The sequence below is a fragment of the Carica papaya genome, chromosome 4, assembly GCF_054855325.1.
Source record: "Carica papaya isolate Zhongbai chromosome 4, ASM5485532v1, whole genome shotgun sequence".
NCBI lineage: Eukaryota > Viridiplantae > Streptophyta > Magnoliopsida > Brassicales > Caricaceae > Carica > Carica papaya.
In genome coordinates, this window is record NC_142312.1 from 16221051 (window position 1) to 16293139 (window position 72089).

The 72089-nt window shown below is 35.1% G+C and overlaps 3 protein-coding genes across 21 annotated transcripts; 2 read left to right on the plus strand and 1 right to left on the minus strand.

Annotated features, from left to right (window-relative positions):
• Positions 1-5111: 5111 nt before the first annotated feature.
• On the plus strand, positions 5112-10725 carry BLH4 (BEL1-like homeodomain 4). Of its 2 annotated transcripts, XM_088217961.1 has the most exons (5): positions 5112-5481; positions 5844-7079; positions 7895-8276; positions 8896-8956; positions 9886-10725. In XM_088217961.1, exons 2-5 carry the CDS (start codon positions 5933-5935, stop codon positions 10441-10443), a joined length of 2148 nt encoding a protein of 715 aa, XP_088074087.1. In that variant the 5' UTR covers positions 5112-5481; positions 5844-5932; the 3' UTR covers positions 10444-10725. The 2 variants fall into 2 exon arrangements, with proteins under 2 accessions (XP_088074087.1, XP_088074088.1); XM_088217962.1 differs by lacking the exon at positions 5112-5481 and having other exon boundaries at positions 5519-7079.
• Positions 10726-22425: 11700 nt separating this feature from the next.
• On the plus strand, positions 22426-23407 carry LOC148266320 (uncharacterized). The gene is made up of 3 exons (XM_088219078.1): positions 22426-22781; positions 22851-23088; positions 23246-23407. Exons 1-3 carry the CDS (start codon positions 22426-22428, stop codon positions 23405-23407), a joined length of 756 nt encoding a protein of 251 aa, XP_088075204.1.
• An 8703-nt stretch (positions 23408-32110) lies between these two features.
• Positions 32111-57026, minus strand: LOC110820062 (uncharacterized). 18 transcript variants are annotated; one of them, XR_015818466.1, is made up of 7 exons: positions 56858-57024; positions 54810-55598; positions 54198-54252; positions 47480-47610; positions 46878-46925; positions 39579-39746; positions 32111-33041 (listed from the first exon to the last, which is right to left on the minus strand). XR_015818466.1 is itself a non-coding variant. In XM_088217964.1 (7 exons), exons 2-6 carry the CDS (start codon positions 54870-54872, stop codon positions 32895-32897), a joined length of 444 nt encoding a protein of 147 aa, XP_088074090.1. In that variant the 5' UTR covers positions 54873-55598; positions 56858-57024; the 3' UTR covers positions 32111-32729; positions 32849-32894. The 18 variants fall into 18 exon arrangements, 9 of the variants coding, with proteins under 9 accessions (XP_088074090.1, XP_088074094.1, XP_088074091.1 ...); XR_015818463.1 differs by lacking the exon at positions 39579-39746 and having other exon boundaries at positions 32111-32729; positions 32849-33041; positions 46878-46950; XR_015818464.1 differs by having other exon boundaries at positions 39579-39703; positions 46878-46950.
• Positions 57027-72089: the final 15063 nt, after the last annotated feature.

Sequence of the window (72089 nt, forward strand, 5' to 3'; positions counted from 1 at the left end):
GTGCAATCTTTGTTGCCTACAAAAACGAAATTTTCATACTTTTACAAAATCCTACAAGAAAGCTCAAAATGAAAAAAGGTGTCATTATAACTAGCATCAAGAGTGATTATGAAAGAGTTTGAAATTTAACTCTTTGCTATCTTTTGTAATGAACATATAATTGACCATGATTTCTTTTATCCTAGAACACGTTTACTGAATAAGGTTGTTGAAAAGAAAAACATATCATTATAGGACGTGACTAGATCGATGTTATGTGAAAACAACCTACCAAAGTACTTTTATATAGAGGTAGTTAACATTGCTTATTATATCTTAAATAGAACATCAATCCATCTAATCCTAGATAAAACACCTTATGAATTGGGGAAAATGAAGAAAGCTTAACATATGCTATATTCAAACCTTTAGTTGTGAAAATTTATACCTTTAGTAAAAAATGAATAATCAGAATATAATTGCTTAAATCTATAAGTTCTCAACATCGCTGCTAACTTGGTAAACTAACACCTGGGTCCCTATCGTAGACCATACAATGAATTTTGAAGTCTACATACCTTACTTGTCATTGGGGAAGCAAAACTAGGCAACATTTAAATATACACCTCTTTGTCCAACTTACTATACAGAAATGCATTATGTACATCTATCTAATGCAATTCCCAATTCCTTGCTATTGCAACTACAAGAAACCTTCACATAGTGACTATCTTTGCTGTCGGGGTAAAAGTCTCATTGTAATTTATACCTTCAACTTAATTATTTTCAAGGATTACTAAGTGTGCCTTAAATCTCTCGATTCTTCCATCCCAATTAAATTTAATCTTATAAACCTATTTGCTTCCGATTGCTTTCTTCCCAGGAGGTAAGTCTTCTACTATCTATGTCCCGTTGTTCTCAAGATCTTATATCTCCTTTCTCATCGCCCATCTTCAATGTTAATCTTTTACTGCCTCAGCATAAGTAATAGGTTCATACCATGTGTAATAGTTGTCAAAAAAGATTGGTGTTGCACATAAAATAATGTGAAATCCAAGATCAACTAATAGAATTCAAAACCCCACATACATGATGTGGAACCCGGGATCAACTATTGTGATAAAAAACTTCGGATATACATTAGCAACCTGAAACTCAAAACTCCAAATAAACCCGCCTTACTAGATCCGCACCCAATAGGGGAATAAAAACCAAGATAGTAGGGATAATTAAATTGATTAAGCGACAAAAAAAATCTTGATAAATTAAAATCAATTTAAAAAAGAGATTGATGAAAACACCACAAGTTACCTTGATAAGTAGATATCAATCCCCCACTCAATAAGAATGTTGAAGAAAACCTCACTAGTTGAAAACTAAAACTTCATAATTTTATTATTCAAACTTGAATTATTACATGTAGGAATTGAAGACCTATTTATAGTGTAGGGCATGTGAATAATAAGAAAAATAATATCCTAATTTAATGGAGAAATTACATAAAACATTAAATATAAAATAAAATAGAAAAACTAGACAAATTAAGAGAATTATAAATAAAATAGGATAGATATGATCTCTCTTTTTAAATAGAGAATATCTTAATTAATTGTGGAGATTTAGGAGAAGAAATTCTAGTAAGATATTTTCCTCTTCCTCAAGTGTTTTCCTTTTTCGTAAGATTTGGCATTTAAGGAGTTTTTCTATTTTTCAAGATATCTTGCGATTTAGAAATAATTTCCTTCCTTAACTAATTCTCCCTCATAAGAAGAAAGATTTCCCGTGAGATTAGGAAAGAAAATCCCATAAGATTTTCCCTTTCCTTGCTCACTTCATCCCCTCCATCTTTAAAATGATTCATCCTCGAATCAAACACTTCTTATGTTGGAGTTTCACTAATTCTGCTTTCTTTAAGAAAATGTCATCGGTTAGGAAGTTTTATAAGGTCATTGTGAAAATCTATAAGGAACAGTTAGTAAAGAAAATAGCACTCCCTCCCGTGTTTCACTCAATCTTCTTCTTTCAAGTTGAATGTTAGAATTGAATTCCTTTGAATAAAGATAATCAAGTTTTGTTCAAGAAATCATAATTGAAAAAAATAGTAAATGACTCTAGATGATGATTGATAAACACACAAATGTAGATGTATAATGCTAAGTAACTAGGATAGAATTAGTTTCTTAGTAATATAATAGAATCAAAAACATAATTAAAGAAAGAAACTTAAAGTGTAAGAAAGACAATTGAATATGATTTTTTTTTATTTTTGTGTTTTTTTATGTGTATGAATAGATGCAAAATATTTTTTTTCTTTTTTTTCACTATGAAGAATAAAAAAAAATGTAAGGATAAAAGATGCTAAATAGTAAGATTTATCTTGAGTGTAAGCTCTGATACCAAACATGTGAAACTCAAGATCAACTAACAGAATCCAAAAACCCCACATATAATGATGTGGAACCCGGGATCAACCAACATGATAAAAAATCTCACATATAAATCAGCAACTAGAAACTCAAAACCTTAAATAAACCTTCCTTACTTAACTTGTACCCAACAAGAGAGTGAAAACCAAGATAATAGGAATAATTAAATTGATTAGAATGCCACAAAGAAAATCTTGATAAGTTAAAATCAATTCAGAAAAGAAATTGATGAAATTATCATGAGTTGCCTTACTAAGTAAACATCAATTCCCCACTCAACAAAAGGTTGAAGAAAACATCACTAGTTGAAAGCTAAAAACTCCATAATTTTATTATTCAAACTTGAATGATAACAAGTAAAACTTGATGATCTATTTATCAGTATAAGCCATGTGAATAGTAAAAAAATAATATTCTAATTTGATTGAGAAATTACATAAGAAATTATATATAGAATAGAATAAGAAAACTAATAAAATTAAAAGAAATACATAAAATATGATAGATATAATCTTCCTTCTTAAATAGAGAAGATGTTAATTAATTATAGAGATTTCGGAGAAAAAATTCTGGTAAAATATTTTCATCTTCCTCGAGTATTTTCCTTTTCTGTAAGATTTGATATTCAAGAGTTTTTTTATTTCTCAAGATATCTTGCGATTTAGGACCAATTTCCTTCCTTGGCTAATTTTTCCTCTTAAAAAGAAAGATTTCCGGTGAGATTAGGAAAGAAAATTCCATGGAGTTTTCTCTTTCCTTGCTCACATTAGAAAATTTATCCCAATTCACGTAATGTGCTATAAGATACAGTATACCTAAGGACTTGGATTGGAACAATGAACTTGCTGATGGGTTTACTCGAATGGTATGTGTCACATAGACCTTCAAACTATTAAAAGGTTTCTTAAACCTTTTTCCTTTGCCAAGTTATTCATCAGACACCATGGTTCCTCCTATATCAATACCCCCCAGTCTCTTACTCAAGCATGCACATCAGTAGACAGACTCTTTTCATCATGACCCATCTCAGTATTCACCTCGTGCTCCACACCTGAGCTTGGAGCTTACTGCTCCTCCATGTCATCCTGTACATATGAGTTCTTATTATTTGCAAAGTAATTTGCAACCATATCTTTGGTCAAAAAGAAATCTACATTATTGTTGGCGTGTGGGAACTCTGCTTCAATGAAGATAACATCCACTGAAACAAAATATTCTTAACTTTCTAAATCAAATTATAAGATGTGTTATGTTTCAGTGAGCAAATTGATAATTTATTTATTTCTTTGTAATGTGAAAAAAAAAAGGTTCCACAAATAAATTAATTTAACTTGTTAAAGAAACTGACTTTAGTAATTAAATAGCATAGCTCTCAACTAAATTATTTAGTAGATTTCAAATTTATGCCGTTTGAATTCTCATCCCTTTACTCGCGCAATCAAAACCAGTTACTAAATGAGTTTCTTTTATTACTCACCATATAAATTAACCAATTAATGAGTAGCAAGGATGTCATCAATGTTGGCAAGACAATACCGGAATACGTTAGTGTATAATTTTAGTAATTATATGGGTTCCTATCACTTCAAGAATAATAATATAATGATTGAGGGAAAAATAAAAAAAAAGTTTAATCGATACATTTTTTATATGTGGTTGATATCGATATAAAAAGGCATGAAGTTGAGGGGTTGAATTAATTAATGAGTCAATTGCTTAGGATTACATTGGCTCATCAATAAATAATTGAACATAAGTAGAAATCAAAACACCTAAACATGTTTTGTAGGATTCAATAATTCTGTAAAATAATCTAATTAATTTCGTAATGCAATATAATCAATTATAGAATTAAAAAGTTGCAACCCATTATTAGGAATTTAATTATAATTATTATAATACATGAAAATTTATAAATTTTATTGATATAATAGTACCCACACACTGCCTGCTGATAATAATAATAACATACAAAATGCTCAATACTTTCTAGAAAAAAAAAAAAAAAAAAAAAAAAAGACAGTTAATGGGTATATTACAAATTTGATTATATAATTATACAATAAAAATAAACCGTATAAGTATTAATTAATTTTGATTATAAAATTTTCTATAAACATAATATAGAGAAAAAGAGGGTATGGGCATCTTGATATTGCCAAACCAGAAAGCGGTTATAAGTGATTTTCAGGCCTTTACAAACCCCACACACACCTAACTTGTCTTTCGCACGTGCCATCGTTTGCGTGCAGGCGTTGTTGGGTTTATAAATACAATCTGCTTATCTTATGATGTACTTATCTAGATATTAATGCATGGAAATTACCATGCACCCCTCACCAGCTAATATCCAATTCACCCATTCCCCAAATTATTGGGTGGGCATTTTGGTAATTTCAATTTGGAAAAGCATGGTGGTAGTTTGGATCATTTGAGATGACTTTGTACTCACCTTATCTTTATTTTATTCCGTAGTTTGTGTTGGTTTTCAAAGCCCATTTGAAATTACAATAATACCCTTCATTACATTTTGGTCATTTTCCCTCCCAAAATTATTTATATTATGTACGTAGATAAGGGTATTTAAGGCATTTCGAGAGATTACTAAATTACAATTCAAGTCTTCGTTTTTGTTTTTAATTTGCTTTGTTTTTATAATAAAGTTAATTGTAGAAAATAAATAATAATAATAAAGTTTTTTTCTTTTTTTTTTTTCTTAAGGGAAAAAAGGTGAGGAAGGAAGAATAGCGACCTGTTTTCTTTCTAGGTCTCCTCTGTGTTTGGGGCAGTGCTACGGTTGAGAGAGATATCAGTCCTGTAAGCCTCCATTTGCTTGCTTATATTTTTTTTTTGGGTTCTTTAAACGGTTTACTTCACCTCTCTTTCCACGAGCTGATTGCCAAAAAACACTTGCTACTGCAAAGAGAAAGAAAAGGAGAGATAGAGAAAGAAAGAGACGACAGACAGACGACAACAGAGAGAGAGAGAGAGAAGAATTCAAGAAGCTTTCAATACCACAGAAGGGAAAACGATGTCTGAGAGCTTTACATCCTTTCATACTCTGCAACTCTAAGAGGTATATATGTGTATGTGTGTGTGTGTTTGTGTGTGTTGTGTATATGCATATAAATAAATTTATACATATTAATACACAGCATCAACAAGAGAGAGAGAGAGAGAGGTTACTAAGGAAATCAACCACCAAGAGGGAAAAAAAAAATAATAAAGAACCAATTACAGACCCAATTGATACTTTTTCTTTTTCATCTTCTCTTTTTGGGTTTCCTGTTTCCTCTCGTACTGATACAATTCAATCTTCATCGCTATCTATATATTTATATTCCTTGATAAACAACACTAACAGAAGATGGGTCTTCTTTGTCTTTCTCCTGCCTGACTTCTCTCTCTCTCTCTCTCTCTCTCTCTCTCTCTCCCCAGAATTTTCAACCACCCAGAGGGAAAGGAGAGAATTCTGCAGATGCTACGTGAAACACAAGTGAGATGATGAAGAAGAAAATAGTGATGACATGGGAATAGCCATTTTCTCTCACTCCTCCTCCTCCCCCAAGTCCAATTCTATGTCCCAGGAGTATCAACAAGCAGGCATCTTCAGCTTCTCGAATGGCTTCGAGAGATCGCACCAAGATCAGCAACAGCAACAGCAACAGTCACAGCTGCAGATCCGGAGAGATAAAGTCAGAGTTCAAGGGTTTGAGCATCCTCCGCCGCCATTGGTAGGAATTGATGAGGATGATCAGTCTGCTGCCCTTCCTGCTGTCTACGAAACAGCTGGGATGCTATCGGAAATGTTTAACTTTCCTCCGGCCTCCGGGGAATTACTGGACTCTAATTATCGACCAACTAGACCCGATTGGTACAACAACAAGAACCGCGAATTAGGTCAGCAGCAGCAGCATCATCATCAGATTTCGGGGATTCATGCGGATTCGGCGGCGGCTATGCAGCTTTTTCTGATGAATCCACAGCCAAGATCACCATCTCCGTCGCCTCCTGAAACTTCCTCCACACTTCACATGTTGCTACCCAATCCATCTACTACTCTTCAAGGCTTTAATGTATCAGGAGCAGGTGGTGCTTTCGGTACCAGCACGGTACTGCCTCAACCACAATTCACATGGGTTGCTGAAAGCAGTCGCCCAAATGAAATTGGAGGCGTGGTAGAAGGGCAAGGCCTTTCTTTATCACTTTCATCATCTTTGCAGCACCTGGAGGCGGCAAAAGTAGAAGAACTGAGGATGGGGGATGGTGGGTTATTGTATTACAGTCAAGGAGGAGGAGGAGGAGGAGGGTCGTCTTCTGGTCAATACCAGTACAAGAATTTGGGTATCCACCACCAATCATTACATTCGCAAGGTGGAGTGGGTCAAACCCATCAGGTTCATGTCGGATTCGGGTCCTCAGTAGCAGCAGTAAACGTGCTTAGGAATTCAAAGTACGTGAAAGCCGCACAAGAACTGTTGGAAGAGTTCTGCAGTGTTGGTAGAGGTCAGTTCAAGAAGAATAAGTTGGGTAGGCACAGCACAAACCCTAGTTCAAACCCTGGTAATGGTGGATCTTCTTCGTCAGCCAAAGATCTCCCTCCTTTATCTGCAGCTGATAGAATTGAGCATCAAAGACGGAAAGTCAAACTTTTATCCATGCTTGACGAGGCATGTATATATCATCTCTTCTCCCTTCATCTTTCCATCAAGAGTCAAGAAACCAATTCTTGTTTAATTTCTTTCCCAACTCAAATCTTTTGTTTTTCAAAATCACAAAATAGAAAATTTGAATGATTTTGTTTTAAAGAAACCCATATGGGGAAAAGCCGGCTGTTGGTGAAATAGGGTTGCGTAGGATCTAGGAGGTAGAGTTGCCATTTTCTATTCGATTGAGTCTAATTTAATTTACCAGTGTATGGTAAAAATACCAAAAGAGCATTTAGGTGAATGTATTTGTCTGTTAATCAGAAAGAAACGACGTTCCTCCTGTTTGGGAAGATGACCATTAGCTCACCGTATATTACGTAAGAAAGCTACTATGAAGCTACAGTTGCTATAGATTTTCATATACCCATCATGGTAATATTCCAGAAAAGCTATTGATTTGTATTTTTTTATATATGGTTGACCTGAGTAGGGTAGTTGTTATCTCTTTCTTTCTTCTTTTTTCCTTTGTTTATGTTTATAGTCACACTAGCCTCTCAATTGGGCTACATTTGAGAAGATATTGACAACGCTCATCAAGACCCAGCTTATCTACTCTCCTAGCATGTACAACGTCCAAGACCAAGTCTTTTCAAAATAATTTTTTATTTTAGAAAACTCTAAATTATCTTCCTCACTGTATCCTTGACTATCAAATCAATGGCACGCACTCGTTTGTTTTTCCTCCATTTCAGTTAAACTGTATCTTTCATTCAAAGAACTTATAAATAAATTTGGATAGTAGGAGACAAATATTAATGGCTCATATACGTTTGCAGGTAGATCGGAGATACAACCATTACTGTGAACAAATGCAAATGGTAGTAAACTCATTTGATCTAGTGATGGGTTTTGGAGCAGCAGTGCCCTACACTGCTCTTGCCCAGAAGGCAATGTCCCGGCACTTTCGGTGTCTGAAAGATGCAATTTCGGCCCAATTGAAACACAGCTGCGAGCTGTTAGGAGAGAAAGACGGCGCAGGCACATCTGGGATAACAAAAGGAGAGACCCCAAGACTACGTTTGCTGGAGCAAAGTCTGAGACAGCAAAGAGCGTTTCATCAAATGGGGATGATGGAACAGGAAGCATGGAGACCACAAAGAGGCTTGCCTGAGCGCTCTGTCAACATTTTGAGAGCCTGGCTTTTTGAGCATTTTCTTCACCCGTACGTTCACCTTTACTACTCACCCATTTACTATCCTCTCTCTCTCTCTCTCTCTCTCTCATATATCTATAATAATAACTAGTAAAGTAACTTCCTTTTTTTAAAAAAAAAGGAAAAATTGGACAGTTTAACTAATTAAAAACGATTACTAGTACACATATGATATAAAGTGAGCGTATATTAGTAGTAGACTTGGAATCACGAAAACCCAGATGCTGCATAACACTTTTCTCTTCTGATGAGTGCATATATAGAGCAATAGTGATGCAGTGTGGGGTTGGGATGTTATGTTGTCAGCTAAAAGCTGTTAAAAGGGTGTTGGTTTGCTCACTGCTTTTTTTTTCTTTTTCTTTTAATTTTTTCTGGTGATTCATTAAAGTTTTAGTTAGTCACCTCCCTAGTGAATAGCTATAAGAAAATTAAGAGAAGAAAAACAAGTTTATTAAAAGTAATAACTCCATTCCACATGCTGTGAGAAGTCTTTGTGTTGATTCTGAGTTGGTGGAGTGATGGTTTAAGATTCTGACGCCCATGCAGCGAAAGAAGAAAGGTCTCGAATTAATCCCTTGTATAAAGGTGGAAGAAGGAGTCTCATGTCATTTTCTGGTCTCTTTCTCAGGTATCCAAGCGATGCAGATAAGCACCTCTTGGCTCGACAGACTGGTTTATCGAGAAATCAGGTTAGCTACCTCCCCATCTCTCTCACGCACGCACTACAAAACTGTAAATACAGAAAAAGCCCTAGTCTACACCATGTAGTTACGTACAATAAAAATTAATGAGGGAAAAAGATTTATGGCTTCTGCTGCTCTGCATAATTGAAAAACCAGAATGAAGTGTGAGAAAGAAGAAGAAAGGGTTAAGGAAGCTGATGGAGCATAATTAATTTGCATGGTTTCGTTTTTTTCTCTTTCTTTTTTTTTTTTTAACCTACTGAAAAAGAGAAACAACATGTGGGTTTCTTAGCTATTTTGTTTTTGTTTGGATGATTACTGGGGACATAGATTCTGGAATTGAGAGACATAAATACTCAGCCAGCGGTGAAACTCTTTAAAACTATATATTTAATAGCAGAGCAGCTAGCAGAAACGCAAGTACATGAGACTTTGCAGCTTTATCTAACACCAATCCAACCACACGATAAACAAAAAATAAAATAAAAAACACACTATTTTATGAAAAAAATATAGGGTAAAATTGTCTTGCCCTTTTTACCCAGATCAGATTTTTTTGGCATCATCTTCAAGTTCAACATAATGTATTACGTACTAATCATTTCCTTTTTAAAATGCAGGGTTAATTATTTAATGAATAATAAACCTTTTCTGCATGCAATCCAAAATTGAAACTCATCTGCCATTTAAAAGTGGGAATAAAACAAATGTTTGGTCCAAGTCCTATGTCTTGGTGTAATTTATAACTTATCTGTAATAAAAAACGTATGTGGTCGCAATAAATGGAGTCCACCCATTAATTACTCCTCCTCACACACACACATACACATACACACATATACATACATGTATATATATACCCACAGTTTTACAGCGGCAAGTTCTTCTTTTTCTAAACTTTAAGAATCTTAAGAAATGGGTTTGCTGATTTTCAGGTATCAAACTGGTTCATTAACGCAAGGGTGCGTTTATGGAAGCCGATGGTTGAAGAAATGTACCAACAAGAAACAAAAGAAGAAGAAGAAGAAGAGACTGAAAAAAACCCAAACAATGCACAAACACCAACGCCTTCAGCAGCAGCAGCATCATCATCAACAACACCAACAGGCAAAAGATCCGATATCAATGCCCAAGAAAGCGACCCTTCACTCATTGCAATCAATAGACAGTCCTTATCAGATATCCAACCCAAACACCCCTCAACCACCGCCGCCGCCTCCACCGCGATCGCCGTCACAGACGCCGCACCGTATAGTGACTCCGACAGCCTCCACCACAGAATACCTATGGTCGACGACAGCTGTCGACGTGGCACCATGCTACCACCGGATTATGGGACCACCTCGTCGTCTGCTAACGCTGACATTAGCTCTGCTCTTATTAGCTTCGGGACCACCGCCGGTGACGTGTCACTCACTCTAGGGCTACGCCATGCTGGAAACATGCCAGACAAGACCTCTCCCTTCTCGCTTAGGGACTTTGGGAGCTGTTGATCGATCTTAAATTTGAAAAAAAAAAAAAAAAGAAAACCAAAAAGAAAATACATGATAGCTCTTATTTTTCTTTTTCCTTATCTTTCTTGATTGATATTCACTCTATTTTTCTTATTTTACTTCTTTTTAAATGTCTCATTCTATCATTAACGAAATACATAATGAGAATATTAGCATTAAGTTAGTTGGCTAGTATAGTTGTACGTCTATTAATATTGTAATTGTATAGTAGACTGTTTTGCCACTTTGATATTATAAATATATATGTCTATATAATACTAAGTCAAGTTTTTTGTATCATTATATTTTTTTCAGTGGAATAATATATATGCAATGGAGATTCTTAGAGGCAAAGAAATGATAATAGAATTATTTAGATACATATCCAGCTTGTTTACTGATCCCAGAAAAATACCCTAATTAATTATATGAATTTTGAGTTGTTTGTTTTTAGCTGTATTACCAAGATGTTGTAAATTTCAGTTTCAAACACTATATATATATATATATATATATATATATATATCATGAATTTGTGCTGTGTATATTTATTTCTTGATAATCTTAGTGCTAATTGATCTTGAAGTAAAGGCACGTGAAAAAATTCACATCAAGGAATCTTTATTTATTTACAAATAAGACATAGTTACTCACAGCTTATATATATTTCTTTTCTCCAAATGGTGAAATTGTTTGATTAAAGATATTTAGAGATGTTTTAGGCTGATTAAGCAGCTTCGGAATAAACTAGACAAATCAAATAATTTGGAGGAAACAAAAGAAGAAAAATTAGTGTTATTATGAAATGATTTTGGTAGTGGAAATTAAATGTACCCAACGAACATATATTTTAATTGCGTGTAAATAAATGTTTAATGGTAGCTTTCAATTTCCTTAAATTCCAAAATATTAACTATGCAAAGCAACAGCTCCTCTTTACCTAAGCAATAACTTGCTTTTTATTTCATCTCAATATACATTAATTTTCTTCATTCATTGAAAATCAATCCATCCAGTTCAAAAATAAGACGTAAAAAGACATACATTATGTGTCTTCTTAACCGACACATACATAGATTATCTAATTATATGGTTTAAGAATTTAAAAAGAAACACGAGAAAAAAAATTGTTCATCAAACACACAAAATATCCTCAATCAACATGTCATTCTCTGTACTATTTACATGGGGAGATAGTGTGTGTATATACATATATATACATATGTATAGAAGATGGGATAAATCACTTTCTGTATCAGAGAAAATACAATGCCTTATATGGCGCAGATGAGCGTTTCAGTTTGGCGTACGCCTGAGTTTGAAGCAAGGTCACTTTCATTAATTCATCACTTCCTGTTTAATCTAACTTAGTCTATTTAATTTAATCTAATCTAATCTAATTTAACCTAGTTAATTAATTAATTATCAGGAGGTAGGTGGCCAAGTCATCGTCAACGCCATGTGCTCACGTAGGGTTTCTGCACACAATTGAATCCTCCCTCTGCGCCATGCATTCACTGCACTTCTACCTCCATATATATAACACACACACACACAAACATATCAAGACCCTCATTTTTACCACTCGACATACATCTTAGTTAACCATATATAAATTTTTAACTGTCAAAAACGTATTATGATATTTTTTTTAAAGCTGCATTAGGGAATGTAAGATATTCTGTAATTATTATGTGTATGTTTTTTTTTTTTAAAAAAAAAAAAAAGGAAAAAGGAAAGGAAAGAGCATTTAATAAATAAATAATTAGTAGATGAAAAATAATAAAAATGTATGGATTATTGGTGGTCCCAATCAACAACACCTGGGCTCATCAAGCAGTACAAGGGCACGCAGAATGGTTTGTTTGTCTTTTTTGGGCACATAAATCACAAATTTAATGCGAACGAATTTTTTCTATCTACACACACATAATTAATAATTACACTTCTTACAACAGCTTGCGGGTCCGGGTTCGGGTCCGGGTCCCCAACTCTAAACAAAATTTGCTCTGCAGATAGCGACATAACAGACCCATCTAACCCTCTACTCTTCGGGAATGGAGATTGCTCTTGCTCTCTTTCTTTTTTTATTAAGGAAATAGGTTTGAGATAGACGGAGATTAAAATAGGATCACCTGTGGGTGACCACTCTAGGCCCATTCCAGCTCAACTAGTAGAAATGTATTTCATAATTGATAATTGGCCACTACATTTGCTTTTAGGCTCTCTTTGTAATCAATATAGAATTGACTTCCCTTTTAGCCTTATGGGTATCTTGTAACTGATGACCAAAGTTCTTGCAATACAACACAATGTATTTTAAGATGTGTTTCTTTCTTAGCGATCTCTATATTTATATATGAAATTTTTTTCTCTAAAAGTGTTATATTATACTAGTTTTCTATTATCTTCTTTTCACATTATACAATTTTATCAACATGCTTGACGGAGCCATGTGTTCCATCAAGCTAATTAAAGATAAAAATTTCATGTCCTTTTTTTATTTTTTTTAAAGTAAAAAAGTTAATATGATTAAAATAAATATAAATATACAGTTGGTTTAGTTTCAAATCATTAAGAAACTTTCTCTTCAAACTACAAATAGAAAACCAGAGACAAGACAACTATAAATATTAGTCAAGTTGAAAGAAAAGAATCATTGGGATTTAAGACAGAATTTGATGGTTAAAAATACTTCACTTGATTTATTTATCTTCAACACATTTATCTGTTGTATACAATGTCCTAATTTATTCACAACTCATATACGTATTTAAATAAAAACAAGAAAAACTATTTTAGGTTGAAGAAGGAACACAAATATGAGCACATACTTTCCAACTTCTATAGCCTTAATATCTAACCCAGATTTGAAAAGGAGGCTAAATGTTTAGAGAGCATGTTTCAACTAAATTTCAAAAACTAAGGATGCACATAGATATATGAGGAACGCGTATAAGAGCATGTGTTTGTTTATGAAAATATTTCTTTTTCTCATAGTCATTCAATACGTCAACTTTGAAAATTAGACTCTCAACAATACTTTTCCGTGCTCATAAAGGGTAGGTATTTTTCTAAAATATCTTTTTCAAACTAATGTTGGTGAAAATAACAAAAGTTTATCCTTAGATATTTAAAAAGTTAACCTAAAAAATAATTCGGTGAATATATTTGCAATTTCACCCACTGAAGAGATGAATTGTGAAAAAAAAAAAAAATAGAACGAGATATAATTTGAAGAATAAATTGTAGAATCTTTAGTATTTATTTCTATTGATTCAATAAGTATTTGTAATTTAAGAAAAAATCTTAACTTTAGCGCATCATAAGTATTAGAATCCAAATAAGATTAATTCCAAAAGTTAGAATTGTAAACAATATAAATCAACTTGAATTTACGAAAAAATCGAAGTTTATTACTTTTCTGAAAGTTTAAAGTATTAGGATAGAAGATTCTAACTGCAGGTAAAAAATTACTCGAAGGAACATGCACTAATAAGTGTTTTGTATCCCATTTCATGAGTACACTTCAAGTTGTGAAAAAATACTTTGTGTGCCTTGTACATATTCATGCAAGACACACTTGTGCATATAAGACACATGCACTCCGTGTTCATGTGAGACTCATTTATGCGTACATAAAGCACCACAAGTTGCAAGAAGTAGGCATTTCCTTGCTTATAATGGTTTAAATGCTATTGTAGAGTCTAATGGTGCTACCCCATTCTACCATGCTTCTAGCTTCAATTATTGAGTTTTACTCAATTTCTTTGACACTTTTTAGTTCTTTAAATACTCCAAAGGTGGATTTTGATATTAACCGAATTTGTAAATTTTATTTTATATCTATTTTTGAATTATTTAAATTCTTTAACAATTCCCATAAAACTAAAGCATTGAAAACAATCTAATATTATCTAAAAATTATGAAATATTACTGATGTAAACGTTTCATGAAAATATTAATAATTTAATTAGTATAGGAGATAAAATTGAAGCTAAAGTCTCTTACTTGAATGGTTGTATATCAAACAAAGTGAGAGTCTATCTCTACATTCGTCGTTCTTGCTTGGAGATGTGGATTTATTAATAGATAAATGGCTTTAATATTCCAACACATAAAATTAAAACAGAGGTTAACAAAAATCTAACTTCGTATAACATATGTTGTAAATAATAACTTTATATTTACTTTTAATAGATGACCTCATAATTGTTGTTTATTTCTTTACTTGTCAAGATATTAAATTTAAACCAAAATAAATTACAAAGCTACTTGTAGAACGTCTATCATTAGAACATCCAGTCCAGCTAGCATAAAAAAAAATATTATAAAATAAAAGTAGACTGAGCGAAAATTAACCAAATAATCGCAAGTAGGAGCGTGGAAGAATTATCAACACTTATTAAGAGAAAAAGCTATATTTGATCTAGTGAGTATAACGTATTGTAGGTGTAATACTCTAATTTTGTTTGAATTAGTTAATTTTTTTTCGTTGTCGTTATTATTATTATTATTATTATTTTTAACATTATGTAAAGGATGCACCCAAGAAAAAGATGGAAGAAAGAAAATTGAAAAAAGAAAACAAGAAAAAGAAAGGAAAGAAAAAATCACAAAAGAAAAAAGAGAAAGAAGAAATGAAAAAATTGAAAAGAAGAAAATAGAGAAATGAAGAATGAAAAAATGGAGAAAAAAAAAAAAGAAAAAAGAAAGTTTGGTTTGGGCCCTTCTATTTCTCCTTCCCCTTCTCTTACCCCTTTTTGTCCTCTTCTTCTTTTGTTTGTTTGGTTTTTTACTTTTTCTCCCTTCTCCAGCCCATACGCTCAGAGCGCCACAAGTCCAAGAGGAGAACGCCCAGCCCAATCGCAAGGGAGAAGTCCAGGGAAGAAACAGCATTCCTGAAGCGCCGAAAACGGCGTTGTGTGGGTTTTAATTAAACCAGCGTTTTTCTGGGTTAACATTAAAAACACTAAGCGGGGCCCTCCTCATTGTCAGCTTCTTCATGTTTTCTTCAACAGAGGCATGCGTGGGACGAAGAAAGTGAGAGGCGCCCTAAGAGAATCTCGAAACATGAGCTGCAGAACGTTATTTGAAGAAGAAAGAAATACAAGAGAATGGAGGAAGACGACAGATTGATGCGATGATGATCAGGAAGGATTTTTGGGCACCATTTGATGGCGGCTCTTCATCTATAAAAAGAGGAGGAACAAAACCCGAAGGGAAGAGAGGATTCTCTTCAGGAACTTTCTGGGTTTTTAGAAGGACAGGAAACCGTTCAAAGGTCTTAGCATTTGGATATGCATTAATGATGAAGAAGAATTAGCAAAGGATTAGGGATAAGAAGAATGCCATGAAATTTATATATTTCACATATTTTTAATCCTCATCAACTGTGAGTACTTTCAATTGGTATAATTAACTTTACATAAAATGTTGGCGGGCACGTGCACTTACACTAGAGATAGAATCCATCATTTCATTCATCCTCAAAACACCCAAAGAGGAAAGGATATCCTTTTTATTCTGCCCTTGCCTCCCATTCCTAAAAAGGAAAAGACTTTACATTACCAACACGACGGCTCCTAATCAAGTCCCGCTTCATTTATATACAAACCTTTAATATGAAAACGTATATTTATTTTGAATCATTCAATCAATTAATAAAGTAGTCCACGGCTAGCTTGCTACTTGTGGCGTTTTGTCAACATTTTTATTGTATTAAAAATTAATTTCAACTTATGAAAATATTCTTATAACATTTTAATTAATTCATTTTCTTCAATCCTAATTACCTTAAGTATAATTACTTGTTAATTGTAAATTAAGTAGGAAAGATTTATTTAAGTATTAAGGTTTGTTTAGAAATTTTATTCTTACTCCAAAATAGGATTCTTTTTAATTAAGGTGAGTGTAAAATATGACATTTTCAACCATAATAATAGCCAGTCACAATATATATATATATATATATATATATGTATTTCACAAAAAGAATTTCTATGAATCTTTTGTTTCCTTGAATGATCATATGTTAATCCCCTTTTATTATACACATTCCTTTAATATGATAACAATATGTCAACTTTTCTTTCTCATCATTTTCTCTTTTAAATAAATACCAAGTTTTACTTAATATATATTTTTTATTTTATAACATAAATTAATTTTCTCAAAAGTTATTTTAGAAATTTATTCAACTTTGAAATAACTTTAAACAATTTTTCACATAAGAACTTGAGGAATAAATTTTTAAAACCTTCAAATTGGATTTTTTTTTAAAAAAATTCTTAAAAAATTGAACTAAAAAAAATGAAACCACGTACTTTAATTAGAGGACATTACACATAGAGACATCTTCCGTTTTTTTTTTTTTTTCCAAATGTATCCATTTAATCTCCAAATATTAAATCTTCCTTTTTCTCCTGTTTCATCACCTATATGGGATAAATGTTTAATATATTTTTTATTGTTTTTGTTTTACTGTAAATATTCTTTTCTGAGTCTTACTTCAAGAAATATTAGTATAGATTAAATATATGTCACTCATCAAAATCAGTGCATGTGATTAAATAGGAAAACAGGATTTAAAGCCATTATTTGAGGATATAGGGTTGTAACTAGATATTCAATAATGATGAATTCTTCTTGGTTTTGAATTATGAATTAACTCCATTAATTGTGCCAAAAAGAGCAATTTGTCCCTTGTGTGGGATAATGTCAGTATGATTTTTAAGTTATTACCTTTCTATGGATATGATGTTGGTTTAATTATCTTTACATCCTAGTGCGTATTTGAGGGTGGGAGTTACCAACCGGAGTTCTTTCCCTATCTTTTATTTATGTATTATTAGCATAGATCAAAATACTTTTTGCTCATAAAAAATCAATACTACAATGTATTCTTGTGTTACTGTGTGCCTAAGTATAGATCAAAATATCGAGTTTCATTTTGGTCAAGTGTGGTGGGTCATGTTTTCTACAGGTGGTTGGGTCCTATTTAAAGGAATGGCGGTTTGATGGTGCAATTTTGTTACGGTGACACTGAGCCCTCTTACTTCTGGAAATTCCCTAAAATCAGTTTAGTTTTATTTGTGATCTCATTTTACTTTTGATGCTATGAATTGTTTCAAGCTATGAAGAACATTTTTTATAAACATGTGCTATGAACTTTATTCTATAGCCTATAAAAATGAGTAAGCTGTTATAATTCTCAATATTCATTATGATGATACGAGATTATGGGAAAAGTTCTTCGAAGTTTACACTAAGGATTAACTAGAAACTCTTTTTTTTTTTTTTTTTTCTATTCCAAATCCAATACATTTTGTAAATTTTGAATTTTGAATTAATGACGAATGTTAAAAACACACAACAGGCAGAAGTATCAAATATGTACACAAATACATTCGTTAATTAGTCTATACTATATACTTGGTTCATTATACATTCCAATTCCATACCACTTTAAACTTAAAATTTCTAATTTTGGCTAGCCAATTATTTTGTCTTTTAGTAAAAACTCTGCCAATTTAAAATATTTTGAAGTATATTATTTTTAGAGTTTTGGCTCGTATTACTTGCTGTAATACTGACTACTTAACTGTTGTGTCTGTCATAATCTTGGGCGGACAAAAAATAGTTTTTTTATTTGCATATGACGTAAGATTTGAAGAAACAAAAGGTATAATGATGCTTAATTTTATATTGGAAATCAATTTTCAAATTTGAATAATCAAGATAAAATAGTTAACCAGGAAATTCATGAGTATGAAATAAGTAAATTTTGATTTAAAAATATTTTTAATAATCCCAGAGATAAATACTTTCAAGTTAAGCTCATATTAACCATCCAATGTAAATGAGTATGAAATCTAACTCAAAATTACCATTGACCTTTATTAATGTCCAATAAACATATGATAATTAACAAATTTAGAAAAAAAAAAATTATTTAACATGTCACAACTCCATAATAATATAATCAATAAATTCAAAGGAGATAGAATTAGACCCTAAAAAATACACCAGTAAATTTAAAGAAATTTAGATTCGAGTAATGGTCTCAAGTGAGAAAGTGGCATAGCTTCATTAACTTTGTCTTAAATTTTTTATTTTAATTTTGAAATGAAGTAAATAAGAACCTAAGTAAACATAAACAAAGAAAAAGGAAACTAAAAATTGATTTTAAATTAGCCATTTTCAACAGGGGAAAAAATGCTCTCTCTGAATGACTTTTCTCTGCTTGACAAAGGCATGATGCCACCGTGCATGGACGATGATCACTCAACCAAGAAGGTGAGAATAAGGGAACGTCCCGACTGGCTGATATTGGGGGAGGAGGACATTTGTGCCACAACCTTGGGCGAGAATGTGGAAGAGGCTAGTGTCATAGATTTGACAGAATCAGAGGATGGGGAGTAAAGTAGGGGACTTTACGGGCGCTGGGAAAGCAATCGAGTATCCTTTAAAGACAAACTTACTAATGCAAAACTGGCGAAAAGTAAGGTTGTCGACTTTAAAATTGGAGAAGAGGATATGATACTGGCTTCGGATGGGAATATCTAACAGTGGCATTCTCGGATAAGGTCCATAATTACCTGGTTTAATCCATGAGGAACTTGGCAGTCGTCCGTCTGTTGGTAGAGCCATCAGCTACCGACCTCTCCCCAACCGCCTTTAGAGCCTCTAGCGGCTTGCAGGAACATTTCAACTACTTGATCTTGAGAATAATTTTTACATGGAAAAATTTACCGATCCCAACGATTACTCACATGCATTGATCGGGGGCCCTTGAGTCATCTATGGGCATTACTTGATGGTGCAACCATGGACGGCCTCATTCTTAGTCGATGATGACCGTCTCACTTCGGTGGTCGCCTAGGTCACTTTATGGGGCTGCCTATCTAATATTACCACAAAGGGGTGTTGAGAGCCATTGTCAGGACTGTTGGTTCAGTGGTGAGGATTGATTATAATACAAAGTCGACGGAGAGGGGGACGTTTGTGCGTCTGGTTGTCTCGGTGGACCTAACCAAGCCCCTGGTTTCTAAACTCTGGATATAGGGGCACCTTTAGCAGGTGAAATATGAAGAGCTTCCAATGATTTGCTTTGAGTGCGACTGTTACGACCACCTCCGAGAACACTGCTCGAGGAAAGCCACAAAAGCCCTAGTTGATGAAGCCACTTGAGGAGAAGGAAGGAATCAGTCTATGCCGCCCCAGCCAGTGGCAGAAGGAGAAAAATTCGGACCTTGGATGCAAATGACAAGGTGAGGACGGAGGAGCGACAAAAAAGGAAACGACTCTATAAAAAGGAATGGCCCTGGATTTGCCAGCCGTAACGGGATGCTTTGAGCTGATTGCAGAGATTAGGGAAGAAGATAATATTAATGCTGATTTGCATGCAAAATTATAGGGATTATGTGTGGGGGGTGTTAATGCTAATGAATAAAGGAGAGAAAATTTGGGCAATCTCAGTGAGAGGGTGGTAGATAAGGAATACAGTTTAAATAAGTAGAAGGAAATGGAAAGAAGTAAGGTCAAGCGGGGCTGGGTTTTTACATGTGGACAGGGCCTTCGTAACATGCCCGAAGGCCCAGGCCCAGTAATGATTGGAGCGCATGGGACTAAGCAGCCTGTTGCAGGTAGGCCCAGTGAGGGGAATATGGGCCTCTCAGTTAGTCCAGACTCAGCGACCTCGATCCATCAAGGTCCAACTCTCCTGGACCCGACCAAGCACTCGGTTATTTGGATCGAAGACTAGGGCGTGATGACTTCCCAAGCCGACCTGGCCAAAATCGGGGAGGCCGACGTTCCTTCATTGAACTCTCGCACCTAGAGGATGGTCTAGCCCCCAAATCGGCGGCGCTCAAGCATCCAGGTGAACAAAACATCGTGTCGTGACTATAAGGTAAATAAACAATGCGAGGAAACCTTGGACACGTCGACGCTTTCACAGCGGAGCTCCTGGGCTGTGCACGCATAGGACTGAGGGTGGTCAACAGTCTGACGGTAGCCAGAACGAAGGCCAGCCACACCGCTGTTGACGGTTGATTTCGTTTTGGGTTAGGATATTGTCCTTTTTGTTAAGTTTTTTATGGATTTAAGAATTCTCACTTAGAATTATCAAGGTGCTGTTAATCAACGTTTGATTGTCAACACTGACCGTCGATACTCACTTTGATATAGCTGCGCGTCTCGAGAGAAAAAATGGATTGCATCATTGGTCACCTTGGTTCGAATTCTTCTCATAGGGTTGAAGCCCATGGTTTTAATGGGTGTCTTTGGCTTATTTGGATTGATCCATTTCGAGTGGAAATCCTGGTGAATAATATCCAGTTTATCCGTACCCGGATTCATTACAACGGTAGTGAGCCAGGTGTCCTCTTTACTGCTGTGTATGGGCTCATATCTCTTAGCAAAGTAGTACGATCTAGGAACCGTGGCTACTCGCTGGGGACTTCAATGCGATTATTGAGGGGTCTGATAGACAAGGCGGAGCCATTAGTGGTAGTGGTGGGTGCCCTCTCTTCTCCCAGTTTATCGGTTATAATGGCCTCTCTCAACTTGACTTTATGGGACCTAAGTTCACTTGGCAACAGGGAACTCTACTCCAACGTCTGGATCGGGCCCTCATTAATTCATCATGGCTTGACAAGTTTTCAGACTCCTTCGTACAACACCTTCCTAAGATCTAGTCTTATCACAAACCTTTTCTCATCAGTTCTAAGACGCACAATACACCGAGCTCCCTGCCTTTCCACTTCTTTGTCGTTTGGCTTACCCACCCCGGGTTTCCTACTTTTGTTCGAAGAAGATGGAAACGTGGCACTTCATTCCAAGCTACTGTGGATAACTTCTCTCACCACACTAAGACTTAGAACACTATGGTATTTGGTAATATATTTCGTAGGAAGAGGCGGCTTATGGCTTGTATCAATAAAGTCCAAAAGGCTCTTGAATCTTCCTCCTCTAAGTATCTGAGAAAGCTTGAGGCGTCTTTCCGTCATGAGCTCGAAGTGCTCCTCTTACAAGAAGAAATCTATTGGATGCAGAAGTCAAGGTGTGAGTTTATCTCTCTGGGGGATAAGAATACTGCCTATTACCATGCGCGGACGATAACTAAGCGGCGACGCAGTAGGATTCTTATGCTCCAGAACGAGATGGGGAATTGGATCTCGGACGAGAGTCGACTCAGCCACATGGCCATTGAATTCTTCCTGCACCTATATTGCGGGGAGGCTCCTGATAGGCCTGTTTTCGCTATTCGGGGTAGGTTCCCCGTTCTCAGCTCTGACAGTATCGCCGTCCTGAGTAGGCCTGTCACTAGGAAGGAGATCCGATGGGCCTTTTTCAACATGAAACCCCTCAAGGCGCCTAGGCCGGATTTCCTGCATGCTGCCTTCTTTCAGCATTATTAGGACGTTGTTGGCAACTCAGTCTGTACTATGGCTACTAGGATCTTTCAAGGCAATGAGTTGGAGCCTCGCCAAAACAAAATGTTGATTACTCTAATTCCTAAAGTGGATAGTCCCAAATCTATAAAAGACTTCTGACCCATAAGTCTGTTCAATGTCTCGTATAAAATTATCACCAAGGTCATTACTAACAAACTCAAGAAAGGTATACCTCGACTGATTAGCAAAACGCAAGCAAGTTTCGTTGAGGGCCAGAGTATCTCGAATAATATTTTCATAGCCCAGGAGGTTATTCACTCTATGAAGTACAAGAAGGGCAAGACAAGTTGGATGGTGATTAAAGTGGATCTGGAGAAGGCTTACGACAGGCTCAGCTAGGGGTTCGTTGAAGAAACCCTCCGTGATGTCAGCCTCCCCCATACTATGATTCGGACCATCATGCATTGCATCAATTCTGGCTCCATGGAACTCCTCTGGAACGGTGCGGCCACGAAAGAGTTCACCCCCTCACGGGGCATTCAGCAGGGGGACCCTCTCTCACCGTATATCTTTATTTTGTGCATGGAGCACATATCTCAATACACTGATCAGTTAGTCCGTCATGGCGATTGGTGGCCAATTACTCTAAACGTGGGAGGCCTCCAACTTTTGCATCTCTTCTTTGCTGATGATCTGATCCTTTTTAGTGATGTCTCCAGTAGTCAGGTGCACTTTAATAAGAGGGTGTTTGACGAGTTCTGCCAAAGCTCCAGCCATAAGATCAGCATGTCCAAAACACGCATCTTTTTCTCCCACAAGGTTGCTGATGGGGAGGTTTCTCGTATTAGTTCCGCTTTTAGGTTCCAGGTTTCCAATAAGCTGGGTACGTACATGGGGGTTCCTCTCTTACATGGTAGGGTTATTAAAGAGGCCTACAGGTACATTTTAGACAATGTACGTAGGAGGCTTTCTAGGTAGAAGGCTACCAGCTTATCTATGATGGGCAGGCTAACCCTTGTCAAGTCTGTGGTCGTGGCGATCTCGGCTTATGCCATGCAGACTGCTTCGCTCCCTAGCTCTTTGTGTGATCAGATCAACCGATTAGTGCGGGATTTCATTTGGGGCTCCTCTATCGGTGCAAGGAATACGAGTCTCGTTAATTGGCATGAGATGTGCCAGCCTATCACACATGGGGCCAGTGGTATCATAAACCTTAGGAGCCTCAATAAAGTCTTCCTCATGAAAGTTTGTTTTAATATTATCGCTCAACTGCACCTCCTTTGGGTCAAGGTCCTGCGGCATAAGTATAACTGAGATCTTTTTCATAGTGTGACTAAATACTCTCATCTTTGTTCCCACCTTTGGAGGAAGTTAAGTGGCCTTTGGGAGGATGTCCACTTAGGTTTGGCTTGACACACTGGGGACACCACGATGGTACGATTATGGGAGGACAATTGATTGGGAGGTTGCGAGCCACTTGCTCCTTATCTACCAACCCCTTGATGATTCTAGTAAAACTCAAACGGTTAGGGATTTGGTCACTCGGCATGGTCAATGGAATTGACACTAGTTACAAAATAGGCTCTTGACTAGGATCCTTCTTCATCTCGCCATGGCGCGGGTTCCGCAAGAGGGCTTAGAGGCTGATGTACCCTACTGGGGCATCTCTGCAGATGGTAAGTTTTTGATCAAAACCGTTTATCATATGATTTTTGACATTTCTTCTCTTTTTGCAGATAAGAAATGGAGTCTTACATGGAGCTGGCTGGGAGCACAACGTATTCGGCATTTCTTGTGGCTGCTTCTTAGGAGAGGGCTCCTTACCAGTGCGGAGAGGGTCCGACAACATATGGCAGATGACCCGGGTTGCACGATATGTGGTTGTGGCATCGAGGACGTCAACCATGTTCTGAGGGAGTGTCATCAAGTGCAGGCTCTATGGTAGAAGATTATTTCACGCACGGCCGCCCACGCCTTTTTCAGCATGACTTTTGACGAATGGCTCTGCACCAATTTACAGAATCAATATAGTTGGTGCTCTTCTTTCCAAGACTGGAGGACAATTTTTGGCATCACCTAGTGGTTATTATGGAAGCAATAGAACGCCCTGATCTTCAATGGTCAACCGCTCAGTGTGGATGAGCTGAGACATGAGATTTTTAGGATGACAGAGTATACATTTTAGGCCTCCAACTTCAGTTCCAAGCTGTTGGACCGCCTTAGCAAAAAAAACACGAGGTTAGTCAATTGGCATCCGTCGCCCCTGGATTGGATCAAGATCAACATGAATGGGGCCCTCCGTGAGAATAGTGATGTTGCTTGTGCTGGGGCGTTGGGTCAGGATTGTGTGGGACATTGGCTCGCGGCCGGCTCCAGAAAATTGGGTCTTGCTTGGTACTTCAGTTGATGCTTTGGAGTGCCTTGGAGGGGGTGGAGCTTGCTTGGAATCTTGGATCGCGCCATGTTATCCTGGATATTGATAGTGCTCTTGCTATTCAATTTTTGAACAAGATAATCAATAACGAGATAATTGCCACAAATACAAATTTCAATCTTCTGCTTACAATTAGAACTTGTCTTATAAAAGACTGAATTATTAAAGTATAACATACATACCAGGAGGACAACAGAGGAGCTGATTACTTGACGAACCTAACTTATAAGGGCCCATGGGAGACCACTCCTTACTGCAACCTCCTCCTGGTCTCCTAAGCATTCTCTGTGTAGATATACTTTGTATTTTATGGCCCCGACTATGTAATACACGTATCTTATTATTTTAATCAGCCCATTTGGTTGCTTTCACCTTGTGTCTAAAAAAAAGAAAACTGAAAGAAAAACAACCAAGTAAAACATTTTGGATCCAACTCAAATGTTACCTACGGATTTGCTTCTCCGGTCTTTCCCTTTTCTCTTTTTTTATGAATCATTCTTCTTCTTCTTCTTCTTCCCCAGTCCGAGCCTCTCTGTTTACTCTTCTTGTCCTCTCAAACCTCAAAGCTCCTTGCTCTCTCCTATGCTCGGCGTTTTTATCTCGGCTTACCCCCTCTCAGTCCGTCTCTTCTCTATTTTTCTGCCAAAACCCAGCTCGATCCCCCTGTTTTTCTGTCTCCATCCCGGGAATTTTAATCCCCAAAGCCAAACCCCTGCTCTCACTTTTTTCCCCCAATGCAGAACCTCTGCTTCACTGCGTTCTCGAGCGCGTCCCCGTCACTTCATTCATCCTTTTGTGTCTGTCCCTCTTTCGCTCTAGTCAGTCTCCCTTTCTACCCGATGCCTTCTGCTTCTCTCATTCTCGTATAGTCAACGTCCAAAGCGAGCTTATTCTCCTCTTACCATTGACTGTAGCACTCTGCCATCTCTCTCTCTTGCGTCCTCTACTTCTTTTGTAAAGGCATTTCTTTGTCTTCTTCTCTTCGCTGTTCCAGTTCTACCTTGTCTCTATGTCATCTAACAACCTCTGCCACAGACTAGTCGGACATCGTCCTCGTTTGTTCTCTTCTTCACGCATGCTCTGCCTCTCTGTCTCTCTGCCACTTAAACTTTTCGTTTTTCTCTCCCCCAGCATGCCATCTTCCCTCTCCTTTTCGCTTTTTGGCGTTCAGAAGAAGAAAGAAGGGGCAGCGACGTCGTTTGATAATTAAAAGAATGATAGAGCTGGCCTGGAGCTAACGGGTCGTTTAGGCTTATGAGTTTTGGGCTGTGTTGTGTTTTTTTATTTGGGCTTATAAAAGGCTTTAAAGTACGTCAACGAGAGTTGGGTTTACTTAATTTAATTTTGGGTTTCGTTTTGAATGTAGTGGAAATAGATTTTAAAATGAGTGAGAAGTGGGCATTTCCCTTCATTTTTAACTATGTTTTTTACCATAATAATAATAAAAGTTTAATTTATTAAAAAATAAAAAATAAAAAGTATTTTGAAAAAAAAATTATGGTATTACACCACATGTTCATGATATATCACCAACTACTCTCCTAAAGATATTCAAGCATATAATAATCAATTATCATCTTTAAAAGTATTTAAAAAATATACTAATTTAACTCATACACCATTTGCACTGTGACACCATTAGTATTAAGAAAGATTGATCAATAAAATTTGTTTAGATGTTTATATTATCCTCAATATATGCACTTTTTATTTCATAAAATCTTGATAAAAATTTCTCCATAAAACATTGGAGAATATTATCTATATAGATAGATCTAATAAGTTCTAAGTTTCATTCAAATTAAAATACAAAAATATAATGTTAAAAAAGTTTAATATAGAATATTCAAATAGATGATTATTACTCTTGTCTCATTGAATATATCTATATGAGAACATTTCTTTTAAGACATATTTTTTCGTTGAATATGTCTCTCTCGTAACATGATTTATAGAGGTAGACCTAATAAGCTATAAGGTTTTTTCCAATCAAAGTATAAAAATATAGTGTTGAAGAAGTTCAACAAGGAATATTCAAATAGATGATTATTACACATCTCATTGAACATATCTCTCTAAGAACATGTCTTTTAAGCAGTGATTTTTTTTTAACATACCATTTGAACTAAAAACCTAACGATAACGTACTAACAAGGTTGTAATCAAAATGACACTTAATTAGGAGCTAAAGAGGCTAAATAACGCGGGAGGGACGTGGAAAGATCGTTTTAATTCTTGAAACCTCACACGACGTAACAATCAAAAAACTTTACAGCCTAACTTAACCTCTCTATTTGAACTATAACTAATCAAATTAATTACAAACCAAGGTAACTGGAAAAAAAATAAAAAGAACATAAAAGGTGTCACAGCTTACCTAATAAGTCAATTCTAAATCTTTGTCTTAATATAGTAGTATGAAACTCTCTAACTTAAAGACGTTTGAAGAACCCTCTCTTAACAATTAACAATGCTAATTTAGAAGCAAAACCTTGAAATTTTATTAATCCAAAAGTTGTAAGTTGTAAGTTGTAAATTGTAATTATTGAATTTTTTCTGACACGTAGGCTTAATGTGGGCCTTGATATGCATATCAGCTTATCAATTTAATGAGTTCATTTAAAAGTAATCAAATACAGTTAAACAGTATTGAGTCTTAATGTATCAAGCTTAAGTATGAGATTGTAATATACAGATATAATTTTTGTAATATTCTTATTTTATGATGGGTAAAATAAAAATTGTAAAGGTTTATCGATATAAATGGTAGTTATGATCCTCGAATAACAAAATCATCATTTTATTTTTTTGAAATTCTGTCACCAGAAAAAAAAACTAATTTTGAGGCATTGTGTTGATTTGAAAATAACTACTGTAGGACGCAATCAAATCTTCTGTGATGGATCTAGATATGCTTCCATTTATCTTTTCTTATTGATTCAATATGAGATTATATATTTAGATTTATAAATCTATTTATTTGAAAAGTATTTTTATTCTAACAATTGATATCAGCGCCATTTCTCGTGTTGGATTTTTTATATTCAAGTTTTTTTTTGTAATTTTGGATTTTGAGAGATATTTATATATATTTACATATATATAAGAATTAGAAATATATATATTAAGGATCCAAAAAATATATGTATGAATTTCAAAAAAGAAAATTAAATCAGAAAATATATGTATATATATATTTTTGAGTTTAGGATGTATATATATATTTTTGAGTTTAGGATGTATATATATGTATATATATGAAATAGAAAACAAAAAAGAAAACCACTGCATGAAGAAGAAAGCCCAATGGTAACGTGACCATTTGACAGCCGAAACGACTGCTGAATCTCACGCGTATCGATTGGTTTTTCTAGTCGTTACTGTAGCAATTGAGAAGCAGCCGTTACAAGCGTGAGGAAGAAGAATGAGAGAAAAAGAGATTTGGGCTTATTGAGTTTTCTTTTAAGTTTTTAAATTAAGTTATATGGGCTTGGTCCACAAGAAGGAAAGAAAAGGAAGAAAATAAGGAAAAGGAAAAAATGGAGAGGCCTATTAGGTTGGGCCAAAGCCTAGACGGGTTTGGACTGGGCCAACCTAACCTGAACCAACCTAGTCTAGGACCCAACCATTGACCTGACCCGGTCAATGCTTGACCGGTGTTGACTTTGATCGTTCAACGGTCAATGTTGACTTTAATTAGTCAACAGTCAACGTTGACCTTGACCGTTAATAATCAACCCTCTGACAAAAAAAATAAAATAAAAAATTATTTTAAAAGTATTTTTGATTATTTTATTGTTGATTTTCTTCCTAATTTAATTTAAATTTACTTTTAATTTTAAATTTTAATATTGGTATGTACATAGATATTGAAATAAAATAATTTACACAATATGTCACCAAAGTGACATCTCTTGTGGATAATTTATTTATTTTATAGTGTAAACAGTTGTATGCATGTAATTTATGTGAATATTAATCGGCCCAAAAGAAGATTAATATTTAACATTATTGTATTCCATTATTATGATAATGAATACGTGACAGTTATTCAGTATAACATGTGAACTTTAAATCGGCCTAAAGAAATGTTTATTATTTGATGTGTTCTTACTGTCTGTATCTAATTACTGTTACGGGATACCACTTATAAGTTAATATTGTGTTCAAAGATAGAGTGTTAATAGAGTGCTCGGAATTTTGAGATTGGAATATACTTTTATTTAAAATTCATTATTAAATTTTACGATTTACAGTTTTATGTGAGTATTAATTGCTTTATTTTTTTTATATGTTCTCTGTTCAGTTCACTTTACCGCTGAAAATATCACAGTAAATATTGATTAGATCCTAATATTGAAAGACACAGACTTTTATATACTTTTGTTGACTCTTGTTGTCATGAAATATAAAGGAGAAGGAAACATAAAAGAGTACATAAAGGACATGTCTGATATTCAAGCTAAGCTTGGGGAACTTAGTCTGGATATATCAAAGAAATGTTGGTGTACATTGTTTTAATCTCTCTTCCTCCTCAATTCAATAATTTTAAGGAGACATACTACGGTTAGGAAGAATCATGGACTCTTAATGAGTTAATTTCACATTGTATTGAGTAAGAGAAAATGTTAAAGTCTGATCACACAAAAAGTACTCAGTTAGCAGTGATCTGAAGGGATAAGAAGAATAAGAAAAAAGAAAATAGGTAAATGTGTTGTGGTTCCAGTACAGCAGAAGAAGCAACAAAAGGTTAAGAAAAAAAGTGTTTGTTTCTTCTGTAAAGCTCTGGGACATAAGAAGAAGTAATGCGTCGACTATCATACGAGGTGCGCAAAGAAATTTTTGCTTCTTAAATTTGTTTATTCTGAGGTTAATTTAACTTATGTACCTATACATACTTAATGGATAGATTCTGGTGTCACAACTCACATCAGTGTGTTTATGCAGGGTTGCCTCCATTGCTGCAATCCAAGTAATAGTGCTAGATTCATTTATGTGGGTGATGGCAAACCAGTCCAGGTAAAAGCAATTGACAATTTAGATTGTTGTTAAGGACTGAATTTTATTTAAATTTAAAAGAGACTTTTATTGTAACGTCATTTAGACGGAATGTTATTTCTATTTTTGTAATGGACAAATTTGGTTATTCATATTCATTTGGAAAGAGAAAATTTAGTCTTTTTCTTAATCCAAATCTAGTTAGTTCTTGTTCTTTATCAATGCATGATAATCTTTATTTTTTTAATACAATTGTTTCTTATAATGAATCCTTGCATGTGGGTACAAGAAGTGTAAAGAGAAAATTAACTAAGGAGAATTCAACTTCATTATGACACAAGAAATTAGGTCACATCTCCTAAATGAGAATTGAGAGACTTGTGTTAGATGAAATTCTAAATCCCCTTGGTTTTACAGATTTTGATATACGTATCCATTGTATCAAGGGAAAACAGACAAACATTAAGAAATTAGGTGCTAATAGGGCTATGGACGTATTAGAACTCATTCATACAGATATTTGTGGACCGTTCCCTACAACTTCTTGGAATGGACTCTCTCGGGATTATAATGGCTTTAGTGACATATTTTGATCTTGAGTTATATAAGATGGATGTTAAGACAACGTTTCTAAATAGTGATATTGATGAGATAATTTATATGGTGTAACCACAATGCTTTATATCCGGAGATGCACAACAAATGGTTTGAAAATTAAAAAAAATTCATCTATGTACTTAAGTAGGCTTCTCGTCAATAGTATCACAAATTTTATCAAGTCGTCATCTCATTTGGTTTTGAGATGAATTTAGTGGAAGATTTTCTATACCACAAGTTTAGTGGGCGTAAATATATTTTTCTGGTTTTATATATCGATGACATACTGCTTGCTAGTAGTGATATAAGCTTATTGCAGGAAACCAAGAAATTTCTGATAAATAAATTTGAGATGAAAGATCTTTGGGATGCCTATTTTGTATTAAAGATCTAGATACACTGGGATCACCCTCAGGGTATTCTTGGATTATCATAAAAGAGATATATCAAAAAAGTTCTAAAAGGTTTGACTTGCAGGATTGTAAACTAGGTGACTCCCCTATGTCTAAAAGAGACAAGTTTACTCTTAATCAATGTCTCAAGAATGACCTAGAGACAACAGAGATATAAAAGATTTCCTATCCTTCAGCTGTAGGGAGTCTTATGCATGCACAGTTTTATACGCGTTCGGATATTGCCTACATTGTTGGGATGTTAGGTAAATATTTAAGCAATCTAGGTATGAATCACTGAAAAATAGCCAAACGTGTCATGCGGTATCCATAGAGAACAAAAAGTTATATGCTCACATACAGGAGGTCAGATCAGTTAGAAATCATTGGTTATTCTGATTATGATTTTACCGGATATCAAGATGGTAGAAAATCTACATCATGCTATATCTACTTGCTTGCTGGGAGAGTTATTTCCTAGAAGAGTGCTAAGCAAATACTTGTAGCCTTTTTTATTATGACAATAGAGTTTGTAGCTTATTATGAGGCATCCAATCATGGAATATGGCTACAAAATTTTGTCAGTGGGCTACATATTGTTGATGGTATAGAAAGATCATTAAAGTTATTTTGTGACAATAAGTCAGCAGTTATGTATTCCAACAATAATAGGAGTTCAATGAATTCAAAGCATATAAATATCAAGTTCCTCATTGTTAAAGAAAGAGTTCAGAGTTAGCATATATCAATAGAGCATATTAGAACAAACTCCATGATTCCGGATCCGCTCACTAAAGGATTACCACCTAAGATCTTTCATGAACACACTGCTCATATGGGTATTGTATCCTTAGATGATGTATAGGTTCAGAGGGAGTCTTGTGCTATAGTTGCATTTATTTTGTAAGACATGTCATAAACTTTATACTTTGGTTTTAGTTTTAGTTTATGTATATATATAGTTTCATTCTATTTTTTTTTGTTTTATTTTTATTTATATATATTATCTTTGGTTTTCTTACAGTTGATCTCACTAAGGTTAAGGCAAAACTAGTCAGAAATAGGCATGCTTAGATCACATAGCATGTAATTTTCATGCTGCACATCCATACTTGATTCATGTTGTTCGGTTATACTGATATATGTGACCATTGATGGGTTTAGCTACATTAACTGTAGTGAAGGCTGCATCGATCCTATGTCATTATGATCGATGGATGAGATTATTTGGTAGTGCATTTAGGTATTGGTAGCACAATTTTGAACACTCCGAAGATTATTTAACGCATAGTTAATGTGTCACATAAAGCCCAAGTGGGAGATTGTTGGATTTTTTTGACATGTGGGCTTAATGTGGGCGTTAGTATGCGTATTAGGTTATCAATTTAATGGACTCATTTAAAAGTGATCAAATACTATTAAACAATATTAGGCCTTAATGCATCGGGCTTAAGTATGAGATTGTAATATGCAGATACTATTTTTATCATATTATCATTTTATGATAGGCGAAATGGGAATTATAAAAGTCTGTCGATATAAAAAGCGATTATAGTCTCCGAATCAAAAGATCGCCATTTTATTTTTTTGAAATTTTGTCACCAGAAAAAAACTAGTTTTGAGGTATCATGTTGATTCGGAAGTACCTATCGCATAATGCAATTGAATCTTCCGTGATGGATTCAGGTATGCTTCCGTTTGTCTTTTCTCATTAATTTAATATGAGATTGTATGTTTAGATTTACAGATCTATTGAATTGAAAAATATTTTTATTTTAATAGTAATTACAAAGCAAATGGTGAAGTCTTTTTATAAGCTTTAGTCTAGAATACAATTGGAAGTAAGATTACATATTCCTACTGTAATTTTAGGACTTAATTTGACTAGGATACTTAATTGAAAATAATAAAATAATTAGGATCTGAATCTGGACTCAAAATAAATTAATAAAATAATACTATCTTAGTTGAAGACAACTTTTCTTCATCTTGTTGAATTCACCATGTGGTTTTTATTCTTTTTAGACTTCAATTTTGTTTAGAAGTCTCTTTAATTTCAGCATGGGAATCATGTGGGAATAAGGAAAAGGGAAAAGGAGTCCTCATTGGACTCAAGCTAGCTACTATTTGCAAGAAACTATCACGCAAGCTTGTTGTCTACATGCAACTGGTGCATGCTGAAACTTCCTCATGCATGCGACTGGTGCGTGCGGCTAAGACAGCTAGCTTATGCGCATTCCTATATGTGGCCTGCTCTTGTGCACTTTCAATAGTGTTAGCTCGCACAAGCACATCCTGCTGTATGCGGCTTTGGGATGTCTACACGCTTAACGTGCTACTTCATGTAAGAAATGATCCAGCATGTACGGGAACTCCTTCTTGCTCTCATAGGTGGTTGCATATGTGGAAAAGAAGAGTCAACTGCGTAGCATGTGCTATCCACAGGTCTTGTGACATCCTAATACCTGGAGGGGTAAAATGGCACTTGATAACAGAACATATACAAGTGCGTAAAAATAAACAAATACATATATACAGCGAAAAATATCATCCTTTACAAAAATTTGAATTTCAAAATTTATACCTAAGGTCAAGAAGATGGCTGCCAAAATACATATATACATAAAAGTTTATGGAGAGCTATTTCTTCCATTATAAGAGTGTTTCATTAAAGTGTGAACATATAATGTAGTTGAAATCCTCCTAAAGATCCGAGAACGGATCCAAACAAGCTTTAGTGGGTAATTCAGCGAGCAAATCATCACTTCCAACATCATCTGAGGGGGACATGGATTGGAGTTAGTTCCAATAAACTCAGTAAGAAAAATAGTATTAAAACTACACTACAAAATTTTTCAAAAGTTATTTATTTTCAAACATATAAATATTATAAAAACAAGTGACTTAGCTCTTGGATTTGTCGCGAAACATGTTCATTTGAAATATTTTAAAAAACATTTATTTTTCTTTTAATTAAATAAAAAACATCAGTATTTCAATCACAATAGGAAGTAAAGACGGAGCAGTGCAACATAAAAAAATAAATGATACAATTGGATAATGTAATAGAAACTAGTTAAACCAACTAAAAACATGACAATGTCATGATGGAATAGTGAGAAACATATTATATTCAAGAGAACTATTGAAACATGATAAATAAATCAAATGTTCTAACTATATCGTCAAATGGTTAAATTTATTTACGTCTTTATTTCAGTTGAGGACAGAAGGGATCCCCAACTACCATTGTGAATAGGCAAACATATTCATTTCAATATCAATAGTTCAGAGATAAAACTAATAACTACGGCTGTACTTTGCTATTGTGGCTCATACAGAACAGATAAGACTAATGACCACGGTCGTACTTCGCCACTATGGCCCCTATAGAACAGATAAGGCTAATGACCACGATCGTACTTTACGACTATTGATGCGAGAGGGTATGGGAAGGATCGTTTTGACTATCAGAACCTCAACCTAATTAAGACTCCACCCTCTAATTGAAATTACAATCCCAAAATTAAGAAAGTAATAACAAAAACTAAGGAACAAAAACAAGGAAAAAAAGGCGCTACGTACTTAATTGATAAGTCAATCCCAACCACTCGGCTCAATCAAGACTTTGACAAGTTCACCTCACTTGGAAGAACTTGAAGAGAAAAATTAGTACAATGCTAATAAAAGCTCAAAGCTTAAACTTTATTAATTCTCAAGAAGATTGTTTTGTTTATAATGCTTGAGTTACTACCTTTATATAGGCTCTTAATTACTACTTCTAGTTAGAATATGATTTAGAAATCTTATTAAAACTCTAGGATTTATTCTAAATAGAAAACAAATACTTAATTAATTAAATAATAAAATTCTATCATAACTTGAATTTAAATACATAAAATAAATACCTATCCTTATCCAAATCCTAAGATAATAATTAATTAATCCTATGGATAAGGCTTACATTAAAATATTAATAAAATAATATTAAATAATAATCTCCTCTTCCTAATTCTTCAAGGATATTTTCTCTTCAACCTTAAGCAGAATTCCATCTTCATAATTAGCATATTTTGCACATGGAAAAATTTAGGAAACTTGGATACCTTGTAGAAATAGGAAAAGTAGTGATTTGGACTTCAGAAAGGACTAGGAAGAAGGATTGCTTGGGCTAAATGTTGGAGCATGGGTCGCGTGGGTTGGACCGTGGGTTGCCTAGCTAAGCTGGTTGGGCGGCGCAGATCTCTACACTTGATGCGGGTTGCGTGTGCAGGTTGTTACACGAGTGACCAGCTGCTTGCACAAAAACATATTGCCACATGGATGCCAACGCATGCTGGGCGTGCGGTTTGGCTTGGCCGCATGCCTCACATGCTTCCTCACGTGGGTGAGGTTCTCGCATGTGTGGGTGGGTTCTCTCGCACATGTGCCGAAGGGGTCACATGCGCGACACATGCTGTCCATGGATCTCATTTAGGCCTTTGGCTCACTTTAGTCATAAGGTCTTTGGACCACCATGGGATGTGCCATAAATGGGCTTTTCTTCTTGCATTGTAACTCCTCCAAGCCCATGAAGCATTAGTTGGGCTTCAAGCTTCCTTTGGACAAACTTATCCCACTCTTTGGAATAGTCCCATTTAGGAAAGTAGTAAGGGATGGAATTACTTTCTTTTTTAGGATGCCCCAGTTTAGGAAATTGAAATTTCTTTTCCTGTTCAGGGCATTCATGTTTAGGAAACTAGAAATATTACTTTCCTGTTTAGGAAACAAAGGAATTCTGGACTTGTTTGCCTATTTGGGATGTGACTTGTGGGACCTGCATGTACACGTTTGTTGTGGTGCATGAGCATGAACTCGTGCTACAGTGGACTCTCGAGTAATTATTCTGCAAGAGTTTGGATTTCCATGGGATTCCTCTTTGATGCAAGACTTCATTTGGAACTAAATTTGGCCATCTAGGATCACATCAACTGTGGTCCCTATAGTCAATCGCGATCCACTCTCATCAGAGAGAACGTTAGTACCATTCATAGGGAGTGGTTTACCAACAAATTCAGATACAGATAAACATATAAAAATAGAAAATCCCTTAGTGATAATGGTAAAATGGAATTTCAATTCTTTCCTCTTTCTTTATTGATTTCATTTCATAAATAATCATGAATTTAGAACCCAATAGGTGTAAAATCCTAGATACCTGGTGGGTTAAAAGGGAGCCTAATAATAAAAGCATATACGCATGGAAATATATATAGCAGAAAAATAGAAATCCCTTATGATAAAATCAAATGTTCATTTTATACTTGAGCCCAAAGGTTGGCTACCAAAATATGAATATACAAAAGTAAGAGTCATTTTAATTACAAACAGGTATCATTAGAGTGCGGATAAAATATTATACTCATAAATATCCTAAGGATCCAAGAAGGGATCCAGACAAGCTTCAACGGGTAACTCAGCGGACAAATCCTCACTTCAATTATCTGGAGGGGGCATGGATGGGGTGAGTTCTATATAATTCAATAAGAAAAAAATATTTAAACTACACAACTAAGATTTATAAAGGTGATTAACTTTTAAAATAAAATATCATTTCTTAATTAAATAACTTACTTCAAAATTCGTCACAGGAGCAGCTTAATTCAAATATTAAGAAAAGATCTTTATTTTCATTAAGAAAACCATCAGCATATCAATTAATAAAGACAGAGAAAATATAGAGTCAATTCAAAATCAAGCATTGCAATAAAGACTAGTTGAACTAACTAAGAACACAATAAGGTCATGAGAATATAAAAGAACCATCATACCAAATTACCATAGAGTGTCAACAACTATCCTAGTCATGTTTGTATTTGTTAAGTCTTTTACCGACCTCCTTGTGAACTTGTTCCAACATATATCCACTTAGGGCAGAGGGAATCTCTGACTACTACTGTGAATTACCAAATTAGTTATATTTTCATATTGGATTAGTTCCATTTCCATATTGGGTATAATCTATGACTACATTCGTATGTCGCCACTATGGCCCTACATATCATATCGTGAATCAACCCTCATTAGAGGGAATGTTGATCATTCACAAGGAGCATTTCATCAATATTTCATATTCAGAGTAGAGAGAGACAGAAACCCCTCAAATTTAACAGTTAAATGGATTTACATTCTATTCACGTTCTTATTCGATGTTCATTCATATTAGTTACACATTTAGATCCTGATGGAAATTTAATAACATGTTCGGCCCAAGACCCATTTTACCCGGACTTGACCTTCGAGTCATTCTCTTGAGCAGAGGCCCAATAAAAAAACCCTCTTCACCATTACCAAGGTAAGGCAAATGGCCAAACCCGCATGCATTTCCAATTTTATGCAACATGCTCAAAATTTTCGTGTTTCATACTCAAATGGACAATAATCAATCATAGTAAAGATTTAGGCATCAAAATCACCATGCTCAATCATTTCATATTTCATAAACGACAATAAATCATAATAAGGATTCATGCATCAAATCATTTAACATTTCAATTTACCTTTCTAGAAAAACTTAGAAATGTAAAAAATAAACCAAAATAATTAACAAAAGGAGAAACCTTAGCCTCTTTGGGTTATAAAATCCCTACTGCCAAGTAGAAAAAAAATCTATCTTCTTCTTGAGATCATACACAACAATAACTGCAGATCTCACACCCTCTTTTCATCTCCCCCATCTCTTTAATCTTCAAGAAGCTCTTTTATATTGAAGTCTACCATGAGTGGCTAACTTGCTTTCTTTTCCTAGTTGAGATTTGGCGAACTCTAGTGATGTATTTATAAGATCGAATTGGTTTAATCTATATTTTATTTAAATCTAAGAATTTATTTATTTTATGCACCTATATATATTTGCGATCTTGAATATGTTTGAACACAACCCATTAAACATTTGGAGAGGCAGCAAGCAGCAAACAACAAGATGTACCTCTCAAATCCGTAATTGCTTGGGTGATTTTGATACCGAGTAGCAATCAGTGTCACACTGAGGAGGTAAGTAATCTGGTTAACCGGTTCATGTGGATGAATCTAGCAACTTGAATCAAGTTTTTTTAGTTCTCAAGGCCGTTGACAAGTTAAATCTTGTGGATGTTCCGAGGTTTGTTTGGCAGCGAAGAACCAACTAATGAATGTTTCTTGGTTGGTTTAGAAATAAGGAATAATTGATTTTTGAAATATTTTTAATAACTATAACTGGTTTGCTATAATTTAAATAAAATAAATCCTGACATCATGATCAGTTACATTACTGGAACTAGCTATTTCATCAACTAGAAATTATTCTTATAATTGATTTAGTTTCTAACTTACAGCCAAGAGTTTGTTAATATTATTTTGCTCATTGCTTATTTTATATTTTGCGAATTGGATTTTACAAAACCCCCATTTTTATTTTTCATTCATTGGTCAAAGAAGAAAATTAGTTTCCAATTTCCTGTGAATTCAATCCTATTTACCATTACTACAATTTTATTTTATTGGTTAAATAGGAATTTATTTTTGGTGAATTCGACACCTATCAGATCCATTCTATGCCTCTCTCTCATGTTCAACTCCTTTTGAAAAAATAGATATTTCAGAATTTTGTGATTGATGTAGATTTCAAAAGTTTGACCATATAGATAGTGGCACCATATCTTCAAGCTAAAGATGATGGTGGCAATCTCGAGATCGTGTGTGGGGTAGTTACATTCATGTGGTTTCAGTTACCTAGAACCGTATACCACTACCCAACCATGCTGTATAAGTATGAATCCGAGACTAACATGAGAGGCATCAAAATAAATGATATCGTCCAGTGTTATTAGGGAGGATCAACACTAGAGCAGTTGTGAGTCGAAGCTTAAGCTCGACAAATTTTCTTCACACTTTTCATCCTAATTGAAGAAAAATTCCTTTATAGTGAGATTGGTTAAGGGAACAATAATGCAAAAAAAATCCTTGATGAAGCGTCGATAATATCCTACCAGTCCTAAAAAATTGCGAACTTCTGCAATATTGGTCGGTTCGCTCCAGTTAATGATAACCTCAACGTTGGAAGGATCAATAGAAATTCCTTCACCAGAAACCATATGACAAAGGAAAGAAATTCAGTCCAACCAAAAGGAGCATTTACTCAGCTTAGCGTAGAGTCGGTGCTGACGGAGGTCTCCAACACTTGAGCAAGGTGGGCTGCATGTTCTTGAGAGCTTTTAGAATACACCAGGATGTCATAAATAAAAACAATAATGTATTACTCTAGTGCAGGCTTGAAAACTCTATTCATTAGATCCATGAAAGTAATAGAAGCATTGGTAAAACCAAAGGGAATGAACCTAAATTCAAATTTGTCATATATATAGGGAAACACCATTTTAGGAATATCCACGGCCCTAACCCTTAACTGATGATAGCCTGACTTGAGATCAATCTTAGAGAAAGCATATACTCCCCGTAATTGGTTAAATAGGTCGTCAATATAAGGCAGAAGGTACTTACTCTTGATGGTCACTTGATTAAGCTCCCGATAAACGACACATAGTCTGAAGGTCTCATCCTTCTTCTTCACAAATAGTATTAGACCCCAAGGAGAGTGACTGGGTCTGATGAACTTTTTTGCTCTTAATGCTGCAATATGATGTCCTAACTCTAAGAGCTCAGTTCGGCTCATCAGGTATGTGGGTTTTGAGATAGGTTGTGTTCTAGGGATATGGAAAATTTGACTTCTTGTCAGGGATGTAGACCTAGTAGTTTTGCTTGAAAAACGTCTGAAAAGTCACAGACAATGGGGATTATCTTAACTGATGACTCAAGATGCATTCGCCTATACATTACAAAGAAAAGAAAAAGTTTCAAAATGGTCATTTTTTCATACAATTATAGTTTATATGAAATCTTTATAAATACATTCAAAGAAACCTTCATTTATAAAACAAAAATCCCATTATGGTTTTAAGATTTTTTTCTTTTAGGCGAGCGTAGGGTTACAATTTTGTCATCACAATCGATGATAACTTAATAGTTTTCTATCCAATCCATTCCTATAATTATGTCAAATCTTGAAAAGTCTAAAAATATTAAATCTATAATCAAATCTCTACCTAAAACATTCACTCTATAGTTTTTATAAACAAGATAAGCTTCCATAATTCTTCTAGATGGTGTTTCTACTGCTAATTTGCCCTAAGGTTCTAGTTTGATTCCTAGGTTTCTAGCAAATCTACATGATACAAAAGAATGAGTAGCACCAGTATCTATCAAGGCACGAGCTGTAGAATTGTAAATAGAAAGCGTACCCTGAATGAAAACTGGTGTAGTTATGGCAATAGGCTCATTAAGATGGAAGATTCTTCCTTATGCAAAAAGCCTTACAATGTCTCAAAACTTCTAGGAGCAGTCCCTCACGAAGTATTGTGTGCTCCTGCACTTGTAGCAGGAGTTATTTAGACAGCGACAAGGTCGGTCTGTGACATCCCAAATGTTAATTAAGGCAAACTGGTGTAAGATATAAATTCAAAATAATGAGTGCATGATGAAATTTATGCAGCAGAACAAACTTATTACAAATTCCTTACAAATATATATATGAGTTCAGATTACATACATATAATTGCCTGAAGTGGCTACAAAGAAACAAAACACAATAGAAGGCCACTTCTTTCATTATATTATTGGACTCATCAGATTGTGAAAACAATCATGCGCTCAAATTTTATGGATCTAGGGGATCTTCATAGACTTTCAAGGGTAGGTCAGACTGCGGTTCCTCATTTTCTTCCTCATATGAGGGGAATGAAAAGAGTGAATTCCATATACTCAGTAGGAAAAATAGTATTAAATTAACATCGTAAGGTTTTAAAGGTGAATGATTTTAACTTACAAGTTTGCCATTTGGACACCTCGTAGACCGATCTTGCATTATGAAAATAATTTATTTATTTATTAAGAACACAGTACATTAATATGAACAAATCAAACATACATCATGCCAGATAATAGAAAAAATCAAATAAATCAGGAAATGCTTAGATTTTCATGTCATGCTTCATGAAATCGTTACGACTTCTATATATGACGGTAGATACAGGTTTTCAATTACCCAAGTTGAATGACCATATCAGATACAGATACGACAATTTGCTTAAGCCCATTTTTGGCTGACCAAACCATGGCATGATCTACGAGCACGGTTGTACCAATTATAGTGACCCTAATAGATATTTATAGTCACGACATTACTTAGTCACGGGTAACCTCTACAAATATTCATGTTACCACTCTCATAAGAAAATACGCCGTCATCCACTAGGAGCGATCATTTTACGTCTTTCCAGACCAGATAGGGGAGGGAGAAATAGATAACCCGAAGGGCAAAGGGAACAGATACTCCTTTGAGATAAAAAGTCTAACGAGATACTTTATACAATATGCATGTCAATATAGATCTACTTCGGACCAATCATGCTTCATTCAACATTTTCTTTTCTTTTTGTTTTTGTACTTTTTATTTTTTTACTAATTACATATTATATTTAGTATATGCAATTCATCAAGTGTGTATAATTCACATAGCATGCTTGAAAACAAGAACAATTCGACTTATCTGAACTATGAACACAAAGATATACAAAACAGGAAAAATCACAATCATCATATTTAATAATATTAGTTTATCTAAAAATACTCCTTAAGATGTTAAAAGAAATATTGGATTCCTTACTGAAACCTTGATGTTTTCTTCTTCACTGTTCTCCTTTCTTTCCCTCATTCTCTCACTAGATTGTTATATCTCTCTCTCTCTAAATCTTGAAAACTGGAAGAATAGAAGTGTGGGAGGAATGGAAGGGGAAATATCAATTTATAAAATTTTGGAACCGTTGGATTCGTGCCAAGTGGTAAAATTCAATGAGGAGAGAGGAGAAAAAGATGTTCAGCACGAAAAATGAGGGAGGAGTATCTCATCCACCGACTGTGGATGTGCACTGCCTAAGGCGACAGTGGTGCACTGCTCGAGGCGATGGCAGTGCACTGCCCGAGGCGGCAATGCCTAGGCTAGTGCACAGGGGCTAGTTCTAAATTCTTTTTTTATTACGTTCCTCGCGTATGTATAAGATTGAATCCATTCGATTTCTAAAACGGATTACTAATCCTTAACTTTTCGAGGAATCCTTCATCAGTGGTTGTGAATGAATGATTTTTCTCAATCTATATGACATGACCGAATCTCCACGCTCTTTAGCATGAGATTTTGAGTTTCACGTGTCTACCATTTCACCACCAAGGTATTTTGAAAGTGAATCGTATTCCATTTATGTGATATTTACTTAGTGTGATGTATGGAATATATGACAAAGGTGGAGTGTTGAAGTATTTCTATTGATTGGTCATGTCATATAGGCTCGAGTCAGACATCTAATTGCTTTGATTTGAATTATCCGAATGATATTGTATGTTATTAATTATTAAAAAGATGGACAATCAAACATATTTCTCAATTCAATAGAAGCCGAAAGAGGTGAATAGTGTCCCAAATAACGAGAGATATGTAAAATGTAGGTCCGATTACGCCTATTCCTAATCTTAAATGGAATGTAATGACGTAAGAATCCATATGTAAACATAATATCTATTTAGATACGCTCGAATGACCCTTTCTCATAATGAGAATATATATAACCTTATTCCAGTCTGGTTCAATATAGAATGAACTTATAATCATGGAATCGACTCGATCATCAGATTATAAATTATAAGTTCATAAACTTAGCCCATTCCCATTTTGGGCGGAACCGATCTACTAATTCTTTGATTCCAGGTAGTATTAGTAAGAGGGATCTTGAACTAAGAAATAGATTCTAGAAGCTAACTAGAAGCTAAAAAGGGTATCCTAAGGAATCGTAATAATCGGGTTCATTGATATTCCTGGTATAGTAGATGCTATCACACATACAATCATACTCAATTCGATGGAATTATTTAATCTTAAAAGGGATCTTCTATAATTTTGCACGTGAGGGGTTATTTCTTGGTTTCATCCAGTCATTAATAACTTGATTATTTTTAGATAATAATAGATAGAAAGAACACTCATAAGGAGTCCTATTGAAACCAAGAAATATACGCCTGTTTGCCATCCACACCAAAATAAATGGAGTTTTCTGGAAAAACTTGCTAGTGGAGGAAGACCTCCAAGGGATAAGAGATATAGAGCTAAAAAGAGAGCCAAAAAAAGATCTTTTGTCTATAATCCTGCATAATCTCGAATGTTATTAGTAAGAAAAAGTTCCTAAATTCATGGAGATATAGAACAACATAAAAGTTATCAGCTCGCATATCCATCATTTGAGTCTCCAACAATTATTCCAATAATTACATATTCGATTTGACTTATGGACGAATATGCAAGCATACGTTTCATGCTTGTTTGAGTCATAGCAATGAGATTCCCCAATATCATGCTAAGAATAGCTAGGCTTTCCAGAAGAAGATGTCATTCGTTTGATGAGAAATAAAAAGGAATATAAAAAATTCGAGCGGCTGAAGCTGAAGCAGCTATTTTCGAAGTAACAGAAAGAAAAGCAATGACTGGAGTGGGAGAGTCAGAGTCAAAAAAAGGATTCCTCACTTCTTTCTCTCATTCAAAATCGTATATGAGACTTTCATCTCGCACGGCTCCTAAGTGATGAAAGTAAAGAAGAACTCATCTTCTTTATTTTTTTATTACCTTCCTCTCGTATGTATAAGATCAAATCCATTCGATTTCTAAAACGGATTACTAATCCTTAACTTTTCGAGGAATCCTTCATCAGTGGCTGTGAATGACTAATTTTTCTCAATCTTTTTGACCTTGGTTCTGTGGGAGTCGTGGAAACACTAGTTCATCCTCGTTCCAAGTTCTGATCTAGTTCAGTGAAGAAGAAATCATGTAATGAAGGGGATTCTTATTTGTACAAATGGTACTTTAAACTTGGAACAAGCATGAAGAAATTAACAATACTTCTTTATCTTTTGAGTTGTTCTATCGGATCGGTCGCTCAAGACCTTTGGTCTCTACCTGGACTCGATGAAAAAAATAGGATCACTTCTTAGGGATTCGTTGAGAATGATTCTGATCTAGTTCATGGCCTATTAGAAGTAGAAGGCGCTCTGATGGGATCCTCACAGATAGAAAAAGATTGCAGTCAGTTTGATAATGATCGAGTGACATTGCTTCTTCGATCTGAACCAAGGAATCCCTTATATATGATGCAAAATGGATCTTGTTCTATTGTTGATTAGAGATTTCTCTATAAAAAATACAAACTGGAGTTTGAAGAAGGGTGACCCGCAACAGATAGAGGATGATTTATTCAATCACATAGTCTGGGCTCCTAGAATATGGCGCCCTTGGGGTTTTCTATTTGATTGTATCGTAAGGTCCAATGAATTGGGATTTTTCTATTATGCCAGGTCATTTCGGGGCAAACGGATCATTTATGATGAAAATGATGAGCTTCAAGCGATTGATTCGGAGTTCTTGTAGAGTGGAACCGTGCAGTACCAGACACAAGATAGATCTTCCAAAGAATAAGGCATTTTTTGAATAAGCCAATTCATTTGGGACCCTGCAGATCCACTCTTTTTCCTCTTCCAAGATTAGCCCTTTGTTTATGTGTTTTCACATCAAGAATTCTTTGCAGATGAAGAGATGTTAAAGGGGATTCTTACTTCCCAAACCGATCCTCCTGCATCTCTATATAAACACTAGTTTATCAAGAATACACAAGAAAAACACTTCAAATTGTTGATTCATTGTCAGAGATGGATTAAAAATAATAGTTCATTATCTAATGGATTTTTCCATTCTAATACTCCATCCAAGAGTTATCAGTATTTATCAAATCTATTCCTATATAACGGAACGCTATTGGATCAAACGACAAAGATATTGTTGAGAAAAAGATGGCTTTTCCCATATGAAATGAAAATTGGATTCATGTAATAGTAGAAAGGTTTCCCATTCCTTAGCTGGAAAGATATGTGGCCATGAAATAGGGATTAAGTGGAACAGAATTGACTGGGTGGTAGAGTCGTGGAAACACCGGTTTCTTCCATATTTTGGACCTTAGCTCCATAAAACAATAAGCTACTGCTGAAACATAGAAGAATTTAGATCTTAGATCAAAACACTATGTATGGATGGTATGAACTGCCTAAACAAGAATTCCTGAATAGCGAACAACCAAAGCTATTACTCACTACATCAAAAAATTTCCATTAATGAAAGATGTAAATCCATTTGAAAATAAAAAATAAGCATGTCGAATGAAATGGTTGTTGCTATCTACTCTAATAACGAATCATTGGTTTAACTGAATAACTAAATAAAATAGATAGAATTTTCTCTTCATCTCAAGTCAATGGATCTTCTCAATTAGAAGATCTCCTATATGGATAATACACATTCCAATTGACCAAGCCTAATTCTAATTGTTTTGTTATGAAGCAAAGATATCAACGGGGCAGTTCCCTCTATTAAGATATTACGACCAAGAAGTACTAGAGTCTCTTTCGGATAAGTCCTGAAAGGAGAAGGAAGGCTGGAATGCCACCAGGCATCTATTATTGAATTCCCCTGACCTGATAGTACCAATTTTGTTTTAGGAATGTCCAGTGCCAAAGTCACTGAATGGGTAAGTCGTCAATCCCTAAAATAGACTGTGTAATGTACTTTATCTGCTGGGTTATGGGGGGGCTAGCTTGTGCACAAGCCCCAAACGTGTAGGGCCTATTTGCGCAGGCCTACTACACGGACTATGTGCGCACAGTGTGCGGCGCCTGTCTACATGTGAGGTGATGTGCGAACGGCCCACCTGCGCACGACAAGACATGCATAGGACTGTCCCCCCGTCGTGTGCGCGAAGGTCCCGTGTGCACTGTGCGTACGTCTTGTGCGTGCATGCGTGCTTGTGGATGGGACATATGCACTGTGCGCATGTCCTGCGGCTACTGTGCATGTGTGTGTGCATAGTGTCCAACATCTACGTGGGCAATTCTGCATCTCTGTGGGTTTTTTCCCGCGAGATTTCTTTCCGTTTCGCCGTTTTTCCAAATTCTCTCAATTTTTTAAAATTAATTTAAATAAGTTAATGCAAAAATTAAATAATAAAATTAAAATTGAATAAAATTAAATAAAAATAAAATATTAAAAATCAACCAAATTTTTATAAATTATGATAAAATATCATGCAGAGAAAATTAAATAAGTTCAATGCGGACAAAGGCCAGAATAAATAGGGCTTTCTGAATCAATTAAACACAATGATGGGCAGGGTGTTACATGGTCACCATGATCTCATTCGTAATGTAGATAGGGTTGGGCAGGCTGAAAGGGTTTTCTAGGAGGTGGGGGCAAAATAGTAGTAGGTACTACACAAGATCTCTTATCAAAGGGCCAGGGTCAGTTACTTTCTTATTATGCTACTGTTGAGCACGGATGTGGTTGATACGCTGATGTGAGGTCGAAATGAATCATTCAAACAATTGGGCTTGCTCAAGAACTTCAGCATAAGTGTTGGGCTTCAGCAATGTAATGCGATCAAAGATATCCACTCTAAGACCCTTTAAAAATTTTTAAGCCTTGCAACTCTCAATGGCAACTATCATAGGAGCAAACTGAGACAACTGAGCAAACTTATAGGCATATTGGTTAATGGTCATACTTCCTTGACGTAAGTCCTAAAATTCTTCCTCATTTTTCTTCCGAACATAAACCAGGAAGAAATTCTCTAGAAAAGCATTCATGAAAACATCTCACGTGGTAGGAGTGGGCAAGACATATTTCTTAAGCCGCCACCAATGCTCGGTTTGACCAATAAACATGAAGCAGCTAAAGGGACCTTCTACTCCTTAGTTAGGTCCAAAACAAAGAAAAGCTTTTCTATTTACATAATCCAAGCTACTGCAGCCAAGGGATCGGGTCCATCATCAAAGAAAAGAGGGTTTAATCTCCTAAACTCAGAAATATTTTGAGAAATGGTTCTGTTTACATGACAAAAATTATTGGTAGGGGGAAGCTGGTCTTGGTTATGACCTACAACAATGATTAAACCCTGGATGGCTTAGAATAACTCTGTGAACTCGGCTAGGGTCGAAGTGTCCTAGGCCTCAGGTCATTATTTGAATGGTCTCCCTCGAGTCATTATTCTTTAACAAGCTTGATGACTAGAAAGAAAAGGCTATCTCTAATTTTATTTCTAAGAATTCTCTGAGGTACTTTTGAAGTCTAAACTATTGGTCTCAGTGTAAAGGATTTTGTTGAGAATCATGCTTTGATACCAATTATAACATCCCAAATACCTGGTGAGGTAAAAGGGAACTTGATAACAGAAATAGATACGAATGCAAATAATAATATATGTAGAAAAAAATTGAAATCGTGACACGAGAGAGTATGGGGAGGATTGAATCAACTCCTAAAATCCACTCAATGTTATGCAATACCGAAACTATAACCGCCTAGATACACCTCTCCCTCTAATTGAATCTACAATCCTAAAAGAAATAAAAAAGACTAGGGATGATAAATAAGGAAAGAAAAAATGTCACGGACTTACCGATAAGTTGATCCTCGCTTTTTGACTCAACAAGACTTCTGAAGACTCCTGCTTCCCGAAGAACTTGAAGAAACTAATTTAGTAGAAATGGTAAAAGAAGAAAAGCCTAAGCTTTGAAGAATTTTCTCAAATTGATTGTAACTGGTTGTGTTTACATTCTATGAGTAAAGGTCTATTTATAATATTTTCCAGGCAATCTAGATGAATACGAACTCTTGAAATAATTTAATAAAATAATACTCTAGATAAAATTCTATCTAAATCTAGGATAATTACATAATAAAATAATTATTCTATTCTAAATAAATTAATTAAATAATCCTAAGAGATAGACTTACAATAAAATAATAACTAAAATAATTTAATGTTTATCCCATATGAATTCCATATAAAACACATGTGAAAATTATATTAAAATAATAAGATAAATAATATAATAAAATAATAGTTTAGGAGAACCCTATGATTAAAATATTATATAATTAATCCTCTTAATAAATAATAATAATTAAATAATGAAGTGATAATTACCATGTGGGTTTTGTGAGTTTGAGCTGAAAAATCACATGGAGCATGTGGAGAAAATAAGTCCAAAAACTTACCACTTCTTCCCCTCTCTCACACGCAGCACACACCTCAGTCGTGCAGGTTAGGGAAGCCTGCACGTGCAACCTTTGGGCCTCACAGCTTCGCAGCCTGCCCAAGTCTCTCCTCAATTGGGTCATGGCTGTTGCTGGGATGAAAAATAACAACAAAAAACAAGTTGAAATGAATGAAATAATGAAATGACACTAAACTGATATGCTTGATGCTAAACAATAAGAAATGAACATGGAGGATGAAAATCGAAACAAAGACTTGAAATAATAAAATAGAAGTAAAGAGATGAAATATAAAGGATATAACTTGATTTAGAATCTAAGTTCTTATACCAAACTGATACGAACCAAGGGTATTTTAAACCTGAGACCCAATATCTTTACACTTGGAAGCAACCTCTTGGACAGCTAAATCAGATTTACCAAGTCCTTGATCCAATTCAATTCGTGAAAGAGAACTTTGAAATAAATCCACAACCCAAATTCAAGTCTTGAAGAGAACCTTTGAATAAACTACTCACAAAGTAATTAGCTTTTACTCGTAAGAACCCTTATTCAAACAAGAATCAGAACAAGAGAAAAACCTCTCTTAAGAAACCTTACATTAAGCAAATTCATATATCAACTTATGTATCTTTACAAAAGAGAATACTACCTATTTATAGATGGAACAATCCTCCAATATAAGTTTTAAGGCTTCTAAGAGTCACAACTCTTCATATTATTAAGTAAATGTTGATATTTAATAAGAAAAGCAAAATTCTAGATACTATAAATGAAGACAACTAGATCCAATGTATCAAAATTAGAATTTAGTTTAAAAATTTTGAGCCAATTATCTATCTGATAAAATCCAAATTTCGACTAGGTTTGGGCTTTTGAATCATCTAATTTGGACATTCAAAGCCCAAGTTATGGTCCTTCCAAGCAAACTAGTTCAACTTTATAATGGGCTAGTGTAACTTCCATTTATGTTTGTCAATGTCATTCCACAAGCCTTGAATCATCCTGTTTAATGCGTCCTTGAATTTCTTCAACCTTGCTCTTGTAATCGGACCATTAGCTAGCTGATTATTTACATTATTCCCTCCCTCCTCAAGATGATTCGTCCACGAATCTCAAATATCTACATCAAAAGGATAAAGATCAACTACATTGAAAGTAGCACTCATATTATACTCACTAGGAAGATCCAACTTGTAGGCATTGTCATTGATTTTCTAAGGACTTGAAATGGTGGTTCATTGCTTCTTTCTGTTGAGTAGGAAACCTTTCTTTGCACATGTGTACCCAAACCCAATCACCAGGTTTGAATATCATTCGCCTCTTTCCCTTGTTTACTTGGCTTGCAATTTGTTGATTCCTCTTTTTTATGTTCTTGCGCACATCTTCATGTAGTTTCTTCACCAAATTTGCTTTTTTCTTTCCATCTAAACTAGTTCTTTCATTACATGGTAAAGGAACTAAATCCAAAAGAGTTAAAGGATTAAAATCGTAAATAACTTCAAATGGTGAATAACCAGTAGTATAATGCACAACTTTTATATGCAAGGCAAGATGCGGTTTGGGAAGAGAGAGAGGGCTCACGTTATATGAGACTTTTTTTTGATCATCGAGTATATTGGACCCGTGGAATGCCACCTCACTCTATCCCTAGAGTTCACGAGTATGCATGATGTCTTTCATATCGAGATGTTCAAGAGGTACCACCTTTAATTCTTCTTATATTATTCCTCGCGATGAGGTGCAGGTACAGGCTGACATGACTTATGAGGAGGTTCCTGTAGAGATTCTTGGGTTGACCGATAAGGTCTTGTGTACCAAGACAATTCCCATAGTGAAGGTACAAAGGCAGCATCATACCTCGAAAGAAGCAACGTGGGAGTTGGAGAATGAAATGAGAAAAAAGTATATGGACTTATTCGAGACAAAGTTAGGGAAAAAATTTTTTTAAGATGGGGGATGTAACACCATGCTCATCACTGTACTTAAATAATTTAAAAATCTTATTTATTAGGGCCTTTGGCCATGTTAAACTTAATTAATTTACACTGTTTAATATTTATCGTATTTCATAATTTTAGTTTATTTTTATTTATTTTGTTCTTATTTAATTTAATTTTATTTATTTTATTTAGTTTTAAGTCTAACTCATTTAAATTAATTATAAAAATTAATAAAAAAATAAAAAAACGGCGAATCGGGAAGAAAATCCTGTGAGGAGAGAGTTTCCCGCGCGGGTGCTGGGCACTGTACACACGCATGCGCGCACAGTAGCAGCAGGACGTGGGCACAGTGCACACGTCTCCTCCGCGCGTACGGCATCAGCTCAGGACCTGCGCACGTCCTGTCGTGCGCAAGCAGGCAGTTCACGCATCACCTCACATGCAGACAGGCACCGCACACTGTGCGCACACCGTCTGTGTAACAGGCTTGTGCAGATAGGCCCCATGTGCCTGGGGCCTGCGCTAGTGCGCTAAGGCCCTGCACGCGTGGCAAGAGGCTTGTGCGCGTGCAAGCTAGCCTAGAGAGCGCCGGCTAGGACACTGCCACCTCGGGCTGTGCGCCACCGCTGCTTCAGGAGGCAAGCTGCCACCGCTAGTGGAAGAGGCCCTCTTCCATCTTTTTTGTGTCGAGAATCTTTTTTCTCCTCTTTCTTCATCGAAATTTGTCACTTGGTGCAAATCTGACGGTTCCAAAACTCTATAAATTGCCTTTCCCCTTTCCTTCATCTCCACTCTTTCATTCTTTTATTTTTTAAAGATTTAAAAAGAGAGATAGAGATAATAGTCTAGTGAGATAAGAAGAAAAAGAAAGGAGAACGGTGAAGGAGAAAAGATCGAGGTTTTGATAAGGAATCTAGTATTTCTTTTAATATTTTAAGAAGTATTTTTAGATAAACTAATTTAATATGATTGTGATTTTGCTTATTTTGTATGCCTTTGTGTTCAGATGAGTCGAATTGTTCTTGTTTTCAAGCATGCTATGTGAATTGCAGACACTTGATGAATTTACATGTAATAAATATAATATGTAATCGGTAAAAGTAAAAAGTATAAAAAAAAGAAAAAGAGAACAGTGGAATGAAACCTGTATGGTCAAAAGTATATTTGTGTTGACATGCATATTGCATCAAGTATCTTGTTAGACTTTTTATCTCTGAGAGGTATCTATTTCCCTTACCCTCAGGGTATCTATTTCCTCATCCCCTATCTGGTTTGAAAAGATGTAAAGAGGACCACTCTCTGTGGATGACGGCGTACCCTCTGATGAGAGTGGTATCACACTATCTGTAGGGGTCACCCATGGCTAAGTAATATCGTGACTGTAGATATCTGTTAAGGCTACTATGGCTAGTACGGTTGTGGTCACAGATCGTACCATAGTTTGGCCAGCTAAAAATGGGCTTGAGTAAATTTTTTTATCTGTATCTGATCTAGTCATTCCACTTGGGTAGTTGGAAATCTGTATCTGCCCTCAGATATGGAAGTTGTAATGACTTCGTGAAGCATGACACAAAAATCTGAGCATTTCGTGATTTATTTAATTTTCTCTATTATCTGGCATGTTGTATGTTTGGTTGTCTGTATTTACGTACAGTTTCCTTAACAAATAAATGGTTTTTTATAATATGAGATAGGTAAACAAGGATGTTAAATGTTAAGTTAAAATAATTAACTTTTGAAATCTTACGATGTTAATTTAATACTGTTTTTCTTACTGAGCATATGGAACTCACTCTTTCTATGCGCCCACCCAGATAAGGAAGAAAGTGAGGAACCGCAGATTGATCTACCCTTGGAAGTCTATAAGGATCCTGTGGATCCACAATCTGAGTGCATAACTGTTCCCCCACTCTGATGAGTCCAACAGAATAGTGAAAGAAGTGGCTCTTATGTTTTATTTTGTATTTTGCAGCCACTTCTGACCTCAGTATATGTATGTATTGGAACTCATATGTATTTGTAAGGGATTTGTAATAATTTTATTTTGCTGCATAAAATTTATCATACACTCGTTATTCTGAATCTGTATCTGACACCCATTTGTCTTAATTAGCACTTGGGATATTACATGTTTCACTCAAATAATGGTATCACTCAATTTCACTCATTTTTAAATTTTGGCTTTTCTCTAGATGAACTCACACTCAGCCTTTTACCACTCTAATTCTCTTGTTAAGATTCGTTATAGAGAATCAAATCTTATACAAACGTGCTGAATTACAATGAGAAATAGAATAAACCAAATTGGAAGAAAATAGAAGATAATATGAATGAAACTCAACCAAGGTAGATGGAAAATAAAAGATAAACCCGAATTCTTAAAAGGAAATATGACTTAAAGAAATTTCAATATAGGATAGCAAACTGAATTTTTGTTTTAACTCCTTTTTTAATTGTCTTTTTTTTTACCTCTTGATCTTCCTTTTTTTTATTTTCTTTTCACCTTCTTTCAATTTTTCTTTTTTTTCTCTATTTTTTTATGGAATACAACAGAAATAAACTTGAATAAACTAACTTTTGGATGACAAACAGATTACAAGGAGATGGAGAACAACAAATGATTAAAAATAACAACAGAAAACAAGTTAAAGTGAATGGAACAACGAAAGGATACTAAATTGATATGCTTGATGCTAAACAATAAGAAATGAATATAGAGGATAGAAATGGAAACAAAGACTTAAAATAATGAAAGAGAAGTAAAGAGATGAAATACAAAGGTATAACCTAATTTAGAGACTAAGGTCTGATACCAAATTGATAAAAACCAGGGGTATATTAAACCCAAGACCCAATATCTTTATTCTTGGAAGCAACCCCTTGAAAAGCTAAATCAAATTTACTAAGTCCTTGACCCAATTCAATTCATGAAAGAGAACTTTAGAATAAATATGCAACTTAAATTCAACTCTTGAAGAGAACTTTAGAATAAACTACTCAAAAAATAATTAGCTTTACTCATAGAAACCCAGATTCAAATAAAAATAAGAATAAGAGAAAAACTTCTCTTAAGAAACCTTATATTAAGCGAATTGATATTTCAACTTGTGTCTTTAAAAAAGAGAATACTACCTATTTATAGATGGAACAACCTTCCAAGATAAGTTTTAAGACTTCTAAGAGTCACAACTCTTCATATTATTAACTAAATATTGATATTTAATAAGAAAAAGCAAAAGTCTAGATATAATAAATGAAGACAACTAGATCCAATGTATCTAAATTAAAATTTGATCTGAAAATTTGGAGCCAATTATCTATCTGATAAAATCTTAATATAGACTAGTTTTTTTTCATAAAGGTTGTAGGCCCAAATGTGTAGATAAGTTTAGGCTTTTGAATAATCTAATTAAGAAATCTGAAGCCCAAGTTATGGCCCTTCCAAACAAACTAGTTCAACTTCATAATGGGCTGGTGTAACTTCCACTTGTGTTAACGTGACCAAGCCTTGATTTATGTTATTTAGCCCAAGTTGATACATACTTCCTTGTTGCATTCTTGAATTTTATCAATGTCATTCCACAAACCTTGAATCATCACATTTAATGCGTCCTTGAATTTCTTCAACCTCGCTCTTATAATCAAACGATTAGGTAGCTGAATTCGATCAACGTTCTTGTATCTTGCCTTATTTGCATAAGCATCGATGATCCATCTTACCCAATCTAAGCTTGCGCAAACTAAATCCTTGGGCTTCATGGGATTGAACCTTGTCGTCGAATATTGACTCTGTTTAATTAGTCCAAGCTTCTCTTTGGCCTTATCTTCGGATTGGTGCAAAATCTGATGGTTGCTTCTTGGGTAACTAGAAAGCCCTCCTAGGGTCACGTCATCCCCCCCCCCCCTCCCCCCCCTTCTTCAAAAGGATTCATCCTTAAATCCATCTCACTGCTACGTAGCGATCTTGGATACAACAAGGAAGCTAAAAAGTAGTGAAAGGTGTTAGGATGGTACTGGGTCAGGTGGAACATATGCGCATGTGGAATTGAGCTAATGTCTTGGTACCAAAATTTATGTTGTCTTATTACACTTGCCTTTGCTACCACACTTACTCTCTTGGTCAAATTGAGAGTTAGAGGTGGGATCCCCTTAGTCGAGTCCTTACAAGTTATGAAAGATTGCCACAAAGAAAAGTTCCTAACAAACTCTAGAGTCCCAAACTATGCAAGCACGAGTAGAATATACAATGCAATATGAATGATGCAGATAGAATGAACAACAAAAGTTTTCACTCGCACCTACGAGATGACTTACTCTTCATCTTGATGGTTTTTCAACAATCTAATAGGCGATTACTCTACTTTTGTGATGCAAGATGCAAACAACGTGTTAATTGCCTTATGGAGTGCAATTGGGATATTTTAATTTTTTTTGAATAATAACACGAACTACTTGAATTGAATAAATAGGTATGAATTCAAGCAGGATGCAATACGAAAAAATAAAAAAATAATTTAAATGGTTAATGAACAAAATGCTGAAAGCAAATAAATATAGATTTGTGTTTCTAGGAGCCTAAGCTCTGATACCAGATGATGCAGGAGGGTATGGAGAGTATTGAATTAACTCCTAAAACCCACTCATTGTTATGCAATACTAAAACTGTAGCCGTCTAGATAAACTCATCTCTCTAATTGAATTTACAATCCTAAAAGAAATGCAAAAATAAAGACTAGGGATAATAAATAAGGAAAGAAAAAATATTACAGACTTACATATAAGTTGATCTCCGCTCATTGGCTCAATAAGACTTCTGAAGACTCCTACTTCCTGAAGAACTTGAAGAAGCTAATTTAGCAAAAATACTAAAAGAAGAAAAGCCTAAACTTTTGAGAATTCTCTCAAATTGATTGTAATTTGTTGTATTTACATCCTATGAGCAAAGTTCTATTTATAGGTTTTCCCGGGTAATAGATGAATACAAGCTCTTGAGATAATTTAATAAAATAATAGCTTAGATAAAATTCTATCTAAATTTAGGATAATTACATAATAAAATAATTATTCTATTCCAAATAAATTAATTAAATAATCTTAAGAGATATACTTACGATAAAATAATAATTAAAATAATCTAATGTTTATCCATGTAAATTCCATGTAAAATACATGTGAAAATTACATTAAAATAATAAGATAAATAATAGGATAAATAATATAATAAATAATAGCTTAGAATAACATTAAGATTAAAATATTATATAATTAATTCTCTTAATTTAAATAATAATAATTAAATAATGAGGTGATAATTACCATGTGGGTTTTGTGAATTTGGGCTGAAAAATCACATAAAGCAGGTAGAGAAAAGAAGTCCAAAAACTTACCACTTCTTCCCCTCTCTCACAGACATCACACACCTCACCCGTGTAGGTTACGGAAGCCCACATGTGCACGTGTAGCTTTGGGTCGGGCCCCCATGTGTGCGGCCTTTGGACCTCATGGCTCCGCAGCCTACCCGGGTCTCACCTCGGCTAGGCCCACAACTATTGTTGGGTCGGACTGTTGGGCCGAGCTTATGGCCCAATTTCTTCTCCTTTAGGTGCAGGTCCACTAAATCGGGCCTCGGGATGAGGGTCGGCCTTCAGGTCTTCTCGATGGGCCTCGATCAGCCCACCTGCAGGGGAGTGCGGCATGGGCTACACATTCTTCTTGGGTGCGTGGCTTGTTAGGCCGTGGGTTGGGCCTAACAGGCCAAATGGCGGGTCAGGTGACGCAGGTTGCCCCCCTTCAGGTACCTCCCCTCTGTGCGCAGTCTTGGACACACCATCTTCATCCTCTATGATCAATCCAAAAGCCCCCAACTCATTGCCATTGATGCTTCCTTGGGTCAGTTGTCTTAGCAGCCCATAAGGATTTCCAGTCTTGATGGAATCAATGATCCATCTTACCTTATTTAAGCTTGCACGAACTAGATCTTTGGGCTTTATGGGAATGGGTCTTGTTATCGAATCTAGACTCCGTTTCCTTAGTCCAAGCTTCTTTCAGACCTTGTCACCAGATTGACGCGAAATCTGATGGTTGCTTCCCAGGTAACTGGAAAGCCCTCCTAAGGTCACGTCAAATCTCTTACAAGAAAATTAAAGGTCCATTTTACACCTGAAGTCAAAGGTTGGCTACCAAAATATGAATATACAAAAGTAAGAGTCATTTTAATTAGAAACAGGTGTCATTAGAGTGTGCACAAAATATTGCACTCATAAACATTCTAAGTATCCAAGAAGGGATCTAGACAAGCTTTAAAAGGCAACTCAACTAACGAATCATCACTTCCATCATCTAGAGGGGGCATAGATTGGGGTGAGTTCCATATAACTCAGAAAGGGAAACAATATTAAAACTACACAGCTAAGGTTTATAAAGGTGATTACCTTTTAAATAAAACGTCATTTCTCAATTAAATAACTTACCTCAGAAGTCGTCGTTTGATGAACTCAATTAAAATATTAAGAAAAAATCTTTTTTTCATTAAGAAAACCATCAACATATCAATCAATAAAGAGAGAAAATATAGAGTCAATTCAAAATCAAGCGTTGCATAAAAGACTAGTTGAACTAACTAAGAACACAATAAGATCAAGATAATATAGAAGAACCATCATAAAAAATCACCATAGAGTGTCAACAACTATCTGAGTCATGTATGTATTTTATTTAAATCTTTTATCAACCTCTGTGCGAAGCCATTCCAACATATATCCACTAAGGCAGAGGGGATTCCCGACTAACACTTTGAATTGTTAATCAGTTCTATTTCTATATTGGGTCAGTTCTATTTTCATATGTTAGGTACAATTTATGACCATGGTCATACGTCACCATTGTGGCCCTACATATCATATTGTGAATTCACTATCGTCAGAGAGAATATCGATCATTCACAGGGAGTAGTTCACCAATATTTTATATTCAGAATATAGAGAGACAAAAAGCCCTCAGAGATAACAGTTAAAAGCATTTTCATTCTTTTCACTTTCTTATTCGATGTTCATTCATATCAGTCACATGTTTAGATCCTGATGGAAATCTTATAAAATATTTAGCCTAAGACCCATTTTACTCGAACTTGACCTTCAGGTCATCCTTTTGAGCTAAGACTCACTAGAATAACCCTTTTCATCATGACTATGATAAGGTAAAGGGCTAAACTCGCATGCATTTCCAATTTTTATGCAACATGCTCAATAATTCTATTTTTCATACTCAAATGAACAATAATCAATCACAGTAAAAATTCAAACACCAAAATCACCATACTCAAGAATTTCGTATTTCATAAATAACAATAAATTATCAAATCATTCAATATTTTAATTTATCTTTCTAGAAAAACTCTTTTAGAAATATAAGAAAAATTATCAAAAAAATATCTTACCATAATTGTAGTTTGATTTGTCCTTTGAAAGAAGAAAAAAAGGCTTTAGCAATCTTTGAGAAGTCCTCTTGCTTTTACTTTTCTTTCTCTCTCTCTAGACTTCTCTTTCTCTCACTAAATTTTCTAAAAAACGGAAGAATGGAATAGGAACATGGAAATGAAGAGAAAACGGAGAGAAAAGCCCCTTTAAATAGCCATGGAAGAGGTCTTGGATGTCTGCCACGTGGCACACATCCAAAGGGGACATGTGGCGGAGTAGGTGGCTGGTTGAACGCAAAAGGAGGTGACAAGACACGGTAGGCAACTGACAGTAAGGTGACTGCGCCGCAGGAATCGTTTTTGCACGGTAGGAGGCGTGTTCATACGCGCGGGAGGCGTGTCCGTGCGCGGCAGAAGGCGTGTCCCCATGATGACAGCACACATGGCCTGCGCGTGCTACGCACAAGGGACTGCCTTGTGGGCACGTCTGTGCCAAAGTGCTTGCGCACAGGCCGATTGCATGCACGCCTGCATGCACAGTGCTACGCACAGGTGGCTATCATGCGACTGTGCGACGCGACGCGCACAGTGCCGCGGCCATTTCTTATTTATTTCTGGTGATTTTCCCCTTCTTTTCTTTTTTTTTTCTTTCCTTTTTCATTTTTTCTTTTCCTATTTCTTGAAAATATTTTTAAAACAATTTAAATTAATTTTGAAACAATTTAAATAAATAAACATAAAAATAAAAATAACCTTAAAACAAAAAACCAATAGAATTTAAATTGCCATGAAGCCCAAAATAATTGAGTTTGACACCACATTTAAGTGTAAAAATTCGGGGTGTTTTAGTAAGATCCAATCAACATATCCTAACCATAAGAGGCCTTTATACCTGGACTTCGCCATTGGGTCACCTTCTTGAGCCAAGCCTTGACAGAATAACCCTCTCCACCATCATCCAAGGGTAAGGTAGAGGGTCAAATTCGCACATATATCAAGTATCATTGAAGTTCGATCTAAACATACATTTTCATTTTTAAGGAAGACTACTAACATATATATCCACTCGTATAATATAATTAATAAACATTATTTAATTTCATGCATAAAGACAAATCCATAATCATAAATTAATTATCTAAAAATTAGCTTAGAAGTATACAAGAAAATATTAAGAAATTCCTTACCGAAGCCTTTAATGCTTTTCAAAGTCCTAATAGGAAAGAATGGAAAGATTGCTCAACGATTTATAAACTGTACGAAGAAATTTGAACCCCCGATCTCTCTTGACTTTCTCACAAATTTTTCCTAAAGTCTCTCTAAAACTTGAGGAAGAAGAAATGTGTGAAGTGAAAGGGAGAGAGAGGGCACTTTAGATAGATTTTTCGGACAAACGGGGGTCGTCGGATCACATGGGCGATCGGCGGCTGCCAATATGCCAAGTAGCCAATCAGCCACTCACATGCGGCGTGCATGTGCGCCCTACGGTGGCCATGCACGCCCGGCTAGGTAGACATGACAGAGGGACAGGACAACCTGTCCGTTAGTTGGTAACCAAGTGACCGCACGCGGCGCCGGTTGTTGCAAGCTGAAAAGATAATCTACACAGCACATAGGCACACAAGCATGTAGGTGCGCGTAGGTGGCCCGACGCGACAACTTGCGCCTGTGCACTATCACATCGACGTGATAGCCCCACGTGCGCAGTTGGTGCATGGGCGCAAGCACGCGGGAATACGGGCTTGTGGGTTATTCCCGCAGGTTCGCGGAGTTTCACTATTTTATGTTTTCTTTCGTTTTTTCTAAAAATTTACAAATAATTTTTAGTGCAAAATAATTAAAAATAAGAATAAATAATTTTAAAAATTAAAAATTAAAATAAGATCAAGCATAATAAAATTTTGAATACTGATTAAAATTTAAAATTAACATAAAATATCGTAATTCACTAAAACATGAAGTTTAAAAAAAAACATGGCATTTGAATACAAAGGTTTCAGTGTGTTACATCCTCCCCACCTTACAAAAATTTGGTCCTTCAAATTTGAAAAAGTTTTTAAGACAACTCAAATACTTATTCAGCACTTTATCTTCTAATTCCCATGTTGCTTCATCTAGAGTGTCATGCTGTCATAACGCCTTGACCATTGGAATCATCTTGTTGCTCATAACCTTCTCCACCTGATCAATGATCTCGGTAGAGTATTTTGTATAAGCCATGTCTAAACATAAAAGAGTTTGCTGATGCAGGATGATCTAAGAAGGATCATAGTGATAATTCCTGAGTATGGAGACATGAAAAACATCATATAGACTGAAAAATTCAGTGGGCAAAACAATATGGTATACCATGGATTCTATATGCTCCAAAATCTCAAAAGGCCTAATAAACTGAGGACCCAACTTTCTTTTCTTCCCATACTGCATTTTTCTCTTGTATAGAGATGCCTTGAGGAAACCTGGTCACTAATAGTAAATTCTAAAGCTCTCCTTCTATTGTCAGCATAACTCTTCTAATGACTCTGAGTTTTAATGAGATTCTTATAAATGATGGCAACTTTGTCAACAGTCTCTTAGACGTAATTCGTCTGAAGGAGATGCTGGTTCCCAATTTCGTACCAATAGATTAGGAATTGGCATGGCCTATCATAGAGAGCTTCATATAAAGCCATATAAATACTAGAGTGATAGCTGTTGTTGTAAGCAAACTTAATGAGGGGGAGATGTTGATCCCAACTGCCACCAAAATCCAATACATAGACACACAACAAGTCCTCCAGCGTCTGAATAGTTCGTTTAGACTGTCCATTAGTTTGTGGATGGTAAGTAGTGCTGAAATAAAGGCTGGAGCAAAGAGCTTACTGGAAACTTTTCCAAAAAATGAGAAGTAAAACGAGGATCCCTGTCTAAAACCACGAAAGCTGGAACACCACGGAGTCTGACATTCTCCTCCACATACAACCTAGCCAATTTACTAGTTGAATCTATAATCTTAACTGTAAAAAAATGAATAGATTTGGTAATTTATCGACAATGACTCGAATAACATTATGATATGAACTAGTTCTCGAAAAACCCGTGATAAAATCCATAGTCACATGCTCTTATTTCTATTCTAGGCTAGGGAGACCATGCAGAAGACCACTGGGTCTCTGATGCTATACCTTGATTTGTTGGCAAGTGAGATATTGGGAGCCAAATTCAAAAATATCATTTTTTCATATCAGGCCACCAGAAATAGTGCCTCAAATCTAGATATATCTTTGTACTTCAAAGATGGATAGACAACTTGGATGCATGAGCTTTTTCATAACATCCAACATGACCTCAGAGTCGTTGAGTACCCATATTTGATCTCGAAACCTATAAACTCCACCATCAGTTATTCTGAAATCAAAAGATTCCTCGGATGCAAACTTGTCTATGTGCTTTAAAATTTAGGATCCATAGATTGGGCTTCCCAAATTCTCATGAAAAAAGTGGGTTGGATATGAATTTGGGCAGGTTATGCACCTTCACCGTAATGATTCAGTTAGAGACCTTAAATTGTCTTAAGCATCCTTCAACTAGAAACCATCAATTGTGCTAACATGGTTGAGTCATTTTGACTAAGGGCATATACTTACCTAAGTGGTATAGGATCTTACAGTCATATTCTTTCAAGAAGTCCAACCAATGCCTCTATTTCATTTTCAACTTTCTATGGGAAAATAAATACTTCAAATTTTTATAATCAGTATAGAATTCAAAAATCTGACCATATAGGTAGTGATGCAATATGATCAAGGTAAAAACAATGGCGACAAGCTCAAGATCATGAGTGGGGTAAATACATTCATGTGGGTTTAGTTGTCTGGAATCATATGCTATTACCCGACCATGCTCCATGAGTACACATCCTAAACCAACATGAGACGCATTATAGAAAACTTGAAATCGACTAGTATTGTCAAGAAGGATCAACACCAGAGTAGTGGTAAGTCGAGGTTTAAATTGGATAAAACTTTTTTCATATCTTGTCTCCCAATCAAATATGATACCTTTTCTAATAAGGCAAGTTAAAGGAGTGGCAATCCAGGAGAAGCCTTCAATGAAGTGCTGATAATATCCTGACAATCCCACAAAGCTGTGAACTTGTGTGATATTGGTCGGTTAACTCCAATTAATTATAGCCTCGACCTTTGAGCGATCAACAGAAACTCCATCACCATAAACCATATAACTTAGAAAAGAAATTTGGTTCAACCAAAAGGAGCACTTACTTAACTTGACATAAAGTCGATGTTGTCAAAGAGTATCTAAGACTTGAATTAGATGAATGACATGTTCTTGAGGGTCTTTGGAATACATTAAGATGGCAATAATAAAAATAATGATGTACTGATCCAATGTAGGCTTGAAAATTCGGTTTATAAGGTCCATAAACTCTGCATGGGCATTGGTTAACATGAAGGGCGTGACCCTAAATTCAAATTGGCCATACCTACAATGGAACACCATTTTGGGAATATCTTCAGCCTCAACCCTCAACTAGTAATAGCCCGATCTGAGATCAATCTCAGAAAAGACTAGTGCACCTTGTCATTGATTAAATAGGTCATCAATACCAGGTAAAGGATACTTACTTTTGATTGTCACCTAGTTGAGTTCCCCGTAGTCAATACACAACCTGAGGGTTTCATCATTCTTCTTAACAAACAAAGTTGGAGCATCCCAAGGAGAATGACTTAGTCTGATAAACTTCTTTTCCTTCAATGCTGTGACCTAACGTTCCAACTCTAGAAGTTCTATTCGGCCCACTTGGTAGGCAGTTTTGGAGGTTGGTTGTGTCTTTAGGACTAGATCAATGGAGAACTCGATCTCCTGTCTGGGTGGTAGACCTGATAGCTCTTTAAGAAAAACATATGGAAAGTTACAGACAATAGGGATCGTCTGTATTGACGACTCAGAATTCATATGCCTATGCATCATAGAGGTTAGAAAAAGACAAACAAATCTAAATCTTAAAAATCTTTTACATGCAATACTTAAATGAATAAAAATTTATAAATATTCAGAAAATATTTATTTACAAAACAAAGTTTCTTATAATCCTACGATTGTTTCTTTTTAAGAGAGTGAAGGGTTATAATTTTATCACTACAATTGACGACGACTCGATAGTTTTCTAACCCGTCCATATATAAAATTACATCAAACCTAGAAAAATCTAAAAGTATAGGTCTATAGTTAGTTCTTGACTTAAAACCTTCACTCTACAGTTCTTATATACAACATTTGCTTCCAAGAGTCCCTTAGAGGGCGTTTCTACAACTAAAATTTGTCTTAGAGGTTCTAGTTTAATTTTTATTTTTTTTACAAACTCACTTGAGATAAAAGAATTGGTGGCACCAATATCAATCAAAGCGCGGGCAATAGAATTATGAAACAGGAAGCATATCCTGAATGATAGCTGGTGATGCCATGGAACCAGATTCGTCAATATGGAAGGCTCTTCCTTGGGCAAATCCGCAGCTTCTGGAAAAAGTCCTTCAATAAGTATTGTGTGCTCCTGTACTTGTAACAAGCATTATTTAGTCGGTGGCAAGGTCGATCATCATGATTTCACCTGCAATATTGGCATGTTTGGGTAGGCTGAATAGGGTTACCAATAGGCGAGGATGGGCAATAGCAAGAATTATTCTGGATTGTTTATTAATACAATCTGGGCTAATCAACTTTCTTTTTTGTTATTTTTGCACTCGGACATGATTGAAGTACAGATAATGGGCCACAAAGAGTTCTTTGGCCAACTAGGCATGCTCAAGTATCTTAGCATAGGTATTTGGCTTCAACATAGCCACTTAGTCAAAGATATATGCCCTAAGACCCTTCAAAAATTTTGGAGCCTTTCAGCTCTCAATTAGTACAATCTCAGAGGTAAATTGGGACAACAGGACAAATCAAGCGATATACTAGCTGACAGTCATGTTTCCCTGACGCAGGTCTTGGAATTCTTCTTCTTTCTTCTCTCAAACATAGACTAGAAAAATGTTCTTAAGAAAAGCATCCATGAAATGATCCTAGGTAGTCGGAGTCAGTAGGGCATTCTTCTTGAGATGCCACCAATGTTCGGCCTCTCTAGTAAACATAAAGCTTGTCAGGGGAACCTTCTGCTCTTTGGTGAGTTCCAAGATGGAGAAGAGCTTCTCAATCAGCATAATCTATGCTTCAAGCCATGGAATCAGGCCTAGCATTAAAGTAAGGAGGGTTTAGTCTCCTAAATGTTGAAATGTTCTGGGAGATAGTTCGGTCAACTGGACAATGGTCATTTACAAGAGGCGGCTAATCAGCATTATGGGCACAGTTATGATCCATAGCGGTGGTCAGACCTTGAATGGCTTGAAATAGTTTCATAAACATCTTGAGCCTTGAGTTATTTTATGAAAGGTCTCTCTCGAGTCATTTTGCCTACAAAAGGGAGACAAAGGTTTAAAAACAAAGTTTATTGGTACATTGTATAAGATTATTTCTAATTCTAATAATTTTCTAACTGTTTCTAAATCTAGACCTTAGACCTCAGTGTAAGGGATGTTTTAAGAATCATGCTTTGATACCAATTGTGACATCCCAATAATTGGTGGGGTAAAAGGTGTTTGATAATATAATAGATACGAGTGAACAAATATATATGCAGCAAAGTTTCAAATTTTACATTTTCAAATTTTACATCTAATGCCAAGAAGATGGCTGTCAAAATACATATATACACAAATATTTATGGAGATCCACTTCTTCCTTTACAAGAGTGTTTCATCATAGTACAGACACATTTTGCACTCGAAATCCTCCTAAAGATAAAAAAATGGATCCAAATAAGCTTTAATGGGCAACTCACTGAGTGAATAATCACTTCTAACATCATTTGAGGGGGACATGGATTGGGGTGAGTTCTAATAAACTCAATAAGAGAAATAGTACTAAACCTACACTATTAAGGTTTTCAAAGATTATTTATTTTCAAACATATAAGTATCATAGAAACAAGTGATTTACCTCTTGAACTTATCATAGAACATGTTCATTTGAAATATTGAGAAATGGTTTACTTTTTTTTTAAATTAAATTATAACCACTGGTACTTAAATTACAATAAGAAGTAAAGACAGAGTAGTGCAACATAAAAGAGTCAATGATACAACGGGGCAATGTAATAGAAAATAGATAAACTAACTAAAAGCACGACAATGACATGACGAAACAGTGATAAACATATTATATTCAAGAGGACTATTAACGCATGAAAAACAAATAAATTGTTCTAGCTATTTCATCAAATGATTAAATTTATTTGCATCTTTTATAGATCTTTGCGCAAAACCATTATAATTTATATTAGCTGAGGGTAAAACGAATCCCCAACAACAACTGCCAATGGGCAAACAGATTCATTTCAATATCAAATAGTTCAAAGATAAACTTAATGACCACGATTATACTTCGTCACTATGGTCCCTACAGAACATATAAGACTAATGACCATAATCTTACTTTGCCACTATGATCCTTACAGAATAGATAAGACTAATGACCATGGTCGTACTTCACCACGTGGCCCTTACAATCAATTGCAAATCCACTTTCGTCAGAGAGAATGCCAGTACCATTCATAGGGAGTGGTTCACCAATAGATTTAGATACAGAAAAGAAACCCCCCAATGATGATAGTTAAACAGATTTTCAATTCTTTCCTCTTTCTTTAATGATTCTATTCCACAGATAATCATGAATTTAGAACTCGGTGGGGGTCCAATCAATATATTCTGACCTAAAGAGGCCTTTGTACCCGAACTTTGTCATCGAGTCACCTTCTCAAGCCAAGACTCGATAGAATAACCCTCTCCACCATCGCCCAAGGGTAAGGCAAAGGGCTAAATCTGCACATACATCAAGTAGAATCAAAGTTCAATCTACACATACATTTTTATTTTTAAGAAAGACTATGAACATATATATTCACTTGTATCATATAGTCAATAAACAATGTTCAATTTCATGCATCAAGACAAACTGATAGTCATAAATTAATTATCTAAAAATTAGCTTAGAAGTGTACGAGAAAATACTGAGAAATCCCTTACTGAAACCTTTAAAGATTTTCAATGTCCTAACAGGGAATAATGGAAAGATTTCTCGGTGATTCGTGAACCATACGAAGAAATCCGAACCTTATGTCTCCTTGACTTTCTCATAAATATTTCCTAAATTCTCTCTAGAAATTGAGGAATAAGAAATGTGTGAAGTGAAAGGGAGGGAGAGGCCCCTTTAAATAGATTTTCTAGGCGAATGTGGGTGACCAACCACCCACATGTGGTGCATTTGTGTGCCATGTGGTGGCCATGTACACCTGGCTGGGCAGACATGACGGACAGACGGGACACCCAGTCCGTCAATCGGTCACCAAGTGACTCCGCACAAAGTCGTGCAAGCTGATAAGACAACCTGCATAACACGTAGGCACACAAACCCGTAAACACGTGTAGACAACCTAACGCAATAGCCTGCGCGTGCATGCAAGCATGCATGTACAGTTGGCACGTGGACTCACAGGTCATTCCCATGGGTTCGTGGGGTTTTTCTGCATCGATTTTTCTATTTTATATTTTCTTTCAATTTTCCTAAAAATTTTTAAATAATGTTTTGTGCAAAGTAACTAAAAAAAATAAATAATTTTAAAATTTAAAATTTAAAATAATATCAAGTGTAATAAAATGTATCGATTAAAATTTAAAATTAACATCAAAGGTTGTAATTGACTTAAATATGAAGTTAAAAAAAATACAGCATTTGAATACAAAGGTTTCGGGGTGTTACAGGTCTCCTAAGCCTTATACTTTCTATTGGGCCTTTTCTTGGGCTTCACGGTGATCTCACTACTTACCCATTTCTGGACCAAAAGATTGAAAGTATTTTACAATTTCTCGGCCCAACTTCTTGTAACTCGACCTAGGGTTAATTATATTTGGTTTCCTATTTCCCCAAGTCTATCTTGAACGTTCTTGGACTTTCTTCTTTGAGACAAAACAAGAAACAAAGATGACTTCCTTGCGATTTCTTCTTTGTCACTCCCTCGACCATCTTCTTGAGTAATTGTTGTGTCCAGAATTACATTATCCCCCCTTATTTAAAAAGATTCATCCTTGAATCTTTACATATATCAAAATGAAAGAGATCATAAACATTAAAAGTAGTAGAGTCTCCACACTCAACTGACAAGTCAGTTTTATATGCGTTATCATTGACACGCTCCAAGACCTAAAATGGTCTATCTTCTCGGGGATCTAATTTAGATTTCCATTGCTTGGGAAATTTTTCCTTCCACACATGAACCCAAACCTAATCTTTTGATTGGAATACAACCCATTTTCTTCCTTTGTTAGTATTATGAGTATAGGATTCATTTTGATTCTGGATGTGTTATTGTGCTTTTTCATTTATGGTTTTAATGAGTTTAGCTCTCCGTTGGCCATCTGTGTTCTTAATTTCCTATAATGGTATCGACATAAAATATAGTAGAGTTAATGGATTAAAATCGTCAACTATTTTGAACAATTAAAACCCAGTAGAAGTATGAATATTATGGTTATGTGTAAATTCAATCATAAGTAAACAATCTTCTCAAGTTTTCATATTTCGACCAACCACGAACCTTAATAGGGAATCTAAGGTCTATTAACCACCTCAGTTTGACCATCTGTTTGGGGATGACATACAATGGAAAACAACAATTTAGTTTCTAATTTACCCCATCACACACCAAAAGTGGCTAAGGAACTTGACATCCCTATCACTTACTATAGTTTTAAGAATGCCATAAAGTCTCACAACATCCCAAAATAACCTATAACAAATTTATTACATCATCAATCTTATGGCATGCAATAAAGTATGTCATTTTACTACTATAATAAATATATTATCATTACCCTTCTTGGTCTTAGGCAAACCTAACACAAAATCTATGGAAATATCTATTTAGGGTATCGTAGGTACATGCGAAGTTGTATAAAGACCATGAGGTAAAATAAAGGATTTAACTTGCTTACATGCAATACATTGGCTACATATGTGTTCGACATCCTTTTTCATGTTAGTCTAATAGAAATGTCCATGCAGAATATCTAGAGTCTTTGTTACTGCAAAATGACTCATGAGTCCCCCACTATGTGCTTCACGTACTAGCAATTCTCTAATTGTACAATTTGGTACACATAGTTTACCCTCCTTAAGAGAGGAAACCATCATACCTATGGAATTTTTGGAATGCATAATGCTCACATGCATGATAAATAGTGAAAAAATATTTATTGCACACATATATCTCTTTAATATGTTTAAATCCTAAGAATTTAGAGCTCATAGTAGTAATTAAAGCATATCGTCGAGATAATACATCAACAACAATATTATCCTTACTTTGTTTATACTTGATGACATATGGGAAAGACTCGATGAAATCCACCCACTTACCATGCTGACGGTTATGTTTACTTTGGCCCTTAAGATGTTTTTGGGACTTATAATCGGTGTGAATCACAAATTCTTTTCACAGCAGATAGTGTTGTCATACCTCAAATGATCTTATAAAAGAATGCAACTATTTGTCATAGGTTGAGTAATTCAATGGTGTATTATTAAGCTTTTCGCTGAAGTAGACTACTAGATGCCCCTTCTTATATAAGAATCGGTCCTATACTTACACTTGAGGTATCACATTCAATGTCAAAAGTTTTGTTAAAGTTAGGTAAAGAAAGAATAGGTGCAGAATATAATTTTTTATTTAATAAAGTAAAAGCAACATTTTGTTTTCCACTCCATGCAAACTTCACGTCTTTCTTGACCAACCCATGTAGAAGTGCTACGATACAATTAAAATCCTTAACAAACTTGAAATAGAAGTTGGAAATCTATGGAAATTTCTTATCTCACTGGTGATTTTCTACATAAGCCATTCTCTAATGGCTTTCATTTTTTCCTCATCTACCTCAATGCCTTGAGCACTTACCACAAACCCTAGAAATATCAGTTTATCACTATAAATTCTTGGAATTTCCATATAACTACTCTTTCCTAAGAACTTTAAGAACATAACGAATATGCTCGAGGTGGTCTTTTAAGGTTTAACTATAAATCATAATATCATCAAAGTATACTACCACAAATTTTTTGAGGAATTATTGTAAGAATGTTAACTAGCCTCTTAAAGGTATTAGAGACATTGGAAAGTCCAAAGGGCATTGTTAACCATGCATACAGGCCATACTTTTTCTTGAATGTGATTTTCCATTCATCCTCGGGGTTCATCCTAATTTGATAATAGCCGCTTTTAAGATATTTTGATAAAAATGGTAGCTCTACTAAGTTCGCTCAACATATCATCTAACCTAGGAATATGGTGCCTATATTTTACCATTATTTTGTTGACGGCTCTGCAATCAGCACAAATCCTCCAAAAATAATCCTTTTTTGATTCTAGTAATACAAGAATATCATAAATGCTCAAGCTCTCTCTAACATATCCATTTTCTAACAACTCCTCCACTTGCTGTTGAAGTTTCTTTGTCTCCTCTGGGTTACTTCAATAAATGAGGCAGTTAGGAACTATGACTTCAGGGACAAAATTAATTTGGTGCTCGATCCCTCATATCGGTGGAAGACCATCTGAAATCTCCACTATAAAGACTTCTTCGAATTCCTGCAAAAGAGATAAAACACCACTAGGTAAAGATGGGTTAAGGTCCAATAAATTTAAATGAGCCTCCCTGTACTAAAGTAAAATTAGGTTTTTCCTCTCATAGATCATTAGCCTCACCTATCTCTCCTTCATATAGAACCTCTTTTTTTTCTCTCTCTCACTCTCTCTTAGTGGAAAACATTTATTTTTCTTTTGAGTCTCTTTTTCACTCAGTGGGTCATTCTTTTTCTTTTCGGCCTCTTTTTCTTTCAGTGGGTCATTCTTTTTTTTGTTTTGAATACATATCAAAAGCTTTCTTAACTTTGATTTGATCCCATATACCTTTATTGGTGATAAAGGCATAAGAACATGGTTTAGACCATCTTTTCATAATGAATAGCTATTGATGTGACCATTATATTGTACCTATCTATCAAACTGACACAGTCTGTCGAGCATCAAATGACTGGTATGCATAGGTACAACATAACAACATACTTCATCCTTATATTTTTTGATGCAAAATGGTACCACAACTTGTTTAGTAACCTTCATTTCCTTATACTCATTTAACTAGTGTAATCGGTAGGGTGTTAGGATGATTTATACATGTTAACCCCAGTCTTTCTACGAGCAGGGTGCTTGTCACATCGACACAACTTCCTCCATCAAGGATCATATTACACGCCTTGCCATTGATTAAGCAGCACGTGTGGAATATGTTATCCCTTTGTTTCTTCGCTCTTGTCTTGTAAGTTTAAAGCTCTTCGGATAATAAGGATATTACCCCAACTTGAAGTATCTTTGATTGACTAAGACATAATGAAGTACCTCCAAGAAAAGGTTAGTGAAAAAATAAGTTTTCTCCTTCACTTTCACTCATGTTTATCTCACGATCTCTCACACTACAACTTCTTCTGCCAAGTTGAGCATTCGGAATTAAATCCGCTTAAATGAGGATTTACATGTTAGTCTTAATGACACGATAAGGAATCTTAATGGGATCTCATTTCTAGAAGCTCAGAAGTAAGCACACAGAAGGAATTGTACTTAATTGAAGATAATAAAATAATTAAAATCCTAATCTAGACTCAAAATAAATTAATAAAATAATATTATCTTAGTTGAAGAAAACTTCTTTTCCTCTTGTGGAATTCACCATGTAGCTTTTTTCTTTTTGGACTTCAATTTTGTGTAGGAGTATCTTTAATTTCAACATGGGAATCATGTGGGAATAAGGAAAAAGGAAGAAGAGTCCTCTTCAGACTCAAGTTGGTTGTTGTTCGCATGCAATTGGTACGCAAGCTTGTTGTCTGCATGCAATTGGCGTGCGCTAAAACTTCCTCGCGAGTGTGGCTAGGACAGCCCGCTCATGCGCTTTCCTATGTGCGGCCTGCTCCTATGTGTATGCAGCAGTGTTAACCTGCACAAGCGCATCCTGCTGCATGACTTTAGGATGCCCACACGCCTGACATGCTGCATCATATAAAAAACGATCCCACATGTGCGAGTATTCCTTCCTGCTCATGTGGATAGCCACACGTATGGGAAAGAAGTGTCACATGCGTGGCATATGTCGTCCACGTGTCTCTTGGGCCAGATGCTTTTTTTTAGGCCTTTTCTTGGTCTTTACTGGTCATTACTTACCCATTCCTGGGCCAAAATTCAAAATTTCTTGGCCCAACTTCTTGTAATTAGACTTAAGGGTAATTGGATTTGGTTTCCTATTTTCCTAAGCCCATTTTGGACGTTCTTGGACTTTTCTCTTTAAGATGGAACAGGAAACAAAGATGACTTGTTTGTCGTTTCTCCTTTGTTAGTCCCTTAGCCATCTTCTTGAGTAATTTTATGTATGGGATCACATCACTAAAAGTATATATTCCCTAAGTAAAATATTAAGCGGGGCTATAAAGGCTTAAATTTGGGTGGGACAGACCTAAAAGGTACAATAGATAGGTTGAATGGTGTGTTTGATGAGCAATTAGTGTATCTGTCATGGGTAGCATGCCACCTAACAACCTCCCTTAATTCGCCATGATTTTTTCTTATGAAAACAAGTGGCTCATTGCCACTCTCAATTGGTGTATGAGCAAGTAGTGTTATAGAAATTTTTTGTCACAAGAATTACCATGTTCGCAATCTATCTTTCAATGATTAATGCAACAAAATCAATTCTTAATTCTCTATAATCTTACACTTTTATTGGGGGGATATCAAATTTATTATAGATTGAAATGAAACTTTATTTTTATGACATTTTTTTTCAAAATAAAGCCAAATCTAAAGTGATTTCTTCTAATTAGGTCAACGAGAGAAAAATTTATTTTAAATATTTTTAGAAAAAATCAATCTATTTACATAATCTTAAGTCTCTATAAATATAGGGTAATTTTAAAAAAAAAATTTACTTAGAAATTTCTCTCCCTCTCTATTCTTAACTAGAATGCTCGAATAATTAATTTTATAAATGCACAATAATGTTCACTAAAACAAACTACTCAACAAATTTAGATAAACCCAAAAGTTCCTTCAAAGGAGAATCCTCCAATTGTTTGACAAGAAGGTAAGACATGTCCTAAAGTTAGTTGAGTAATTTCTAAACATTTTTTTTCTCTTAGTTTCTACTTATATTTATTTGTCTTATCTACGGGTCTTACTTTTTTATTGATATTTTCTCTTTTTCAAATTAAAATAAGACATGGGGATCCTTATTTATTTGATCTCTAATTTTCCTCCCTTATTCTCCTAAAAGATAGGTGTGTGATACCTAGTAGCATTAGGTGTTGTGCTCATGCAAAATATGAAAGGAAGAACTAGGTAGACTACCATAATGATGCCTCACTCTAAAGGTTGACTATACATTTCTTTTACTATTATTATTCTCATTTTATAATCTCTCTCTATTATATTTAATCTTATTTCACTCTTTTTAAAAAACAAAATAGAAAATGCAATAAAGTTTGAGAATTCGGTGCCTTGTAGAGATGCTCCAAAGATGTTTCATACACTTAAGGATGACAATTGATTCATGCTTTTAAGTCATGGCCAATTTCACCCATTTTTGTTCTTTTCATATCTTTATTATTAGGGTCTAATCATTTGTTATTTTGTTTTTGCTTTATTTACTTTATAAAAGAAGCCGGTCATGGTTGATTGCCAGACATCATGTAGCCCTATAATACAAATGCTCGTACAATACACATGTAAGCTGAATAAGGCAACGACTATTTGATGTATGTTATTCATAAAACCTTCTTTTCGACATTTGATATAAGATAGTAACTCAGAAAAAAAGAAAAGGAATACAATATATATGCATGGGTTTTTCTTTTCCTTTCTTTCATTTGTTTGACATATTTATCTTGCTTCAACTCCTTTTGTTTCTTGAAGGTTATGAACTGAGAAATCCTGTTGTATGCTCTTTTTTTTTTTTTTGACTCAGAAGTTGATGAAGCTTTTATCATAAGGAACAGGATTGTTTCTTTTCCTCCCATAGGAGTAAAATCAAAGATATGCAGCATGCTTCTCTTGTGTAGAGAT

Excerpts from the sequence above, each read along its gene's own strand:
- LOC110820062 (XM_088217965.1), bottom strand. The coding sequence starts at position 54,872 with ATGTGGGCTTCCGTAACCTACACGGGTGAGGTGTGTGATGTCTGTGAG. Across the intron at positions 54,253-54,809 it reads GTGAGAGAGGGGAAGAAGTG|GAAGTAGGAGTCTTCAGAAG; the intron begins GTAAGTTTTTGG and ends CAAGTTCTTCAG. Across the intron at positions 46,926-47,479 it reads GTGAGAGAGGGGAAGAAGTG|GAGTCTTCAGAAGTCTTGTT; the intron begins GTAAGTTTTTGG and ends TTCGGGAAGCAG.
- BLH4 (XM_088217961.1), top strand. The coding sequence starts at position 5,933 with ATGGGAATAGCCATTTTCTCTCACTCCTCCTCCTCCCCCAAGTCCAAT. Across the intron at positions 7,080-7,894 it reads ATCCATGCTTGACGAGGCAT|ATCGGAGATACAACCATTAC; the intron begins GTATATATCATC and ends GTTTGCAGGTAG. Across the intron at positions 8,277-8,895 it reads TTTGAGCATTTTCTTCACCC|GTATCCAAGCGATGCAGATA; the intron begins GTACGTTCACCT and ends TCTCTTTCTCAG.
- LOC148266320 (XM_088219078.1), top strand. The coding sequence starts at position 22,426 with ATGGAGCACATATCTCAATACACTGATCAGTTAGTCCGTCATGGCGAT. Across the intron at positions 22,782-22,850 it reads GTTATTAAAGAGGCCTACAG|GCTAACCCTTGTCAAGTCTG; the intron begins GTACATTTTAGA and ends TATGATGGGCAG. Across the intron at positions 23,089-23,245 it reads ATAAAGTCTTCCTCATGAAA|GTTTGGCTTGACACACTGGG; the intron begins GTTTGTTTTAAT and ends ATGTCCACTTAG.